Consider the following 59,836-nt stretch of genomic DNA (forward strand, 5'->3'; position numbering starts at 1 on the left):
GTTTTTTGTGATGTCTTTACATTGTCAGAACAAGTAGTTTGACCTGTTGTATTGTCAGACCAATTTTTATTGTTCGGCGAACGCCGTCTAAGAACGAATTCGTTACCTATGCCACGTGACTTCAGTTTGCAAATCAAAGTACTTGATAACGCATTATAGATAATTTATCAAAATGGAAGATTTATGCAACCCTCTGCCTGACTGGACGAGAGTGTCAATTTCTTTCACTCTGTTGATTGTGCTACGCTGAGTGAAATGTAGACAAAACGTTTATCCTAAACGACGCTGTTCACAGTTTTAAAGCTAACTTTGGCTCAGTATATTTAGCAAGAATATTGATATATCTCAAAATGATAAGTAAGTTTAATAAATATGATAAAAACCTGTTCAAATACCAACATATATCAAATTAAAGAAAGAGCTGAATACGGTCTGCGTATCACATGAATAAGGGTGTGATAAGAGTCTTTTATGTAGAGAAGTGCTTTTTAAAAGATTTTCCTTGTTACAATTGTCGTCTGTATATGAAAAGGTTTCTTGCTTTTGTGACTTATTCAGATTGCATATTAAAATGAGTACTTGTTTGCTTTGATATATTTGTTGTAAATTATTTAACTGATTTATTATATATGAATATTTTTCTTTAGTATGGTATGCAAATATTGAACTCTGTTGAAATCTGTTTTATTATGTATATGCTATATACTGACTGAATCTCATTACACTGAAAAGAACTTCTCCAGCCTGCCAGTGAGTGCACGTCTCGAGAAGGCACAGGGCATTGACGGAACTTGGTCATAATTATATTGGCCTTTTTCTGTCTGTGTCCTGACTGAGGCTGGCGGGGGTGGCCCTAAATGGGACCGTTTTGTTGAAAGAAGGGTACCTTCTTGGTTATTGGTGACGGCATGCGGATACCAGACGGCCTGCAGAGAAGCCCCTGAGCCTTCTAATCCTCACGCTCAACGTGGGGTGCGGGAGGGGAAGGGCACAACACTGACGATGGACCAGCGACGACACTTCCAGCCAGCAGCTTGCGGCTCCAACCGCCCTTGTTAGGGCGACCTGGATACCTCCCATATTTGTCTACCACGTCTTGGGGAGCTGTCATCTATGGTCTCATTGGCCAGCTGATAGTGACCAACTTTGGCTTCAAAATTGTTTTTGACTTTGGCTTATACTCTACGGAAATTGCGTAGAGGTAAATTCATTTCACCAACTTTGGCTTCAAAAATTATCTTTTACGGCATGCTTGGTGACATGTCCGCTGGGCCTACGATTGATTAGTATGACCGGCAACGGTCAATACTACGCAGCGCAGCGACACAAAATAAGAAAGAATAAAAAAAAAATAAAAAAAAGAAAAAACACTCAAAAGAAGGTACGCTGCATACAGTTTATCTATGTGATATGACTACGGTCAAACTTTGCTTATGAAACAGAAATATTGAAATAATTACAATTGTATGTTTTGCTTGAACTTCACTTTTTTATAGGTGTGACGTCATTGTCCAAAGATTCATGAATAGCGAATATGCATTTGTTAAAGCGGAATCAGTTGGCCTATTTTAGAAATAAATAAGAATAATAAACAAAAAAAATCCTTTAATTGATTTTTGCTCATGTATTCTAATCAAACTTGATTTGTAGCATCCTTATTAGGCCCGCAGCCAACTTTGTTGAGCTGGGACATTTGACCCCTTTTAGGGGCTGCTAGAGCTAAAACTAGAAATGCCTTTATACAGCGTCTCATGAACAGCTTGGTGGATCTTTGTCATACTTTGTCTGGAGCATCATTATAAGATCCTCTTTCAAATTTATTTATATAGGAACTTGGGCCCTATAAGGGACCACTATAGCTAAAAGAAGATATGCCTTTCTTCGCATTAACCACTAAAATGTAATGGATTTTTATCAAACTCGATGTGTAACAATATCGTAAGGTCTCCTGCTATTTTGTTACAAATGGGGATAGGGACCAATTTAGCTAAAAATATAAACACGTTTAATGACCTCTTCTCATGAACCGTTTCATGCATCTTCATCAAACTACTGCTGTAATTATTCGTATAAGGATAAACGAAACAAAATTGCAACCCTATGAAACCTTTGCGAAAAATTAAAAGAGAACCATTTAAATTGTTAAAGTGCGGTGTTTAGTTTTGCAATTTGAAAAATGTTAGATGAAAGATGAATGTTAGATGAAAAATTCATGAACTTCTTTCCTTATTACAATTCGCCGACCATCATTTTTAAAGATATTTCTTGTTTGACTTAATCGGCGCTTTGTATTGCTAGACGAAATTTGGGTCATATCGTTACATTATTGGACCCAGTTTTAACTCAAATTTGTCTTGTCGGCAAATCAAAGGGCTATTTTATGATTAATTAAACATGATTACAATACATGGCCCCTTTTACGGTCATTCCAGCCCGTGCATTATACCAGCATTATACCCATTATTTGACAAGTCTGTGATGACTGGGCATTGCGATCGAGAATCATCAGTTTTTACTCGTAATGAACCTTTTTTTATTCGTCTGTATTTATTCTAAACATTTTAAAGCGATCATGTAATAATACTGTCAGTAAACAATGGTTTTGACAATAGCCCTGTAATAGATCGATCCTATAGCTGTAGTATTACCGCTTGGCTTACGGCTTCTGGCTAATACAACAGGCATTGGATATTTTACAATGGCTTAAAACACATGATAATTAATAATATGACATATATATTGACATGATAAACAACCTTCAAATATACTTTGCTCCCATTAATGGTAAAAATGAGACAAAAATGTGAGGTTAGCTACCCAAAAAGATGGTCACAGTGGGATTGATTGGATGAACAAAATGTATACTTTCGTTACCGATCTTTGCCTTTGTTGGAGTCTGAATGTTTCGGATGTCCAGAGAAAATAATACATAGTTCTATACCACTTTATATCAAATTTCAGTCGTGGGCTGTTGACAGGTGGATATCAGGAGGGGCTCCGCGCCGCAAGCTGATCCTAGGTTTGACTGGGGCCGCCACGTCATTTACTCTGGAAAACAGAACCGCGACTGATGTAGGATCCCCTGTGAAGGGTGCTGGGAAAGCAGGACCGTACCTTGGTCGTGAAGGACACGTGACTTATTATCGGGTATAGATATGTTATATACTATAAAATATAACTTTGTCTGTTTGTTTTATATGGGGTTTACAGAAAATGATGTTTCAACATCATTCCAGTAATGAAATGGGGTGTGTTAACCTAATGAGTGCGCCTGCATGCTCCTGGATAGTGTTCCACTAAGGAGTCTTCAAAGTTATAAGATTTAACCTTTTTTTAAGGCTGTATGGGTATTTGATTTTAATTAACACATAGAACATTTTTTGTAGTAATTTTAAGATGATTAAGCTGTATAATTAATGTGATGAAACATCAAAGAATTTCAAATTTTATTGCAACAAAATTTTGAAAACCACGTAGTGATGTTGCTCAAACTAGAGGATGCTTTAGAAGTCATTTTAGGATATACTAAACATTCAGATATAGTTGGTAGTGTCATATCATGAAGCAGAGAAAGGCAATGTTTAAATGCTGAAAGGTAATTAATATAACAAATAATCAAGGCCTTCGAGTGGTTTATCGTCTAATTTACCACGGTTCGAGTTCAGGTGCGTAGGCCTTGATTTCTATTCATTCTGACTTGCTCATTGACATATTATTATAAATATTATGCTGGACTTCATTTACCCGAGGAGTAATTGTCGGACGTCATGCGGCAATTTGACGTCATCACTGACGTCATAATGCTCTCTTACCGGTCCGCGCGTCAACCGTTGTATATCGCAGATTCTAATATGCTTGTCTCTGTTAAAACACGCTTACCCTAGAATGACGTCACGTTAACGTGCAGTGATGTCAAAGTTTTTGTTGCGACCAAAAAAGAGCGCTACTATATTTTATCTACTGTTTAAAATTAAGGGCATATTAAAATTGATATAATATATAGCAAAAGAGTTTTTTTAACATTATTAAAACACTCGGGCGGTAAAACGACGTACAAATAATTTCACTCAGGCTGCGCCGTCGTTGAATTATTACGCCCGATGTATAACCGGCCATCGTGCATAAATAGTGTTAAAACACTCTTTAGCTATAAATTAGTTCTTAAATAGGTACAGAGCTTGATTTCCTTCTTTGTTTTAATCTAGTCATTTACTTAGTTAAACTTTGCTGCATTTGTTTTTTTCTGTCTTGTCGTAGATACAAAAGATTTGTTTTATTTGATAAAACTTCTCTTCATTTCTGATAGGTCTGTTATAAAAACTGAGAGTTTCGCTTAGCATAGATCGAGTTTGGTAGGCTCTTACCCTTTATTGGCACTTTTTGGGGACAAATTGCTTATTGAAGTTATTGTGTTGGTGATGGGCATAATTTGCGATAATCGAAAGTAATTGCCATAATCGACAGTTATTGCTATAATCTGTAGTATTTGATATAACACATTTACACCTTTTTCACTGCGTCTGAAGGTATGTGAAATGAGAACATTATTTTCACTGTGTCTAAAGGTATGTGAGATGATAAAGAATGGTGCTATACACCGTTGGGACGATGAACAGAAGATGGCCTATGCCTACATGGAAGACCAGTGGGTGGGGTACGGCAATCAAAAAAGCATGAAAGAAAAGGTATGTATTCGTCAATGCCAAACAGCTGATACCGTCAATCATAACATAGCGAAAGATAAGACTTTAGTATTATTTCTAACTCGACCTGATTTTTTCTATAAACAGAGATGTTATAGTGCAACAAAATCACAGTTCACCGTAAGAATAACTTCCTATAAAATGCCAGTTAATCAGTTATTGTATGTCTCTTGGATGAAATCGTAGTTTGACGTTTAGGTGCTTATTATTGAATGAATCAGGCTGAATCCTTGCGACACGATTCCTTGGCATCTGAACTCTAAACCATGATTTTATTATTTCTTAAATAAGATACAGCGGAAAAAATATTTTATACGAATAGACGCATTTGAAATTATGTATTTCAAATTACTCCGTAGATGTTAAAATTACATTTAACCATATTTCATGCATGAACATTCCTAGTGTTTCCGTGGCTTATGATTCTTTTAAGCAAAATAACAGTAGTAATAATTCATTTGCAGACAGAGCCCTTATAGTACACATGTACCAAAATGTGTTATTATTTGCGCCAACACAAATGTTCCGCCATTGCAAATTTTACATCCAGTGTTAATATTCCGTCATTACAAATCGACTCAGTAAAATTCATAAAGAAGAATATACATATATTTTTTTCTAAAACTGTATGAATCAAAACTCCAACTCTGGTTGAAATCATGAACACTGAAGTAAAAGGGAGATGATGTTGGCTAGTTAGCATATTTTGACCGGCTGTATGTTGACTTTTTCTTGTAAGAGGTTCATACAACCAGTCGTAGTGGCAGTAGTTGGCACTCAAATAGTTTTATCTTGAAAAGAACACGAACTTTCTTATTTGCAAGATAATAACTGATTAAGTGGCATTTTAAGGTGACGGCTACGGACCCGTAATGTCAATCTTCAGTTTCTGTACATTTGCGTATTCTTCGCCTGCGGGGTCAGCATTTCCGGTTTTTACGGAAAGCTAGTTGCCCTTTGTTATCTATAAACGTCCGAAGATTGCCGAGTTGCCTATCGTGAATACGTAATCACACGGAAACTGCCAATTGTCATAACAAGGCCATAACCTCAACACATCGTTGGTAGAAACATGCCACCATAGAGAAAACCTCAACTCACATTGTAATTTCCAAATCGTCTGGACTTTTTTAATGATCATTTATTGCATTATTATATGTTGTATGTTGACTTACATTGACAAGATGTATGTCATTTGGTGACTGCGTAAATATTCTCGGGTGTGGAATGAAAAAGTTCCTGACTGAATACGCCGTTTAAGTTAAAATCACATGTAGAGTCTATCAATTAATATATCGACACAAAACAGTTTTATTAAGTAATTCGCCTTGTATAATGGAGTAGTTGTGAAGTGAGAAAAAAGAAGAAGAAAAAAACCAACAAATTTGTAACAATAGATCTAGTGACTTAATTACCGAATTTCATTTTCTTACTCGAAGAACGCAATATTGCAATGGTAGATCTTTATGACAATAAAAATCATATTGTAAAATAAGTAAAACAGCTAGGATGGAATCCACTGTTATATTAGGTCATAGAGCCCCAATTTTTCATAGTTAAAATTACTTTTCAGGTTAAATTTGCGTATAGTCGCAATATTGCTGGTGTGATGTTTTGGTCTATAGACCAAGATGACTTCCTTGGTCATTATTGCAACGCCGGAGAATTTCCACTTCTCACCGCTATCTACAATTCAATTAAGGAAATGGCGCCAAAAGATAATCACGTGGTTGTTGACGTCAGCACAAGTACTACACATTCCACAACGCCGAAAGATTTTCGTCTGCATCACAATACAAATAAAAATGGAATAAACTTTTATAAAATGGTTGATAACGGATCAGTTATCTCAGGAATAAGTTATTATTTGTTAACATTGTGCTTCTTTATTTTCGTTGCAATGAACAGATAGATCTAGATCTATTCAACCATTGAACTGTTGTTGCCATTCAGCAGAAACTAAGACTGTCTAATATGTGATCTTTCAGCTCTTGCCAGTGTTTTGTTCCAGTGAATGTTATAAAATATGAGCCGTGCCATGGGAAAACCAACATAGTGGGTATGCGACCAGCATGGATCCAGACCAGCCTGCGCATCCGCGCAGTCTGGTCAGGATCCATGCTGTTTGCTAATAGTTTCTCCAATTCCAATAGGCTTTAAAAGCGAACAGCATGGAGCCTGACCAGACTGCGCGGATGCACAGGCTGGTCTGGATCCACGCTGGTCGCATACCCACTATGTTGGTTTTCCCATGGAACGGCTCATATAAACGTACAATTTGTAATTATTTGTTTCTGTTAAATGTTTCCTATGTGTTTCAAAATTTTGACAGAAGATCTGTTCCATGATCTATTCGCATTAACTTGATCCGACATTGCTCAAACAGTATACAGTTTCTACAATATGTAATCCTCTTACAACTTTATAATTAGATTTCTATTTGCGACTGTATTTACCTTTTTCGGTGTGAAAAGAATTTTACTCGTTTCTTGGTGTAAGACAACATTTATTCTACCCCTAAGGACAACAAGTGAGTCAGAATCCAAACTTTGTGATATATCTTTCATCCGATCTCTCAAAAGATTGAGAAAACATGTATTTCACAACACAAGTACGGCCATTTTCTTTAAGGTGTATACATAGAGCATGACGTCATTAGTTTCGTAAGTGCCTCAGTATTAAAGCGCTGCCGTAGTGTACACAATGTTTTTCTTTATTGTAATGTATCCAAATTTAATACTGGTAGTAAAAAGAACCATGGTTCAGATAGATGATATCTAATCTTTCTGCCACGTTCAGGTTATTTTTTTCCGTTTCAAAACGTTGTAGCGAATTCATATTGAGCTATAGTTAATTTCCTATTACCTGTTGTACAGTATCAAAAAAATATGTAGCTAAATAGTTATAGTGCATTTGCAAGCACCGTAGAACACAAATATTTCTGATCAATCACATTGCTCTGCGCTAAGACTATGTTAGGGTATCCAGGAATTAAATTTGCCAGGATCTTCTTCTTCTTCTTGGCGTTCACCGCCTACAATTTGCCAGGATCTCATTGGATAATGAACACTTTATTTCAAAATGACTTAATTAGAAAAAGAGGTCTTTATTGTCAAATAATGCTTGACCTAGTCATTAACAGAGCTGAGCTCTTAATTTCCAAACAGAACGTGAACGTGATCTAATTAGAAAACAGAAACATTTATTGCCAAAAATAACATGACCTGATCAGTTACTGAGCTTTTTATTGCTAAAAATAACATGACGTGATCAGTTACTGAGCTTTTTATTGCTAAAAATAACATGACCTGTTCAGTTACTGAGCTTTTTATTGCTAAAAATAACATGACGTGATCAGTTACTGAGCTTTTTATTGCTAAAAATAACATGACCTGTTCAGTTACTGAGCTTTTTATTGCTAAAAATAACATAACGTGATCAGTTACTGAGCTTTTTATTGCTAAAAATAACATGACTTGTTCAGTAACTGAGCTTTTTATTGCTAAAAATAACATGACCTGTTCAGTTATGACCTGTTCAGTTACTGAGCTTTTTATCGCTAAAAATAACATAACCTGTTCAGTTACTGAGCTTTTTATTGCTAAAAATAACATGGCCCATTTAGTCGACTTAGTTTCTGAGTTTTAAATTGCCAAATAAAACGATCTAATTAGTTACAGAGCACTTCTATTTGCCAAATATAACGTGACCTAATAAATGTTTGTGTTCAGCTTTAGCAACTTTTTCAACATTTTTTAGTCATATAAACTTTGCATGGATCACAGTGCTAAACTTTATAGACGCGTGACATAAAACCCCACCCAGTCAAATTATACTGACAGCGGACTGATCGGTCTTGGTATTATCCTCTTAATGCTGAGCGCCAAGCGCGCAAGCTACTAGTACTACGTTTCCCATCTTTCGTATCACGCGGCCAGGCTGCAAACCCACGACCTCTCGCACTCGAAGACGGTGCTCTATCCCTAGACTACCGAGGCAATGACTTAATAAGAAGCTGAAAGATGCATTGCCAAAATAACGAGAGGTCTTTACTGCCAAAAGTAACATGGCCGAATTAGTTACAGGGTTTGGCCTAATTAACAACAGAGTTCTTTATTGCCAAAGATAACCTTGCTTAATTAGAAATAAAAAGCTTTATTGCAAAAAATTAACATGGCCGAATTAGTTTAAAATACCAAAACGAAACATTACTTATCTATTTACATTTGCACTTTATATGACATTTTGAGTTGCAGAGTTCTTTATTGAACATATACAACATTACTTACCTAGTTACAGACCTCTTTACGTTATCTAATCAGTTACCTGAGAGCTCTTTATCGCTAAATATAACATGACCTAAATCGTTATAGAGCTCATTATTGCCATATATACCTCAAACTAACGAGCTACAGAGCTTTGTTTTGCAAATATAACATAACCTAATTAGTTACAGAGCTCTTTATTGCCAAATAATAAAATCCGTAAAAGGATCCTTTGGAAGCAAAGAATACAACCAAGAAGAATAACAGCAGACTCGGTTTGATTGGGTCTGTTCATGATCCATGAAGTTATTGTCAAATACAACATTACTTAACTTGTTACAGAGCTCTTTATTATTAGGTTATTTAACATTGTTCTGTACAATACGGAGATATATTTGGACGAGTACCCAGCTGAGAAAACCATATTGGACGAGCCGCTAGGCGAGTTCAATATGGTTTTCTCAGCTGGGTACGAGTCCAAATATATCTCGTATTGTACAGTACAATGTTAAATAACCTTTTTATTCTATATCTATTTTATCTTACTGTGATAATAGTTTAAATTAAAAATATTTCACTGAATATTGTATTCCTGCTATTTCTAGTTTTTCCCAGCTTGGTATGAGTGCAAATATATATTATACAGAACAATGTTAGACCTTAAATAACCTTTTTATTCTATATTCATTTCAATTCATACGTAATATAAGTAATTCATTGAATGTGTTTTTTTCTGCGTATCATCATTAAAAAAGTATATGGTGCAACCTCCCTACAACAGCCATTTGGCGATTTGAGTGGTAATAATACTTGGCTGAGATATTCTGCCCACAAACACTGTCAGCAAGTTTGGTGAAGATCGGATGAAAACTGTTCGACTTAAAAGAGCGGACAAGGCTTAATTCCCCGTTTTTCGAGTAATTCAAGGACTAGAAATCAAAGAGTGCCTGGTACAATTTGGCTGGTTATCGAAATTGGCCGAGATGTAATGCCCATAAACATTGTCAGCAAGTTTGGTGAAGATCCGACGAAAACTGAATTATAGAGCAGACATGTTTTGGATGCTGACCGCCCGTCTGCTGCCATTCATATTCTTCTCCATTTTGTTTCTTAACCGTTTAATAAAAACAGCTGAGGTAGCTATTCAGACAGTCAGAGCTGATACCAATTTCTAGGTTTCGTTCGGAACAGCTTCTTTTAGCGACTTTTCAAATATTCCAACATCTGATGATCCTTTTTACTGTATTTTTAAGTTTTTGATTATTAACGAACGTTTTAATATCTAAATCAGATAGCATTGTTTTTGTGTGTTGTAAACAACAAAAAACTCAAATTAAATCCAGATTTCAAGACGCATAATCAAACTCTGTACATAGAGCGCCTACTTCATCCGTTTTACATTCGGAACATTTTCACGCGTTTCGGGCTTTATCGTATGTTTAACATGGGACTGTTGAACCGTCCAAATACAGAAAATACAGGATTTTTTTTTGTACGCGCGTGCGTCCAAATACAGAAAATACAGGATTTTTGTACGCACGTGAATCCAAATACCGTAATATATTGTACGGTCACGTGTTGCAAATGAACGTTCGCGATTGGATAGATAAAATAGGTATAGAATAAATCATCATATTAGTTACAGAGCTCTTTATTTAATAAATAATTAAGGCCTTCGAGTGGTGTATCGTCCAATTTACCACGGTTTAGAGTTCATATGCAGGAATAGAAGCACGAGGGCGTTAGCCCGAGTGGTTAAATACTGAAGCATCGGAACGATGAACCGTGGTAAATTAGACGATAAATCACAAGAAGGCCTTGATTGTTTTTAGTCTGACATGCTCATTGACATATTTTTATAAATATTATGCTGGACCTCATATACCAGAGGAGTAATGTATTGAATGTCATACGGCAATTTGACATGATAATTGACGTCACAATGCACTCTTACCGGTCCGCGCGTCAACCGTTGTTTATCGCAGAATATACAGAGCTTGATTTCCTTCTTTGTTAAACTGGACATCAAACTGAGCCATGTTAAAATGCTAAATATAACAGGACCTTAAACATTATAAAGCTCATTGTTGCCATATTACATTAACTTAGGAGTTACAGACCTTTGTATTGCAAATATAACATAACTTACTAGTAATTATTTACAGAGTTCTTTATTGCCAAATACAACATTACTTAACTAGTTACAGAGCTTTTTTCTTAAACTAATTAGTTACAGAGCTCTTTATTGCCAAACAAAACATAACGGCAGTTAGATCCTGCTGTGGTATTCATAGTCCGTATTGTATATTCATTGAATGGTTTCTTATATAACCTACTGTAAAGGTGTATTCCGTATATGTACGACCAGTTGTAGGTGGCATATGTATTGTTGTATATCTTCCAGCCAGTCATATTGACTGGTCTAGAAATGGTTCCATACTCTAAGTGAATCAAGTCCGCATGTTTACGGGCTACCTTCTTTGGGTATACCATTGCATTGTAGACATACCTCGAAGGATTGTAGTGAAATCGATAGCCATCCATCCATAACTGAAGAAACGACGCGTTTTTCTTAGCCATTACAAAAGCTGAACCTAATAAACCGGAACTCTGGTTTGACATTACACATGAATAATTCATCAATGGTTCCATGGACCGCACAATAACGGTGTCTGTATCCATGTATATCCCACCGTATTTTAACAAAGCTTCTATGCGCATAATGTCACTTGAGTGTTCTTTATATTTTATCTTTTTTCCTGCAATATATTTCAGAGGTTCACGTTTGAGATGAATGATATTTGGGGACATATTGACAATGAAGTTCCAGTACGAACCGTATGGGAGACTGTCCCCATGGAATATAATAGCGCAAGGTTTAACAAAACGGATAACACTGAGAAAACTGGTAAAACCCACAAAACTTAATTCTCCTCTCTTATACCAGACATAATGGACAATATTTGGTACACGGGAATTTCCTTTGCAGCATTCAGCTATAAACATGTCTACACACTTATCATAAAACGAGGCAATATAAATATCGTTGTCGTAATGTGTCCAGGTCACAACTTCGCTTATGTTACAATTAAGCGAGACCTTGCGTCTCGATTTCAAATGTTTTATTTCACTTATATTTAGATATGGACATTGTACAGTTTTGTCAAATGTCCAGTTTTTCATATTCAAAGTAACTTTTCCAAGACGATCTGAAAGCATTTTGCTCCATTTACTTTTATCAGTACAGAAGTTTTCAACTGTATCGGGTACATAACTTTTGACGTCCTGTTTTAGCACATTATTTCCATTTTCATATACTTGTTTTGGATTATGTATTGTAGAATATGTGGCGTTGCTATGAATCGTTCTAGATGCCGATGAATGTAATCTTTTAAGCGATGGCAAATCATTAGTTGATGAAAGATTGTATACCCTTCTGATACAATTAACGACGTCTGAATCTAAAATAATATATAAAGTTAATTATATGACGAGGAAACTGTGTTGGCTTGTTTAATGTCATTTAAATCAAAACATTTCGCCACAGTGGTTCAGTTACGGAAAAAACAATCAGTTCATCTGATTGTCGGCAAGTAAATGATTCCAGAACATTCGAGATCTTCTTATTTCTTATGTCATAAAAATCAGTAAAGCCTTGTCTAAGAATATATCCTAAGAATATATCAATACGAGGTTAAACGTGTTTAAACGTTTGTCTTTCGTAGGACTACGTTAAACATAGACAATAATATGGTGGCTGATTTCTGCCATTTCGTGTTGGCGGGGCGAAAACACGACAACACGAAAACACGACACATTTTACACGAAAACACGACGTTAGAGGGCGCCGACATGACATATTTATTTGTCGAGTTTTCGTGTTGGCGGGTATGAATATGTCATATCGGCGCCTTTTATTTGTAGTGCTGTCGTGTTTTCGCCACGCCGACACGAACACTTGATAAATTAGGTATTTGTCGAGTTTTCGTTTCGTCGTCTTTTCGCCCCGCCAACACGAAAACACCTTATTTGTCGAGTTTTCGTCCCGCCGACACGAAAATACGAAAGCACGACAAAAATATTTTGTCGTGTTTTCGTGTTTTCGTGCCGGCGGGACGAAAACACGAAATCTAGACAAATATCTTATTTGTCGAGTTTTCGTGTATTCGCTTTGGCATCTTCCGTTAGACATGCGCACAGCAATTATTGAACTGAACACAACATATCTGCATGCTAGAAAATATAAGTTTAAGAATAAAAATTGACTTATGTTCTATGTATATTTCAACCGAATACCATTTTGTTACATAAAAAGATATCGAAAGACGAAGGTCGAATATCAAAATAATTTTTTCTCACAATTTAGACCCAAAAATGCACAAGAGGCCACCATTGCATTCTTATATTTTAAAAATGTTCGTGGGAATACCATCTGATCCCCTAAATAGGAGGGCATGACCCCTCACGTACCTCAAATTTTGTACAAAAATTCAGCAGGGACCACAATTTCAGACCTATATTTCAAAAATGGCCAGAGAGAGTCCCTGTGATTCCACTGTCAGGAGGGGGTAACCCTACCGTACCCCAAAATTTGGACTCAGAATATGCAGCAGGGGCCACCATTTTATTCGTATATTTCAAACATTCCCAGGCGGAACGCCCTGACCTACCTAACATGAGGGGTTACCCCCTTCCGTACCTAACCCGACTCGGCTCGCCGATGCCGCCTTCATTCTTTAACTGCTGACGTTCACCGCACCCCAATGAAATATTTCTGGAAACGGGTCTGTTATATATACACTTTGTATTCTTGAAACGATAACTGACATCTGACATATTATTGCATTGTTTTATAATCTCAGATCTCCTAATGCAGCTTTAGTGAATATAAGTAAATTCTGAATTGACGGTTCGTTCGAATAGAAAGAAAAATGCTTCTAAAACCCTTTGCCACTGCTTTCAGAATAACTCTACGTTTTATAGGAAATGTCTGAAAAGTATTTGTCGTGTTTTCGTGTTGTCGTGTCTGTGAAGCGAAAACACGACAACACGAAAAATACCTACTAGTAATTTGTCGAGTTTTCGTTTTCTCGTGTAGGCGGGGCGAAAACACGAAAACTCGACAGATAAGATATTTGTCGTGTATTCGTGTCGGCGGTGCGAAAACACGAAAACATGACAAATAAAGGGCACCAACAAGACATATATTTACCCGCAAACACGAAACTCGACAGATAAATTTGTCGTGTCGGCGCCCTCTAAATGTCGAGTTTTCGCGTAAAATGTGTCGTGTTTTCGTGTTTTCGCCCTGCCAACACGCCAACACGAAATGGCAGAAATCAGCCACCATACAATAATTAATAAGCCAGTGGTAAACCCATAGTAACAAAGTTTTAAGCAGTTATTGACAAAGTGTTTAACATCCTGTCCAAATGAAAGAGCACTCTAAATGTAAGACGTGTTTATCTCACCCTGAAGTTCTAATGGCTTCTACTCTGTAAAAATCACCGGATAATTAACAAGTTAAACTTACAGCAAATTTTGTCTTAGAATTGATACATTCTATTGATTACCCTTTGGAGATCCGTTTGAAAATTCATGAGTACTTTTGTAAAAGGGTGATTATTATTATTATTATTATTATACCAGATTTATATAGCGCCCTTTTCATGACCAATTTCACGTTCAAAGGCGCTTTACATAGTTCAAATGCAGCCACACAGGGCGCATATTTCATCCTCTACTAGTACAGACACAGAGCGATCTGACTAGAAGGACAGAGTGAGACAAAGCCCCCACGACTGAGAGATCAGAAATCAGATACAGGCTTGTCCGGCTAACTTAGCCTAGCTCGTTGCGACTAGACAGCCTGGTTCTTTAACGTGCCCAATTTATAAAGTGATAAAGTGATAAAGGTTTTGAAGTATAATGCAAAACTAAACGCCACATGGTGTGTTTATTGACAAGAAAGATTGACTGTGTATTGAAAGATCTTGTTAACACGAAATATGAAATATCTACAATAATTTTTTTTTCATTTAAAGGTACTGACCTCCAGATCGTTCGACAACAACAACAACAACAAAGGATTTTTTGTTAGATATCTGGAAATTAATGCTGTATTTCTTAAGAACGCTTTAAAACTCAATTACTGACAGACTATATATTATTTTTTTTTATTTATTTTATTTCAGTCTCATCCATTTACATACAATAAAAAACACATGAACAGTAAAAGCACATCCCAAATGTAAATGGCCACTTTCTAAGAGTTACAGGAACATATAAGAATTAGTTGTTTTCACTAATTTTTACATTAAAAATCGAAAAGCGTTTGTAACATTTACTCGAGGTATACTGTAATATGTATATCTAACATTGATCACTTAATCCTCCATAGCAGTACTGGTAGTGACAGCGGAAGGCTTCTTTATTGCCACGGCGGTCCGGGTTCGATTCCAAACACGATATCTTTTTTTCTTGATTTCGCATTTTTAACGTAGTTTAGAAACAAAAACTCATATTCTAATGTTTATCATACGACCAAAACTTCGATATGAAAGAAAAATATTTTTTAGCCAAAATCTGGAGGCCAATGCCTTTAATAATTGTGTTTCGTTCATGTTGCACGTAAACCCGGAGTATTTATCTGATGTGAAAATATTTTTTCATTATTTTTCTATTTTGCAATTAATTCGGCTCCTTTGAATGCTGGTTAACTCAAAAATTGCACCGCAAGTAATCATACCTATTGCTGATATTTGACTTAGTCTATGGAAGATTATAAGAAAATATGTCTTTAGAAAGAAGCTTTCAGATGTGCCTATAACCTTTGTTATAAAATGAAGAAATAGCTTGATTTAGGTTTAGGACAGCGTTTTCCATAAATATTTATTATACTTCTTATAACTATGACTTGTTTTCCTGTTTCCACTACTCCGGAAGTGTCACTCATATAATCTGCCATCCGCAAACTTGACATCTTTAATATTATATTTTGTTTAAACAAAATAAAAATCTAAAATCACAAAAAATGTCATTGAATTTCGTCCTTGCAAGGCTGAAGAAACAGCAGCGTTGAAGGGTCATTGGCGTAAAGTGTTCTCTTTGAGTCAGTTGCTTTAATTTTTCTCTCAGAGTCAGTCGCCTTCATTACCACACATATTGAATTACAGTGTGGGAGAAAGCGTGACTTAAAATGATGCTAACACGGGTAAAATGGCCGCTACGGAAAATGCAAAGTAAGTGACGTTTATACGTAACCATCTTTTATCAGACATAGCGTAAACAAAGCAGCACATTTTTTTTTCTCGATGGTATATCTTCAAACTACAAAACTTCGCTAGTTCTCCAGATTATCTCTAGGTTTTGAGCAAATTCGAGAACTTTTTCCAAATAAAAATGTTTTGGCGCTTTATACGTATGGTCAATAATAAAATCAAGTTGTTGGTATTGTATGTTAACTTTATGCAAAACCACAAACTGTCATTGTTTTGACGCTACGTCTTCAGATAAGAACGATATTCATGAAAATGAGAAAATGGTGTTTTACACGTAAATAGTTCTGATTAAATATCATGATGCTTAACAGTATCGTTTCCTTTTATTACTTTAATATAGCATTTTTTTTGCAATCCACTACTATTTCGAAGAATTCTATTTGAAATTCTTCAATGAAATATCTACACTAATGTGAAACAAGAGCTCTATATTTGGAATAAAACATCTTTGGTAAAAAGACAACAGGGTCCTTGATAAGTAACAAAATAGTCCGAGGACAGGCAAATGAAACAATTCTAAAATCTGGTCAGTGTATATAATGTTTTTTCTTGATAAAGTCTTGAATGTCTGAAAGCCATGAGTGCCTTTATTTTTTTCATAAATCTAACTTCCGAATACTTATACTATTCAATGCACTTCGACATAGAAATATTTCAACGTGCAAAGAATAGGCTTATACAGATAGTAATAGGATTGAGAGTTAACCTTTACCCTACTAAATTTCTAGAAAGGACTGGTCCATCATTCAATTTAGGCAGTACCATTTATCATTTGAAGGGGTGTTTACTGCTGAAAATTTACTGAGTGCAGACCATGATCAGACGGCTGATCTTGGTCTGCACTGGTCGCAAAGGCAGAGTCAATTGCCGCCAGCAGACTAAAGGTTAAGCACGAGCTATTCAATGGCATCGCACCACTTTAAGTGAAATTTAGTTGGTGATATGAGCTTTTTGTTATATAAATGTTTATATGAGATCTCTCACGACCGTTGTTTTGCATTATATATTTTAACACGGATAATGCTTGACAGGAATGTAGAAAGCTATCAGATCTCTGTGATTCTGAAATAATGAAGACACAACAGAAAAGCACCGTACATATGATGTGGACATACCTTTTACGGTAAGCCTCAACAAGTATATGAAGTAGGTCACATTGTATAGATCTGCATGATACAACCTGAACAATAACATGGTGTTGATGATCGTATAATCACACAACCAGGTTTTGAAATGATCATGAAGTCATTTAGTAGATCGGTAACCGGTATATTCATTTACCGATGTTACTCCACATCTGCACTATCATGGTTGTAATCGGTCTTATTTGGTACTCGTTACCAGTTATAAGAAGGAAAAATAAGTGGTATGTTATTTTTTTTTATTGTTCTATTTCTGTTACAACAAACTATTTCCAAATTCTATCAAACTGTACTCTGATCATATCTGGTTCTAAAAAAAAGCAGTGGCTAGGATTACGGTACCGTAATTCTAGCCTCCGGTTCTAGGATTACGGAAGTTCCGTTTTCCTAGACATCCGTATGAGGATAAGCTAGGATTACGGAAGTATTTAAAAGGCATCAAATATATGTTATGACATGCATAAATGATATTGTAAACTTACTAAAAATAGTGATTTTTCATGTCTGCCGTATTATTTCATGTTATCGATATTAACTTCTATTTGGTATCATACGTGAGCGTTCAGTTATATAGGTGTAGTCAAATGTTAATAAAAAAGACAAAAAAGAAAATAAGAGAAAAAAAAAGAAAAATGACCAAATAAATGAAAGAAAAAATAAATAAAAAAGAAGAAAGGGAAAAAGAAATAAATAACGAAGAAATAATGAAAAAAATGAAAGAAAAAAAATGCAAAATCATGAATATGAAATAATAAGATACTCTAAAAAAATACAATAATAATGTTTTTAGAAAACGATTATTTTTGACGGAAACTGAAAAGAAAATGAATCTAGAGTGCCAGAATGTCACAATATATCAAATTTCTTTACACTAGCACCTGTATTTGCAAATGGAATTTTAATTTTGTGGTTGTTTAGTGATTACTAAAATTATTTTGTTTTCTAAGTCCAGAAAAAAGAACTCCTTACCAGGTAGACGTACCTTAAAATACACCTAAAATTTGAAAGTAACATCTATGTTGTACCACAGAAAAGTGGTCTTGGTTTTTCCCTACGGTCAGTTATAAAAAAGTTACAATATAAGTTATTTATAGTAACAACTAAGGAAAGTTAATCTTAAAAAATATCCAAAAAAAAAAAAAAAAAAAAGATCGTAAGTCAACATAAAAATCTTTACCAGGTAGAAATAGGTCAAAATACACCTCAAAACTGGTTGTAACATGCATTTTATATTACAGAAAAGTGGTCTCGATTTTTCCCTACGACTAGTAATGAAAAAGTTACAATATAAGCTATTTATAGTAAAATAAAGGGAAGTAATTCTAAAGAAGGGACCTGCGCATGACGTTGTACAAATGTGCAAAGTTACATCAAATTCTCTCAATGCATGAAGAAGAAATGCTCCAGACAAAGTCATTCTTGTATCTGACCTTTGGCCTCTAAGTGTGACCTAGACCTTAGACCTAGGTATCTGGTTCTTGCGCATGACACTCCGACTCGTGGTGGTGAACATTTGTGCCAAGTTATATAAAAATCCTTCCATGCATGAAGAAGAAATGATCCGAACAAAGTTTTCATTCTTGTATCATTTGACCTCTAAGTGTGACCTTGACCTGAGACCTAGGGACCTTGTTCTTGCGCATGACACTCCGTCTTATGATGGTGAACAATTGTGCCAAGTTACATCAAAATCCCTCCATGCATGAAGAAGATATGCTCCGGACAAAGTCATTCTTGAATTTGATCTTTGACCTCTAAGTGTGATTTTGACCTTAGACCTAGGGACCTTGTTCTTGCGCATGACACTCCGTCTCATGATGGTGAACAATTGTGCCAAGTTTCATTAAAATCCCTTCATACATGAAGAGGATATGTTCCGGACAAAGTCTGTGGACGACGCCCTCCAGCCCGCCCGTCCATCCGCCCGCTCAACCGCCCGCCAGGGGCGTTCCCATAATACGTCCCGTTTTTCAAACGGGCGTATAAAAATGAGCCATGAACTGAGAGCAACATTGAAACATTGAAACATTACTAATTTCATTGAGAAGATGTTAACTTTTATCATTCATAATCATTCATCAACAGCGCATAAATAAGTGTCCACCTATAACTGAACGCTCACGTATAATACAAGATAGGATGACAACGATTTTCCGCGCGCCACCATTAATGGTCAGAGACCACCAATTCAAAAAAGTACAGGGAACTTACTGGGAATGAGGTAAGTGTATACCTGGGAATAAGGTAACGATATTTGCGATATTTTGGTAGAACTAAGATAGTTCTTGAAAGACTTGTAATTAGATATACATGTTTCGATGTATGGAAGGCCGTACACGCCATAATGTTACAATGTAAGTCTATGGGAAAACAATTGGTGGTCTCTAACCTATAATAGAGCTAAAACATGACTTTCGTAGGAAGCCATCACAGGTAATGTAAATGGCCACAAATCTGTTGTAAATGATGTAGAAAGACGTCTTCGTGCAGAAATAAGCGTGAAATTTGATTTTTTTTTTAAATTTTGGTCTCTTTTTTTAACAGGGGTGCCCATTTTTATATGAGCTTTTGGGCCAAAAACGATCATTTTTATCTCTGTAATGTTAGAGAATGATCAAAATTATTAGACCCTATTTCTATTTTTTACGGAATGAATCGTATTTCAGCTTCCAAGTCAAATCAAATGCAGATAACTGAAATTTTCACGACAAATTGCAATCTGACGACGACAGGGACTGAGTCTGGGCATATAAATCGACAGGGGGTGACCTCAGTAAACTGTCCATATCTTTCTTAAAACTGAACATTTCTTGATGAAACTTTGTAAGACATGTGGTATTGGATCATGTTTCACTATATCACTGTAAAATTGGAAAATGTGATACGAAACATTCATCTATAGGTCAGAGACCACCAATTCAAAAAAGTACAGGGAACTTACTGGGAATGAGGTAAGTGTATACCTGGGAATAAGGTAACGTCTGTGCGTTCTGATTGGTCAGTCATGTAAACAAACCCAGGAAGTGATTATTTTTTCAAAATTGATATTTTTTCACTGCATTTACAGTATTTTATTATACATTTTGACAAAATTTGCTACATTTTATGTGTATTGAAAAAAAGTTTTATCGCACGAATTTCTCCCGCCATGTCAATGATGTAAACAGGGGGTCATCTCATTCACACGAAAATTACTTAAATAAAGTACCACTATTCATATGTTTTTCGTGCGATATTTTGGTAGAACTAAGATAGTTCTTGAAAGACTTGTAATTAGATATACATGTTTCGATGTATGGAAGGCCGTACACGCCATAATGTTACAATGTAAGTCTATGGGAAAACAATTGGTGGTCTCTAACCTAATATATCGTTTAAGATTATACTAACCCAAAATGGCGGATCGATAATACGGCATGAAAAAAATGCTATTTTAAGTGAAATAAGTAAGTTTACAACACCTAAAATATATTTGATGCCTCTTAAATACTTCCATAATCCTTGCCTATCCTAATAGGGTTGTCTAGGAATACGGAACTACCGTAATCCTAGAATCAGAGGCTATAATTACAGTACCGTCATCCTAGCCACTGCCTCTGAAAATAGACAATCAATACAATTCGCATTACTATAAAGTACAAACTTGTTTACTTACTGGATACGTTAATAATTACATGTGTATTTTATTAATTCAATCATAAATCATCATGAAGAAAGTTATATAAGCACAGTGGTCCCTGACTTCAGAAAATATAAAAACACCTTAAAATGAACTAAAATGAAATAGTGAATATGCATGTACAGAATCAAATGATACAATACAATATAATTTACATGACTCCCCAGACTTTTGGAGTTTAAATCTCAGGATCATAAGGACTGGAGTAAGTTAATGATAATAACAGCTTGCAGAAAGAAATCAAATAGACTTCTATCAAAACCGCCACCTTAAATTACAATTAATGTACATTACAAAACATAATCAAATTGCCAAATTATCAAAACTGTACGCAGCAAGCCAACAAATTACCTTTAAAATGTATATGATTGCTAAGCCTTAAACTATTGTTTACGGAACAGTGGATTATAACAAAATAATTCACTGATTTTAAAACCCGCCTTTCTTCTTGAAATATTCATTCCAACTCTCGTTTTATCTGACACTTCTGGATTAAAGCGATGATGAGATCTAAGTGGTGAAAACAGCAAAAAGGAGTAATGTTGACCTCATCACATCATGTATTGATGATTTGTTTAATTTGGGTTTATCGCTTGTTTTCAAAAGTATTTCAGTTATCCTAACCAGTATTCCTGGGTTCTTTACCAGCACAAACCATTCTGCTAGCTTTCCAACATGAATCAGGGGTAGAGGTCAACTGATTTCAGACAAAATGTCTTTTATCAAGTCGTCACGGAGAACATGCGCCTCAACCGGGTATCGAACTTTCGATCTCGCTATCCGTAGATCTGCGCTCTCGCTACTGAGATAAGCGGGCGGACATGTCCCATAATATCCGACAATAGTATGCAAATGTATAGTTTGTATATTTTTAGTGCATCATCCATGAAAAAATGGCATTAAGGCGGCAAATATTAAAAGAACCTTTCTCTGCATACGGATTGACAATCATTTTAAACTGGAAAATGTGTGTCTATGTTGGAAAGTCTACAGGTACCTTCAATGACTTAGTACACAAGGAAAAAACCTAAGATAACTGACAAATTGATTTGTTTTTCTCTTTTTTTTTCTAGCATTATATTAACTATTTCTGTTTGAGTATTTTAATGGTTGTTGGGAAAATGCAAAATGTTTGATAAAACCAATAGTGCCTTGCCGTTTGTAATCCCGCTCGAAAATAATTGAGAAATATAGCCACATTTATAGAGGATATTACATGAGTGTCTTTTCATATTGAATTTATTAAACGAGTTGAATAAAATAATAAAATGCGAGGCTCTGCCGAGCATTTTATCAGTTTTATTCAACGAGTTTAATAAAGTCACAAATGTACTATTCTTTTTATCTCATGCTAGGTTTTCCTGACGAAACATCAACAAATTCTACTTTCTTTTACTATATAAACAAGTCAATTTGACCAACGTCTCATGTACCATAAATGACGTCGACGTCAAAGATTTATTACATTAGTGTATTATCATTTTTATTTAATGGCTTTATTACATTCCCGCGACGCCAAACATGTGAAAAAATTAGATTAGGTGCATTCGGCATGTATTGTTTAGCTATCATAACTTGTTCAGAAGTAAATATAATCAACATTTATGTCTGGAAAAGTTTTATAGACATATTTAATTCAATGCAAATGATCATAATAGTCTTCTTAACTATTAGAAATAACTGATAAACTATTTTCATTCAAACTTGTTTTCCAACACTCAGTCTGCCTCAGCCCCACAATAACACAGTTATTTGCAAACGAGAGTATTTATAAATATATTCATTCATACTTGACCCTAACACCAAGTGTTTTTTTTTACTTAATTTGTCCTCAACATTGCCAAACACAGTTTTTTACACACAGAATCATTAATTACTCCCACATTTACAATATACTGAATGTAACATGGACCTTCCTGAACACATTCAACTAATTGCAAAAGGACATCAAGGGCAGGTGGAAATGTTGTCGTAAATTGAACAAAGCAAACATGTCATATCCTTTTTTTCCATCTTTTATTTCTGCAAATGAGGGCGAACCTCCATACATTGTGATACTGTGCAATTTTTATGTTAATGCAACGTTTCAAATACGTTGCCTCTTAACAATACAACAACGTATGTATAGTTTAGAGAATGGTAAAAGCATGTACAGTTTAAATCATACAAACAACAAGCACAAACGTACAAATTAAGGAACATAGTGCAGCAACGTCTACAAAAACAACGTTGGTGTGTTTGCAACAGTTAATTCAGCAAAAATGCTCAAACATTTTATCCCTTCAATGTTACAAGGTTACAGAACAGCTGATTTAATGCCTTATGCACACATTGGGAACTAAATGCATGATATGTAAAAACACACAATTGCTGATGTAAATACTTCTGAGCATTCAGGATTTGGAATCCATTCATTATGATATGCTAGGGGGTGGGAAGGGTGTTTCACATTTATCTACCTCTCATGAACAAACTGTCTAACCTAGTCCTATTATTTTGCTAAGTTACGTTCTTTACATCTTCTAAAAGCCTCATTTACGAGTATTTCATTATTTTACCAAATACATTAACAGGAAAATTGCCATGGAAGCTGTTAAGTAACTACTCATAATGGCCGTGTCTTGGTATACCTTGTCACAGATGTGGCTTTAAACTGTGGCGACCTTGGGAGTATTATAAAATTTGTTTGTTTCGGTAGCGTAATATGGAGGTTTTCATTATTTGAAATTCTTATAAAACTGACATCAAAACAACACAAGTTTCCATTTCAATCATATTTTACTCTTGCAATGATTTAATCATCTATAAGATATGTAAAAGAATTAATTCTCCTCAAATATATCAACTGAATCATTCAAATCCAAATTTCAATAGTCTACAACTGTATATCAGTAATACTATAATAAATATCAGTTAATTACCATAAATGCTATTTGAGGTAAAATCCTTTAATCTTGATTGAACTATTCTTTTCAGTTCTAAAAATAGCCAAAGTGTAAGCCAAAATATTTATTAGTTAAATCAAATAACTAAATATAAGTTTCAGTTTTCCTGACTGTTCTGCCAGCTTCTGCTGAAATCTGTGCTTATATACCCTTCGCCCCCTCCCTGGCAGAATCCAGCGAGCGGCGTAAAAATCGCAGAAAAGCTCAGAATCCCGCAGGACTGCAGAATCTCCGGCAGAATTCCGCTGAATTCTGCCGGTAAATAAATCACAGTTTTAAAGAAATCTTGAATGAAACATAATAAGATTTTACCCCAAATCAATGCACAAATATATTATTAATCAGTACCTAAAATATCATAAAGATCAGGGTCTTATAACTTAATAAATCTTCACATATTTTTGATCAGTGTTAAATGTAAACAAAACATCCCAATGTTTACTACAGACGACCTACTTAGTGACGTAATTTACAGAGCGCCACCTACATTAACCAGTACACACTATACATGTCTTAAACATCTAACATGTGAAATAAAAGTTTACGGCTTAAATAAATGGATTTATAGGATATTAGGTAGGTAAACATTGAGATTTATCATTTAACTATACAAGGATACAGACTATCCTGCATGACTATTTAACAGTAATGATTTTAAACTCCTAAAACATACTATGTTTACATGTACATACCCCACCCATGTTCATAACAAAGCGGGAATTTCAACTTGCAAACATTTATACAGATTAATACATATTTCAGTATCAATACATTTGATAACAGTGAGACTAGGAAATACTGACAATACCTAGGGGTTACATTACCTCCCCCTTAAATAAACTTTTGTGTCATCACAAAACGCTTAACAAAACGGTGCAGCTGATAGAAGTGTTATTACGGTAAATTTTTCTCAATGTCTTAAGATACTGCAATCTCTGATATAACAATTTAACTTATCTTATAACATTACTTACATCACAGAATAAAGGTAACTGATACATATTACAACAATATGTATTTATGAGTTAATAACAACAATACTTTTAAAATAACAATAACATTATGATATAACAATTAGAAAATTTAATACAAATGTTTATTAACATGTACTTAGTAATATAGTGAAATCAGGCAAATATAGAATTAGCTTGATTAGTAATTTTATACTACCTTAAATAAACTTTAACAATGTTTGAGCAACAATATGGTTAAAATGTAACAAACTGTAACAAATCTGTAAGAATCATTAACAATTTTATTACGCAAAGTCTTAAAGTACTAAATACTGGTAAAATCTCAACAGTCAGCATTTGCGTTAAGAACTTATTAACCTTAATTGTAAGCATAAACATAAGTATATCATTAAAATGTATCAGTACATTAATACCTGAAGACCACATAACAGATAACAAATATAATTGAACATCATAAAATATATTCAAGATCATGCAATATATCATAAAATACATCATTATGCAAATATCAATTGTCAATTTTGCAATTGTTCAGCTAATATTCAATGTGTAAAGTAAGTCCATGGTAATTTACACTTAAACATATTTTCCATACTACAAATAAAAAGCATTGTAGCTGTGCATTGGCCTTAATGCTAAATGCATAGGCTGAATCCTTATGTTTGGAAACTTGACTAGACAAGTGTTTAAGGATTTTGAATTTTCATTATCACCATTAGTATCAATACAATAATAGGTATAACATATATCCCATGAAGTTCACTCAAGTAAAAAAAATATGGCATTCATGTGGCATATGCACTACAGAGTAAAATTAATAGCAACGACAGCATTCACAATGCTAAATACATATAAACAACAACTGGTAATATATTTCATGAAAATTACAATTAATTACTGAACTAATTTCAGTGTGACCTTCACAAAACAAGGGTTATCTTTTACCCTATAACAAACACAAGTTAGCATCCCAAGTGTTTAAATTCTGCCTGCCATTTCCTTTAGCATTTATGCTAAATACTATTAATGTTATTCATTTGACTTAAGATATCTCTATACAATAACACTTATAATTTCCATATATCATAGATATTTACTATTGGTATATTTAATACCATTATTCTTAAGTACATCCATAAATTTTATATCAGCTAAATACTGTATATCAAACTCTTGGTACATATTTGTATCACCTTACTTGTACAATCTGTATTTCACAGATGTTTTCCTATTAGTATGCTTATATGCTATCGAGCTAAAATACATTCACTTGTCTGTAAATAATAATACCAGTAAGAAACTGTATATAGACTCTCAATACATACTTGTATTCATATTACTTGTACAATCTGTATCTCACAAATGTTTTACTAATTGTTAGCTAAAGTGAATAACTTTATACGACATTATGAATTTTGTTACAGTGAATTACTGTATAGATTCTCATTACATACTTGTATTCATATTACTTGTACAGTTTGTATTTCACAAACACTTTACTATGAATGTGCTTAATATGCTGTTAAGCTAAAGTACAGTCATTTGTACTCATCCATAAATAATATACAAATAAGATACTGTATAGTTTCTCAATACATACTTGTATTCGTATTACTTGTACAATCTGTATTCCACAAACATTTTACTATTACTATGCTTAATATACCATTAAGCTAATATTTGTGCTAAACTATAAATTTTGTACCAGTAAAATACTTATTCTGAGATATCAATATTCATTTTACTTAAAACCTAATGTGTGTGTTTTAGTCTGTGGTATGGCTGTTCATGAATGTTTGGTATTCTTATGTTGTGACTGTGCTTGTTCTTGTGAATATATGTAGGTTTCTGTGCAAGGTAATTTGACTGAAAGTATGGTCTGTGCGTGAGAATGTGGTTATCTGATCTGTGAGTGAGACTGTGATTGTCTGATCTATATGTGTGACTGTGATTGTCTGATTTGTGTGTGAGACTGTGATTGTTTGAATTTTGTGTGAGAATGTGATTGTCTGTCTGTGTTTGTTGATCTTTATGAGTTGAGAGCCAACATTTTTTGTCACACTTGTCATTTAGTACTCTAACTTCATTAACTAATTCACCCATTGCTAAACCCATCGTGTACATCTCTTTCCGAAGAAAGGCAACTTCTTCTTTTAACTTATGTATAGAAGAATCACTCTGTGGACAATCTGCACAAGATGATGATGACTCTGACAGAGTGTCTTTAACAATAAATACTGGACTCTTTGTTGGAGCCAAAACCGGTATACCATGCATAGAAGCTGTGATTGAAAAAGGTGATGGCTGGTACCAACCGAGAACTTCTTCAAGAATATTTTCCGTCTTATCAGACTTGATGCTTCTTGTATCATTAATTTCTGCCGTTGCTTGAGCAAGAAGATCTGCATTAACATTTACTTTATTGATACTAATTTTATGCCGATTTAGAAAAATTTTATCACTATCTTCTTTTGACAGTCTGATTATATCAGTCTCATTTGGCACATAATGGCACAGATTTTGAAGTAGACTGCTGTCCTCATTCACGGCTTCACCATTGGCAATTGGGAAGTAGTTACAAATTTACATATACTACAGTAGAATGGTACAGAGTCTATAGCTGTGTGTTTACGGTAGAAGTGTAGTAATACTTTTGACCTTTCGCCTTGATATCTGTCATTCAGCTGGCACCTCTGACATTGATACATTCTACCTCTGGTGTTTATTTCTATATTTCGGATTGGCGTTGTGTTAGGGAATTTACTTTCAGCCATCCTGAAAAAGATGACAGGATTTAGATATCATACTTTTGCCAACATATACTCATAACAATTTTCTGCTTACTGTAAAAACTATAGTTTCTCTGTGTACAATGCCATGAAATATTAATGTCAGTTATCTTTATTTAGTTATGATTCTCTTTTATCCACTTGGGGACTGAATCTCCTTTATAAGGTTTTAGTTTATCATAGTGTACTACTTTGACATCATTTTTTGATTTTGACAACTTAAGGACATAATTGTGGTCACTTAGTTTTTTCTGAATGAGGAATGGACCTGTATAAGGTGCTTGTAACTTTGTACATACAGACTCTTTTCTTCTTACATTTAAGTACCATACAGTATCACCTGTTTGATAAATATGAAATGCTTTATCCATATCTGCCTTATCTGTTTGCCTTTTTGCACAGTTTTGCAAATTTTTCTACATATCTCATGTGCCTTTTGCATTTTTTTTTAAATGAAGTACATATTGCCCGTATGATGATACAGTCGCAGCATTATTTGTTGTGCTGCCAAATGCTATTTCAGCCGGTAACCTAACTTCTCGTCCTAGCATGATAAGATTTGGAGTTACTTTGGTGGACTCATGTGGCGTTGCCCTATATGCTGCAGCTAAGCATCCTAAATTTAAGTCCCAATCACTTTGACTGTCAGTTAAATAGGCCCTTATCATTCTTGTAAGTGTTTTATTGAATCTTTCACTTTTTCCATTACATTTTGGATTTCTGGGAGATGTTCTTGTTTTTCTAATTTCGAGCAAACTGCATAATTCTGCAAATATTTTACTTTCGTAATTTGACCCTTGGTCACTATGTATAGAAAGTGGACATCCGAACCTTGAAATTACTTCATTTAATATGACTCTAGCAGTAGTTTCAGCACTTTGATCAGGGATAGGGATTATTTCTACCCAACGTGAAAAATGATCACTTACAGTTAAGATATATCTATTTTTTCTAGGCGTTTCAGGCAATGAGCCTAGCAAATCAGTGGATAGACGGTCAAGTATAGACCCTACTGGCATGCTACCAGAGTAAATAGTTGGGGTTTTTGAAGGAGTTTTGTTTGCACTACAATTGTCGCATTGTTCAATCCATAAATTTGTATCTTCTCTTACTCCATACCAGTAATATCTTTGAATTAACTTTTCTCTTGTCTTTTTGCAACCTAAGTGACCAGACAATAGACTGTTATGCATTTGATACAATACATCTTTTTGCAAGTTCTTGGGTACTATTAACTGCAAGAAAGAACCAGAATTATCTTTCTTATTAAATTTTCTCATTAATAGGCCATCTTTAAGGATCAAGGCATCCCAGCATTGAACATAATGTCTTGTAGCCAAACTTGCTACATTTAATATATCACCGGTAGGTCTAACTCCTACCTGAAATCATTTAATAACCTGACCTATATCACTGTCATTCATTTGCATTTCGCGCAAATCTGTAAGACTGTACCCATTTGACCATGGAACATAATTTTCCATAAACTTTGTCTTGGACCTGGTATTAATCGACCGACATATTTTGTTAACTCTGTCACTACAAGTGCCAAACACTATTTTTATTGTGCCATATACAGAATGGCTGAGCCATGCTTCTATTTTGTTTTGTATATATTTTACCCAGTGTTTTAATCTACCCTTTTTCCATGTCCTTGACATTTCTGTGATTAAATACATTGATCTTTCTTTCTGACATAATATCTCAAACAGGGCTGAGTGAACCCAACAATAACTCGTCAACATGGAACTTAAGACTGTAAGTCCATAATTGGTAATGTTTTTTGCCACTATCGACAGTATTGACAGTAAACTGAGAAACCATGTAATGACTTGTGTGCACCAGAATCTTATTTGAAAACTGCTCGAGGTGAAGATGCGTCTAGATATATAACTTTGTTTTGCGTAATCAGCATCCATATCAATTGCTCGCTTTTTGCATTTCTTACATGGGCCGCATTTTAAAACTTCTTCGGAATCAAAGTCACTACAGAGACAATCTTGGGGATTTGGGCACCTAGATAGACTATCAGCATTACTGTGTTTTGACCCTTTTCTGTATTCAATACTGAATGAGTAAGCTGACAAAATTTCTATCCACCTAGCAATGCGACCATTGGGGTTTTTCATACTGAATAACCAGTGTAATGCTCTGTGGTCTGACCTTACTGTGAATTTGCGACCAAGTAGGTAGTGTCTAAAGTATTCAACAAAGTATCTTATGGCTAATAGTTCTTTGTCAGTTACGCAAAAGTTTTTTTCTGCTTTATTTAGTGATCTGCTACCATATGCAATCACTCTTTCCCGACCATTTTGTACTTGGCTTATTACAGCACCAATACTAGTATTACATGCATCACAATCAAGTATGAATTCACCATCATGTGTTGGTAATGCGATAAAATTGGGGTTAGTTAATGCACCTTTCAATGTGTTGAAAGCTTCTTCACATTCTTTTGTCCACTTAAGATTACTATCTTTTTTTGTTAGTTCAAACAGGGGATGTGCAATTGAACTGAAATTTTTAACATATTTTCTGTAGTATGATCCCAATCCGAGAAACTGTTTTACTTCTGTTACATTTTCAGGCGTTTTCCAAGAAAGCACTTTGGCTATATTGGATGGGTCGGGTTTGATCCCATTTTGAGTAACTCTATGCCCTAGAAAAGTAACCTCAGTTTTTACTAGTTCACATTTTTTAGGTTTCAGTTTCAAGTTTGCCTGTCTAAACCTGTCTAATACTTCACGTAACCTTACCATATGTTCGTCAAAGGTTTTACCATATACAATGCAGTCATCAATGTATATTATGCAAATTTGCCATTGCAGACCTTTAAGAGCAAGTTCCATAACTCTTTCAAATGTTGCACCACTATTGACCATACCAAATGGTAATGATGTGAATTCATACAGTCCATGCTTTGAAGTAAATGCAGATTTGTGTATATCACTCTCTTTCAGTGGAATTTGGAAATAACCTGATGTTAAGTCAAGTGTGGAAAATAATTTTGCGCCGCTAATGGAGTCGATACATTCGTCAACTTTCGGTAAAGGGAAAGCATCAACTTTTGTCACCTTGTTTAATAACCTATAATCAATACAGGGCCTGGTCGAGCCATCCTTTTTCTTTGTAAGAACTAGTGGTGATGCCCAGGGACTATTTGAGGGTCTTATAACACCTTGTTTAAGTAATTTGTCTATCGCTTCCTTCTCATCCCTTTCAAAAGCCAGAGGTACTCTTCTAAATGGTTGTTTAATGGGCCGTGCATTGCCAGTGTCTATAGCATGTTCGGCAAGATTTGTAAGACCTAAATCACTATCGTCTTTGGAGAATACATCTTGATATTCAATTAAAGTACTTGCAATTACCTCTTTTTGCTTTTGTGTTTTATCCTGTGTTGACTCATTAAACATATCTTTCAAATGGTTTGGTATGCTTAGAACTTCAGTTGTATTGTAATTTTGTGATGGCATATTTTTGCTATCGGTGCCAGCTTTTCTTAACCCTGTTTTTTCTATTTGTTTGTCAAATTGTAACCGTCTGACTGAAGAAAAGTCATCTGGATTTCCATTTTCATGTTCAACTAAAACAACTGGCTCTGAAGTAATGAATTCTGCTACTCCAAGCACTGTGTCTTGTTTTATTGAAACATCAGTTGGGAAGGGGTTTATCAACCTTACTTTGACAGTGGGTGCATTATTGATGTTGACAACACTAGATGCCATTAAAACTGAGTGATTTTCTTGAAATGCCTTTGCTGGCTCTATAATCATGTCTGCCTGTATTCTATTATCGTCCATTTCATATCTCTCAACAAATGCATCTATAACCTGCTCAGTATGCCCTTTCATAACATAATGATCTGCCGAGGTAACTTTTCTCAGTTTTGTGTCTGAATAATGTAGACATTTAATGTTAATACCATCAATCACTATTTTGTTCTGGCTTAAAATAATATCAGCCGGTTGACCATTTGACCCTTTAAGTATATCCATACCTAAAAGTACATCATCTTTGATATCAGCTATCATGACCTCTTTTTTGACCTTTAAGTTATCAATGTGAAGGTCAAGTTCACATTTACCTAAATAATTCAGTGGCTCACCACCTGCATGTAACAGTCTACCTTTTTTGACCAATGGTGGTCTTTCTGAACTTTTTATTTTATTGAAAACACTTTCTGAAACAACTGTTTGTTCAGCTCCAGTATCTACTACAAAGTTTACTGTAACATTTTGTATTTTGCCAGAAATATATATGCTATCTGATTGATAACCACGTCTGACTGGGTTCTCAAAAGTTTTGTCAAATTGGCCTATTTTATCAGGTTGGACTGTATCCCGGCCATCCAGATCAGTCCTTAACAGTTTAAATTTTGATTTACATTTTCATTGCCTGTGTAGTATGTGGTCATTTGACCTTGACCTTGAGACCATGTTATATCTTGACCTTGACCTACATTTGTACCATTATTTTGTGAACTACTACAGCTCTGTTCCCATTGTTGATATTGGTTCTGGCTTTGAGCAACTGCTGCTTTAAATTTTGGGCAGTCTCTTTTTATGTGTGATGGATCTTTACAGAAAAAACAGTACCTCTTTGTTTGTCCATTTTTATAATGATATTTTGACTGGTACATGTTTTGATCATTTTTTTTATTTTTGTACTGATTTACCTGGTTTGTTTCAGTTAATGCCTTTAATTCTTCCCTCACAATTTCGCGTAACTTTTCTAAGTCATTTAATTCTTTGTCTTGAGAGGGACTACTTTCTTTTGTTATAATCTTATTTTTGTTTTTTCCAGGAATCATTCTTGCTACCTCATTCTCGTTCTCGCTATCATCATTTTCATACACACTTCTAGCTCGCTCAGAAACCATAGATTTATGTTTAGTCTCTTGAAAACAAACCGTAAAATAAACTGCTTCATCTATATCTTTGGGTTCTTTGATCAATTCTACATGAAACCTTGCTTTATCATCTAGTAGTCCATCTAAGTATCTACGCAACAGGTCCTCTTGCCTAGTTTGTTTATCTCTTTTAGAGTGCGCTTTGTCATACAATTTCTTTAATTCTGCGGCATACTCTTCAACGGTTTCACCGTTTTTCTGATTTCTATGACTAAATTGTACCCAGAATGTTTTTGATGTTTCTACTACCCTAAATCTGTTTGATAGTTCTTTGCAAAGTGCTCTATAATTTGTTCTTGTATCATGAGAAAGTTGGCCATAGACAAAATCACCTGCTGGACCCTGTAACCTAGGTAATATTTCATCTAATCTTTCCTCAGTATTCCAATTTTGTCTACTAGCTACATCCTCAAACCTATTGAACCATACATTCCACAATTCTTTCCCTGTAAATGGGGGTAACTTGGGACTATTTCTATGTTTTCTGTTTAACTGAACTGATGACCTTGATAATATATTCTCAGACTCTGTGTCTGTATCAGTTTCACTTTGTGACCTATTTCTGTCACTTTCTGATCTATATCTATGCCTGTTTCTGATGTGGGACTTTGATTTATTTTTCTGTCTTGATATATGGTTCTGAGTGCCTATACTTCTCAGTGTACTTTTTAACTCTTCTGTTACATTCAATAATGAGTTTTCTAAACTGGCTACTTTAGCCTCAATATTACTAATGATTAATGTTTTTATTGTTCATTTGTTCTTGTTCATAATTGTGTTTATTTACTACATCACCCCTACTGTGGTGTGTAAAATCTCTGTGTGATTCTCTAGCATCACTGTAATTTTCTTCTAACATATCTAATTCGTTTGAATTAATTTATATGAACATTTTGTCTTTCACTTTCATCAGTTTGTCTTTCACTCTCATGTAAACTATGGGAACTATCACCCTGTATCCCTTCACGAGCTCTGTGTCTCGTAATAATCATTTCTCTATCCATACTTTATCAGTATATTGTGTAAATATATATAAAAAAAATTTGAGAACTGTCAGTTCAACATTGTACACAGATATAACTAACACAATGTAAAAATATCTCTAAATAATGTCAGTAAAAATTTCTTTTCCGCTGCCACCAAAAAGTTGTGGCGACCTTGGGAGTATTATAAAATTTGTTTGTTTCGGTAGCGTAATATGGAGGTTTTCATTATTTGAAATTCTTATAAAACTGACATCAAAACAACACAAGTTTCCATTTCAATCATATTTTACTCTTGCAATGATTTAATCATCTATAAGATATGTAAAAGATTTAATTCTCCTCAAATATATCAACTGAATCATTCAAATCCAAATTTCAATAGTCTACAACTGTATATCAGTAATACTATAATAAATATCAGTTAATTAACTGCTAAATATGAATAACGAAGGTAACATTTGGTAGAATATTCCCGCTGTTGATTATAACGGTAGTCCTGCTAAAACATTATGTATTTCATTAGATTGCATTGGAGACATTCCCATCTAAATACTGAAAGTTTACAACAATTAAGTAAATCTGTTTAATTCAATCAATCTTAAATATGGAGATATGTCATTCCAAAGTGATGCAGAAACGTCCAAATTATAAGTGTTATTTCACTGCACCTCCCAGCATAAAAATCATCAAATATTCGAACAACAACTGATTATTGAGATCTAGATTTAGTAACCACACCTGACTGTGTATAAAACGTTTAAGCCTTTCTTAACCATAAAAATCTGCGACAAGTAAGGTACAAATAGTTCTCACTGAAATACAAATTACCTGTCAAGAAATTGCACGCCATATCTGGACATAAATGAGCCGCGCCATGAGAAAACCAACATAATGCGTTTGCGAACAGCACGGATCCAGATCAGCATGCGCATCCGCGCAGTCTGGTCAGGATCCATGCTATTCGCTAACGGTTTCTCTAATTGCAATAGGCTTTGAAAGCGAACAGCATGGATCCTGACCAGGCTGGTCTGGATCCATGCTGGTCGCAAACGCACTATGTTGGTTTTCTCATAGTGCGGCATAAATGACATCCAAACGAAAGGAGAGGGTCTACAAAATGTGCCAAAGGTTAACATGGTAAAATGTTTAAAAAGGTTGCAAGCAGAAAATCTGTATTAAATTTATATTACCGAAATGTAATATTTTCCCAGGCAAAAATACCTTTAATTAAAGCGGCTAGTTTAACATTTATTACACAACGTGGTATGATATAATAGACTATAGACATCTTATGTATTGACTGAAGACACCTTGTATTTTTTATTTGATAGGCTTTCGCCAGATTCTTTATTGACTTTAAAGGTCTTTTTTTCAGAGTTTGCATACACATTATCGCAATATCTTTTCAAGTTGGGTTTAATAGCAGTAAGACATAAAGTTTTTTTATTAATCTGGTCATGGTCTGCACTGTTCGCTATTCAGTCAGTAAATCTTTGAATAGTAAGTGGTGCTGCCCAAATTGAATAATGGAGCAGTCCATTTTAGAAATTTAGCAGGGTAAAGGTTAAACAAATAAGTAGTAATATAAGATGTTATATTAGCAATGAAACGAGCTTAATGTAACTTTTTATGCAATTTAGGAATTCAATACGTATCGGAAAATCGAATATTGCTGAACATTAATTCGACATTTGAAAGAACAAACTTCAGTGATGTAATTAGAGACCAAATAGTTAAGTACTATAATGCTCCTTACATAAAGCATAATAATAATGAAGGCTTCAATCGATGATGACATTTATTGACCATCTAGTCTGCTGGTACAAAAACCTATGTAGAGAATAATTCTTGCGGTTCCTTCTTCAGTTGTCTTAAAGTAAACTCAGATCTTGGGGGAAATATGTATTCTTTGGAATATTTGATTTTGATAGATTCTTATAGGAGAATCGACATTATGTAAATATAGTTTTCGTTTCCAAGCTGTTTATGATTCAGAAACAGCATTCTCTCGGCTATAGTTTCAGAAACAGCATTCTCTCGGCTATATTGAAGTTTTTTTTTCGATGGATATCACGTATTGACTACAGCCCTATGTAGCCCTATTAGCCTGAACTAACATAAGCTATATAAATATACATACATATCTTATTTGACGATAGAAGTGATAGATGATCAAACTAGTTCTATTCTTAATCGGACATGCTGCACCATGAATTAAAAATTGTTGACTTAATTTCTTTATTACTAGTAAGTCATTTTGTGACAATTATTGATATTTTTTCATTGTAAACATAATTTAATCTTTTTTTCAATTTTTTTTATCTTGTAGAATAAACATTAAATCCATTGCATGTATCAATATTACAATTATAACCCCTTTTTGCATACAAGACGGGGATTTTCGGAATCTTTACCGGTGCTGGAAAAATCCGTCTTACACCCCGGTGTGTAAGATGACTCTCGTGCTGTAAATGACGTATAACGAACTACATATATGCAGAAGATTTATGTAGTAATTTATATTTTATTCAAAAAATGGAATAAAGATTCAATACCTTGACAGTTCCTATTGGTTCCTGATAGTATATTTCTCGATTCAAATCACGTTATTTTATGAAAAATTCATAACGTTACGCTGCATCTGATAAAACAAAACCGGAACTAAACATTGTTGTTTGTTTTGAAACGTCATGACGTCTTTCCTGTTTACGGACGTTGGTTCCCGCGCTTTGTTTAAATACACTGCCATAAGAAATAGTTCTAAAAAGAAAGCCGTTCGATTGATTTTACTTTTATTATTATCAAGTTCTTGAAATCGGTATGCAAGAAAAAGATTATGTCACTGGTTATAGGTGCAGATGGAAATAACCGGCTCTCGGGTAACTGTTTAGGCGGTAACTCGGCAGGGAGCCTCGTTACCGCCTAAACAGTTACCCCCGAGGCCGGATATTCCTATCTGAACCTACAACTAGTGAAAGAATCTTATAGTATTGGAGGACGTTGTCACCTGCAGTTATACAGTAGTCAATTATCTGCATTTCTTATGTTCTCCTAAGCTGCTACTTTTTCCGGTCGCGTGCCCGGGAAGAGATAGGGCCTACATGGAAAATTTCGATAATTCACTTCAATCTACAATGTGGTATAGGTCTCTATATTTCTAAACATTTTTCTCACGGCGGCCCATATCTCCACACATCGCAACACACTTTTTGAGTAAATGACGACGAGTAACCGAGTAAAATGGTAAAAAATCCAATACATTCGGGTCAAAATTCCCGCGCCACTCCTCGGGTATGGAAACCATATGATTTAAAATGTACAGTTGAATTTAAAAAAACAACAACATTATTTGAAGTCGTATAGATCTCCTGTTTCTTTTAAACATAATGTGCGCATGGAAAATATTCTATCCTCATATAGAACATGTCGAAGCAGTTTTTCTCATGAAACCTTCGTCCGAATTTTTGCCTGTTACCATTACTATTGTGTTGTAAATACTGGTTGTCTGCAAATAAAACTGTTTGTGACGGTACATTTTCTTCTTTACATTTCAGGATATGATATCAAGTGAATAAGTCAAGTCATTTCTTTTCAGGCAATGCCGTTTTGTTGGTATTTTTATTATACGTATTGCTCAGTTTTGGCAGTTGTTCATAAGTGTTCCATTGGATTAAAACTTACACGACAATTTGTCTTAGTTCTAACATGGCTCGATTTGATTGCAAATTAAACAAAGAATAAAACTCTGTATATTCTGCGACAAACAACGGTCGACGCGTGGACCGATAAGAGAGCATTATGACGTCAATTATTACTTCAAATTGCCGCTTGTCGCTTGACGTCTACTTCATAACTACCCGGATAAATGAAACTCATTATAATTCTTATTAAAATATTTCAATATAAGAATGAAAACAATCAAGGCCTTCTTATGGTTTATCGTTCAGTTACTTAGATATTTAACCACTCGGGGTAACGCCCACGTGGTTAAATTCCCGCGCATCTGAACTCTGAACAGTGATAAGTTAGTAGACAAACCACTCGAAAGACCTTGATTATTTGCCAGTTTCATTAATACTCATAATGTTTTATAATAATTAACACACCTGCTAACGGATCTAATTAAATGTTGAAAAATGATATGTCTTCCTTTATCCTTTTGTCATATGAACATGAATCTCATTCGGTTAATAAAGAAATGAATGATGTCTTTACTCACTTATAGATTATTTGAGAACGATACACAATAAAAGTAAGAAAGTGCAAGTTAGCGATCAATTAAAATGATGTTTTCAAAACACAAGGCTACAAACCATTACAGTCCCATGCTTGTTCTCAGTAGCATTAAGCTTCCTTTTTATGCTTAAGCCAACCTTACGCCTAAAGTCCCTTTTTGGACGGATATCCTGTTGACATTTACATCTCCTTTACTTCTTTGGCCCGCCCGCTTAGCTCAATAGGGAGAGCGCAGATCTACGGATCTCTGGGTCGTGAGTTCGAGCCCTGGGCGAGGCGTATGTTCTCGGTGACGATTTGATAAAATACATTATGTCTGAAATCATTCGTCCTCCACCTCTGATTCATGTGGGGGATTTGGCAGTTACTTGCAGAGAACAGGTTTATACTGGTACAGAATCCAGGAACACTGGTTAGGTTAACTGCCCGCCGTTACATAACTGAAATACTGTTAAAAACGGCGTTAACCCCACCCCCCACCCCCACACTCAAAAAAAATAATACTTCTTTGAGTTCTTACAATCTTCATAATTCAATATGTTTGTCCTGAAAACAAAACCAGATTTATAAGAAACGTAAACGAATAATAACAATTGTATTGCTACTAATGAAATACGATTTCAATAAACACAATGATGACATTTCCTATTTATTAAATAAACGCAATCAACACGTGTGCAACTTGAAGTTAATTTTTTCAATAATAGTACAAATTTTGTGTTCTCCTTATGTCATACTATACTATATATTAGCACCACAACGGAAATAAGAGTACTGAACTCATCATTATTCTTATTTGTGTTATGACTCATTTTAATAAATACTCATACGGATCTGTTTATTGTATGTATACGATAATTTGCCATGTTGTATTGATACATTATATGTTGAATCAATCAATCAATTAACTGTATTTTCATGTAAAAGAATGTAAATTGTTATCTTCATTATTAAGATGATGACGAAAAAGAACAAATGGAAGAGGATGATGATAATGGTAACTGTTTTGATGATACTAATTTATCATACTAGTAATTGTTGTAGTTCTGTCGCAAGTCCTCTAACATAAGGTCTATCATAAGTATTTAAACTTGTCCTAGAACAGATTTTTCGGTACGTGCTGCAAGCACTTATTTATACTGATCTACGTGCAGCCAGTTGAACTGGTATAACTTTCCACTTACTTCGTTTCGAGATTTATTGCATGGTTTTGAATTAGAACTACTCCTACAAAAATGGCGATCGCATCCTGTATCTTTAGCCAGTTTGTACGCTGTGGAGATAATTGTTGTAGGTAAAGTTCGTGTAAAATACAAAGGCAAAGGCAAATGTATATAGATTCATAAGTTGCATTATTAAAGATTAAGGTTAACAGAGGCGATTTTTTAACCAGAAATATTACGTGTAACGCATCATTGTCTCACTTCCATTAGTATCTTTCTTATTTGTAGACGTAGCATCAAAATATTGACAGACAAGATGTGTAATTGCATAAAGTCAACATACATTAGTAACAATCTGATAAATTCCTTCTTGAAATTTTAATTTTGGACAAATTCTTAATTATACTTATAAGGACAATAACATTTTATTTGGATAAAAGTTCTCGACTCGCTGAAAACCTCGAGGTAGTCTATGAAACAAGCAAAACTGTTGGAAAGACATTTTTGTGCTGCTTAGCCTGCGCTAAGTGTCTCTTACCTAGCAATTTCCGTGAAATTTGGCTCTGTGTCCACCATTTGATCCGTGTTACGAATTATTTCAGGTAACGTGTTTCCACACACTGCATATGGCTTACAGAGAAAGTGAGGTCAAACGTAACGTCGAGAGCATTTAGTTACCAAAACATTTTTACCTCCATATTTAACAATGTCTATGTATGAACCAAAAACAGTAAAAATCGGATATAAAGGTTAGTGATACAGGCTATTTTATACGATTTTTATATAAAGCTACTGATACAAAATACATGTAAATCATGTTCGAATCTATGCAAAAATGAAATGCCATCTGAAACATTGCAAAAGATTTGCGGTAATCCAGCAAATGATAGTGAATTATTTATAATACATTTTTATTTGAATTTCCGTTTCGATGTTCAGTACTGATTTCGACTGTACGTTTTCGATTCTGAAATACATGTACTATGTGAATAAATTATAGTTCGATAATATACCTTGTGTATTCTTGATGAAATCCAAAATGTCAGAATTCCGTTTTAGAGCCAGTTCCTTCCAAAGCAGTGTGCATGACATTAGGTATATCCAAACAAAACAGACTACAAGACCAACTCCTTGACGTTTAAATAATTTTCTAACAATTGCCATATTTTTTTTTTATAAATCAGGTAGGCTTAATATAATTCTCATTGTCTTTGCTTTCATATAACAAATGAATTGTTATCCAAAATCTTTACAGCTAGACTCATGTTAAATCACAATATATAGAAATAAAACAGTCGCGTTATACTGGGTCTAGTTTCAGATAAATACGGTTACAATAAATACGGTGATAACATTTCTTATTTCTTAAATAAAATGTAATCAACCGGTTTTCCTAGAGAAAGATGAGAATTTGCAATAGCACTTGTAGTAGATGCGCATTTGTTAGCCTTGGTTTTCGCTTGTTGCCACGGGTGTATAATACATAAAAACAAATGTATTGGCCATGATACGGGAAGTATTGACCTTGCACTCATGAATAATTCATACATTTCCGTAAATTAATTTTCAGTGTCGGAACCTAAATAGCGGTATAAAAATCTTAACTGACACCATGTTGCATGTGCAGGTAGCTTTGCGGATATCACGTTTAACTGACAGTTCCGTGGTTCGAGTCCTACGTGCGACCGTATCATTTCTTTTCAAACTTGACAGGCAGAAACATTGTACCAGTAGTCTGATCAAACTTATCATGAACTGTAGGGTTCATTTATTGTATTAAAATTAACCATTGCAAAAATGCCGAAAAATCTTAAGAATATATAAAAGACAAATTACTTGTCACCAGCATTTCCAAGTATTTTCAGAAAAAAAATGCACGACTGGACTGTACAAGTGTTCGTTCTTTCAACTGACAATTCAAGCAACTGGCTGCATCAGACGATGAACAAAAACATATGATATTTTGAGAAATGAGAAAACCAACATAATGGCTTTGCGACCAGCATCCGCGCAGTCTGGTCAGGATTCATGCTGTTCAGTGTTCACTAACGGTTTCTCTAATTGCAATAGGTTTTGAAAGCGAACAGCATGGATCCTGACCTGACTGCGCGGATGCGCAGGCTGGTCTGGATCCATGCTGGTCTCAAAGCCACTATATTGGTTTTCTCTTGGCGCGGCTCATATAATAAATATTACAAAAAAACAAAACAAAACTGAAACATGTTACATAAAGTAGGTATGTAAGACTAAACGTAATATTGATAGAATAATATTACATAGGTGATCGTAGTAATATAGATATATTCATGTAAAAAATACTGCATCAACAAACAAAACCGCACGAAAATATTGGCGAATATTATAAGGATCTTACATGGGGGTTTCCCTACCCGAGGGACAGTGTTGAATGGAAAACCAAGCGTTAGCTAGGATTTTTATCCAAGCTGTCCCGAGGGTTGGAAAAACAGCTGTCTTATACAGGCAGGCATGTTAGATCATTTTTCTTGCTTATCACGTTCAAAATAGATCGTGGAGACAAATGGATTTGGATATTTCCTGATATTATTTATATAGTTTTGTGACGTCACCCTAGTGCACGCTATTTTAGACACGGATTTTCCCTAGGGAAAGACAGGAATATCTGTCCCGGCGCGTGCTCGGACAAATGTATACTTTCCCCGCTAGGTAGGCAAGAAAGTGAGTGCCCTGTCAATGCTCACGGACAATATAACTAAATATAACCAGTATAATTTGTCTCTACTAATAAAAAACATTTATACCTGTTTCAGATAAACATTCAACAGCTTAGATTCTTATACTTTAATAGACATAGACGACCATCCTGTAGAACAGCCAAAACATAATGTCATTGAATGTCTTCCTTGCATGCGAATTTTAAATGCTGAATAAATAGCAAAGAGAGAGTTGAACGGTCAATGGCTCACACTGTTCAATAAAGGTCAGGGGCTTTAATGTTCCGCTAAGTTAGTAAGTCTTACACATTTACAAACATATTCCGCCTTCTAAGCCCACTGAGCAAAAGTAAATATTGTCTATGGATTTTCATACCCAGAAATCTCAGCCAGTTTGCTGGCTTATTGGCGAAATTGTCTCCCCTGAAAACAGCTTATCGAGTGTATCGATTAGCCATTATTGGTCAATTTACGCCTATTGAAATATAGAAGGGGAAAAACTTTAACACATCAAATGACATCAAAAGCATTATCTGACAATATTTATTAAGTTATTGAAGTAATCTGCAATGTTTGCACTTTCTTTCAATATTAATAATTTTTGATAAAATAAAATATGATCTTCTTGCTTCCCTATGCGTTTGAAATAAGTAACTAATTTTGATCCCGAGTCCCACTGATTTCTGTAGGAAATGACAGAGTTTAAGCTTTACATGTTTTTTAAAATGATATATTCTTATATTTATAATCATGTCACAACATTTATTAAGTTATTGAAGTAAACTAGAAAAGTTAATCTTTCTTCCAATGAGTTTATTTTTAAGTTATTTTTATGTCTTCTTGCTTCCCTAAACGTTTGAATATCACTGATTTTACTAATTTGGAAAATTTTGCCCGTCATAGTACACGTGTACTGATGACACCGGATAAACTGGTATATGTCTCTGAATTAGACAGACATGGTGTTTAATGTCATTACTTTGTCAGATTAAATAAAAATACAGTTATTTTAAATTACATGTTTAAATAAAAAATATTCCACTTTTTAATTCATTTAATACCAGTTTCACTACCAGAGTTATTTATTGGATTAAAACATAACATAAAGTTGATTAACATATAAAACTACATGTTCATAGTTAAACTTGAATATTGTACATGTGTGTAAATATAACACATAGACAATGAAAGTAATATTCGCATTAAAACATACATTTGCAGTTTACTCTTTTTTTCACATAAATCACTTAAAAGTAACGGGCAAATATGAAAACATATTATTCGGCTGCAGTTATTGTATCACTGATAATTCTAAAATTCATTTATTCAAGTCTTCATTCGTAGGGAGGGCTTCACTTCATTGTTATATTCTACGATTGTTTCAAATATTATTATCGCCATTCTTAGATATACAAGTCTATTGGGTCGGGTGTAAATTTCATGTTTCTTGTTTCATGATATTGTTATTATAAATTTCTTATCTTATCTTTTTGTAATGATTGCATATATGTATGATAAAGTCAAATAACGCGTTTGACAATAAATTAACCAAATGCTGACATATTTCTGTTTAGTACCGTTACTAATTGGATTAGTGTCTGTTTGTCTGACATGCCCCGCGGCAAGGGACAATTATTACGGCTCTTGTCTAAACACTTTAAAGTTAAAATATAAATTATGGATATGAAGTTATAAATTTTGATAATTTATCTTAACGTTCAAAATCCAAATTCACATTATAAATGTGAAAAGTAAAATGCATTTATAGGCCACGGATCCATAATATTTAAACACTTTTTAAACTGAAAAGACACATTTTCAAGGAGACCTGAAATACACATGTATTTCGCCCTCAAAAAATATTTTAAATATTAAAAGCACTGGCCAACATATCGTTCGACAACTAGAAAAAATACTTTTATAAATATCTGAAAATAAATGCTATATTTCTTAAGAAGGCTTTAAAACTTTTAAAATTACTGACAAACTATATGTTACGGAAATACATGAGAATTTGCTGTTTTTACTACTTTAATGATGAAATCGAAAAGCGATTGTAACGCTTGACTCAAGGTAAACTGTCTCCATTATAAAAAAATCTATATTTTGAAGTCATAATTCACTTACTCCATTATAGCGCTATTGGTTACGACGACGGAAAAATGTCTTTATTGTCGCTGTGGTCCTGGGTTCGATTTCCGACGCGGTCATCTTTTTTTTTTTTTTATTTGATTTTTTTTTTTAATATAATATTTAAGAAACAAAAACTCATCTTCTAATGTTCATAATATGAACACATTTCAATTTAAGAGAAGATTATTTTTAGCCAAATATGGAGGTCAGTGCCCTTGAATACATTTTTAAAAAAGTAGGCTGAGTAATGGGAATAACATGCTTCCTGACAATTTTTAAACAATTACCATATTATCATTCAAAATCACCAATTTGAAGAAATAACAATGTTATGTGTATCAGATAATAAACATGTACGTCGATCTAATTCCGTCTTTGTCAAATTTTATTAAAAGTGTTATTTTGAATTACATGTTTGAATAAAAATATTTAAATTTTAAAAAATATTTTTTTTTAATTAATTAACTTTTAATTTATGATTCACATAGATTAAATACATATCTAAAAGTTACGCTGAGTAATGGGAATAACCTTCCCGGCTCTCAATTTTGAAACAAAAACCCGATTATCAGTCAAAATTACCAATTTGAAGGATATACTGCAAAAAGCCTCGGGCAAGGTATAAACTCCCCTTGTGTAAAAAGTTTCATTCCATGTCGCTACAATATCACTAATTAACAAAACCAGTGTAAAGTCAAGATTGTCAAGATAAGAGAGATTAACAAAAATCGATACTCGCGTTAAAATGGTATAAAGGGAAACAATCAAATTTAACCAATCTGGCTTAATAATCAAGGGACAATACTCTTCAAAACACGGTCTCATTTCTGGACATGACAAAAAAAACAACAAAAAAACAAAAAAACAAAAAAAAAACAAAAAAAAAAAACAAAAAAAACCCCCAAAACAATGTTTATGCACAAGAGAAATAAGTTTGGTAAAAATGTAAATAAAACGGTGACATTAAACCAAATTCAATGTCGATAAAGAAAATTAATCTATTTATTTGAATAATGTTCGATTCTGCGAAAATGTATATTTCATTAGCTGATAAAAACATTAACAATTTGCGTTAATCCAGAGAACAGTAATATATCATTTATTTGAATTTTTGTTTCGTTTTTCATTGTGTTGATTTTGACAATATTATTTTTCAAATCTAAAAGAATGAAATATCATGTTCTAGTGACATGTCGATATGATTAACTAATCAATTATAGCTCAATGATATACCTTTGTTCCTAGTAACATTCTCCAAAATGTTTGCAGAATTCAGCTTTGTAGCATGTTCCACTCATGGCGCTGGGATAGCAGTAGATATATCCCGATTACAAGACTGATTACAAGAGGCACTCTTTTATGGAATTTTTTTTTTTAAATTTCCATATTGGTTATGTAAATCAAGTAGTCTAGGCTTAATGCATTTTGTCTTCAAGTGAATATATATTTTATAACAGTACAAAACAGTACAAACAAATTATACTGGACCAGGCACTAATACCAGATATAAAATACTGTTTCAATAAACGCGATTGTCTGTTTAACTCTGTTTATAACGTAACAAGTAATCAACACTATTTTTTTATTATAGAAATATCAGCATCTGCACATGCGCGTGTGTTAGTTGCTTATTTTCCGTTTAACCTTTACCCTGCTACATTTCTAAAATAGACTGGTCCATCATTCAATTTGGGCAATACCATTTAGTATTTCAAGGGAAGTTCAATGAAAATTTACTGGCTGAACAGCGAACAGTGTAGACCATGATCAGCTTGCATGGACGTGCAGGCTGATCTTGGTTTGCACTGGTCGCAAAGGCAGATCCACATGCCGCCCGCAGGCTTAAGGTTAACTCTATTTATTATATGGATTAGAAATCAACATATTTTCCTTTGTTACTTTGATTACTACAGACACATAAGCATTTAGAAATGCACGTGCAGTAGACACCTATTTGTTTGCCTTAGTTTAATAAAGTGCATCTCCACCTGTTGCCGCGAGTGTAGACTACACAAAAAGATATTATATAACTATACATAATTTGATATATTAATAAATATACAATTTCATGAATTAATATTATAGATCCTCTAAATCTAGTGTATAGTTTTCATTTGTCGTTCCACTAAAACTAAGTAAAGTCAACTCAGCTAATTTTACATGTTAAATATCTGCACTTATTTGAAAGAATGTTTCTATTAAATTCATGAAAAAAGGGCCCCAACATCAGCCCCAAGGGACATAGCTTGGTAGGGACACAAATTCTCTCTAGAACATGAAAACAGTTTTCTAAAGTAGAACCTCAAATAAAGGTCATATAATTTGTCTCTACTGAAGGCTAAACTATGAGAAAAGACAGACAGTTATTCCCTTATATACTATTAAATGGTAAGATTTGGATGCACATTTTGTATGAAGTAATAAAGTGTCTTGTATCTGATACTCGTAGTGCATCATATTTGTTATAGATTTACATTTAATCTAGCAATCATATATATATATATATAGCTGAAATTCATTAGGTAAGCAAATTTGTAAACTTTATTATTACCTACCTTTGCCTATCTATGTGGCGAAACCAAGATAGATTGAAAAGAAATGAATTCGGAAGCTATATACGGTTTTAAAACTTTAATTTTGGTTAACGTTGTTGAAACATCCCATTTTCTATAAAATGCAAATGTAAAACTATAAATTATATTCAGTCTAAAACAATTAAGCAAAATAAGGACTCTTTGTAATGAGTCATTTTTCCTTTATAGGTCTGAAATTTAATATGCGAAAAGAGAAAAATGTCAAGAAATGTTGCTTAAATGTTACTGGCCGTTTTTAACTTTTCTAGAACCTGGGAAACAAGGTTCAAAAAATAAATATTGACGTGGCCAAAAAATGATCTGAGGATAATGTTCCGAACAAACTTGAAAGAGCGTTTAACAAAGATGATACGAATAAAACAAAATTTCAAAATAATTTAAATCAAAAAGTTTTTAAGGACGGGCGGACGACGAACAATGCTCACTTGTGAACTTTCAGTTCAAACGAACTGAATGGAAGTTGATGAAATCCTAGTTCTGAAGCAGATATATGAAACATCAACATGTGATAGCACAAATTGCTAAAACTTAAGCCTCTAAGTCAAACATCTTCTACCTCAACTCAACTGTTAAATCACCGGGATTAAATCCAAACCGTTATCGCATTAAGTTGTCAATAACGAATTAAGAATCATTTATGAGGACACATGCAAATGATCAGATATTGATTCAATTTTCTTGCTAGTCATGACAGGACAACAATGGTGTTTGTTTTTGTCATAACTTTTATTTCGCCGGTAATGAAATTCGCTCGTTTATAAATATAAGATATGACGTTTTCAAAAATGATATAAGACCGTAAATTGAAAATCGAAAATCGAAGAAATTTCAGTATGTTACTATTAAGGTACATAATATTTCATCATTGCACTTATAATACTAGTAATATATCAAGTGATGCATGAAAAGATTTCTTGAAACAGAAAAGAATCAATGATAATCACAACCTGATTATTAATTTATAGTACTTATACTTTCAAATGGGTTTGTACAAGCGGTCATAATGTCGACATTTTATCATCTATATCATAAATGATAAAACAAAAGACGAATACGAGAGCTCAACGCGAAACTAGTCTATCTGCTTCTTTTTCTATATACACTTAGACTAGTTTCGCATTGAGCCCTCGAATAGTGGTAGACAAAAAGTCCGGTCCTTTAATTATACATAATCTTCTCTATAATTGTTATTTCAATGTCATAGATGACCTTAAAAATCTCACCAAAACTGACTTCGTACCTTTTATATATCTTCTAACTTTAAGATTATATTTAGATACTATTCACTCGTTAGATTAGTAGTTACAAAAATCCCCAAATGCATATACTTTTTATTTTCAGAAAGTAAAATGCAAGGCTATGAAGAGCTTCGCTGTAGTATATATTTATCTCGTTTTGTGCCTTCCCCTTATTTTTTTTGCCATTGTCCTTACTGCTGTCCGTCCGTCCGAATTTGTGCCGTACAATCTTAAAAGTATCTTCAGGAAAAAAGTTACCAGGCCTCACAGTATTATTATTCAGCATCTGGAGTTGCGCTTCTGGTGTTTTAATTGGGATTTCACACAGCCAGACCGGAGTTGGTGAAAAAGTACACATAAAGTTCTTAAAAGTTTGTGCTGCATATATCGTATAACTATTTCACCTAGAGTCACATGAAACCATATAGAAATATTATTCAGCATGTTAAATTTTGCACCTGAGTATTTTTTTTACCAGAGTTACGGGCCTTGACTTAGTAAAAATTATGCATTAAAGACATAAAAGACTGAATCCCATGTATCTCAAAAGTATTTGACATAGACACATAAAATATTAGAGGTTTGCTATATAGCATATAAAGTTGTGCAGCGTGTGTTTCGTTTCGGATTTCACTCATCCAGACCAGAGTTATGGTCCTTGACTTTGTGAAAATGCGCACAAATTCAAACAAGACACTCAGTTTCAATATAACCGGCCAATGCGAACCTCCAACATTATCATTTGCTGAATCGAACAGCGATTTAGCTGAAACCTGTCGACTTCAAGATCTGTTTAACAGTCTTCCGACTGATATGTTCGTCGACCAAATTCTTCTTGATTATGGTCATTCTGTACCTAAATTAGAACATTCACGACAGATGTTGTTCGAGATTGTGAGACAGTCAGAGGACTATCCGTTCGAGCGAAACAGTGAACTTAAACGCAGAGTGAATACACGAAATGGCGAGAATACCTCTGTCAAATTAGCTCGTGACCTTCATGTCATCTTGTCAGTTATAGAAGGTGATGATTATTCAGTTATGAATGACCTTCTCAGCATCCACAAAAAACATAGAGATAGACGGTCTACTATTTCTACACCGTCTGCCACTAACACAGAGAAGTGTCAATGCAAAATGGAAATCCAGTCTCTTAAAGAGACAATAACATCTCTCCAAGCAGACATTTTGCTTTTGAAACAGAGACATGCTGCTACTGAGAATATTAGGATCTCAGAAACGAAAGCTATAAATACATGTACTGACAAATTGAAACAGGATTTATCCGATATGAAGAAAGAACTGTGTGATGGATTAAAAAATGTTCAAATGAGTGTTAAATCTCTAGAAACTTTCGTCGCAGACGAATCAATGAAATGTAAAGATGAGTTAAATTCCAACTTAATCAATGTTAAATCATTGCAACTAAGGGTATACGATGTTGAAGCTATAGCTGTACGTGCAGAAAAATCTGTTAAGGAATGTAACAATACATGCAAACGTAACAGGTTGCACGATTCAGACACGGGAATTAAACAACAAACAAATGCCGTATCACCTGAATTACCGGTGAATCCGCCACCAGGGGCATCAGACTGCGAAATTGTCCATGATGGCCTGTCCACAATACCTCCCCGTGATTCTGAATGTGTAACCTTATCTAAAACTGTTAACTGTCCGAGTATCCAGACTGAGCAAAATGAGCTTTATGCGACCGTATTGACGGCACCAGCCGACCGCGAAAACACCAGCACATGCGGGGCGCAAATACCGTCACATGTGACGTCACGTCACACAAGAACCCGCGAAACTCACGGAATCAAAAAAGAAAGATAAACTTGGAATAATTAACAAGGAAATTGCCGCGGCTAAAGACCGTCGTGATCACGACTTTGTAAATAACTACAAGTATCGTAACTATTACGAGATACCGCCTGACGATATTGAAAATACAGACCGCGACGACGAAAATTTTGATCAGTATGTAAGGAAACGAACAAAACGCTTTTATGTCGGCGGCTTCAAACCTTCTATAACAGAAACAAAAATAGCGAACTATATCAACAAACGCGGGCCAAAAGTTACACACGTTTCGATCAGGAAACATAAATTTGGAAATGTTACCATTCGAGTGAATGTCGAAGCCGATGAGTGTGCTAACGAAATGACAGACGACCCCTATTTTTGGCCAGATGGCGTATCATGTCGTCCGTGGCTATCTCGAAAAGCCTATAGATCGCATGTTCAGCATCATGGAGACAGAGATGATTTTTACGAGAACAAGAGAAGTCAGGAGTGGTCTGATGCCTGGCTCGGCTATGGTCACAGTGACTTTAACCGCTACTCGGTATTAGACTACAACGATGACAATTAAATTCATGAGTCAAACCGATTTTAATATAGCTGCATGGAATGCGACGGGAATAATGTCGAGCGCCAGCTATCTGAGCGACTTTTTAGAAAATCACAATGTAGATATATGCGGAATAGCCGAACATTGGCTGTACAATCACAACCTAAGGTTTCTAGATCAAATTAATACTAAATATATCAGCCATTCTATAGCGGACTCCGACCTCAACATTCCAGGAAATAGGCGTGTTGGTAAAGGGGGTATTGCTATTCTTTGGAATCAAAATTTAAACAGTATTGTCGCACCTCTATATTTGAATTCAAAATACATCATAGGCATAGAAGTAAATGTAGCTGAAGGTGAATACCTTTATGTTTTTCAAACATACCTTCCATGCAAAAATCATCGGATTGCAATATTTAAAAATAGTCTAGACGATGTAGAGAACACACTTTGTCAATATAAAGATAAGGGTAAGGTGTTGGTAATGGGCGATTTTAATGTAGAACTTCCAGCCAGACACGAACTCAATTTTCAACCTGACAATCGGGGTAATTTGCTTATTGACATTATGATCCGAAATCATTTGATAGCTCTTGACGGCACTAAGTTATGTAATGGGGCGTATTATAGTAACGTGTCTTACAATAGCTCAAGAGAAACTCTAATCGATCATATTCTGCTTTCTCAAAATGATATAGGCTGTGTTAAGGCATGTTTTATTCTTGATGAAAACTGTTTAAATGTTTCAAACCACCGCCCGCTAGTCTGTACATTAGCCATCTCTGTGAATGAAAATAAAGCCACCAAAAACATAAACGCAAATAACAGTATTAATTGGAAAAATGTTAAACCGCAGAATATTGACAAATTTCGCGCATATTTAAACAGCAGTAATGTATTGAGTGAGTGCATATCTAGAGAAATTTCTTCAACAAAAGATATCGACGAACTTTACTCCAAAATCATAAGCACAATACAGGAAGCATCGGATAAGTGCATTCCGAAATCAAAATTTAAACCCTTCATAAAGCCGTACTGGAATAGTGATTTAGATCGTTACCATAAAAATATGTCTATCAAACGAACTTTATGGTTAAATGAAAACCGCCCAAGATATGAGAATTGTACAAGTTTTAAAGAATACAAGGATTCTAAACGTATGTTTCGAACTCTACATCGAAAGGTAGTCCAACAGTATGTCGAAAAGGTCGAGACTGAAATCGATACGGCCGCAGAAATAGACAATAATGAATTTTGGAGATTAATTAATAAAGAGAGAAAGAAAAATAGGACCTCTCCAGTGTTCGAAATGAATTTTAACGATAACATTTGTAATAATCCAGTTGATATAAATCGGGGCTGGAGGGACTATTTTACTGAACTATATAAACCTACGAGAAATGCTGACTTTGATGATGAGTATATGAAACTTCGCAAAGAGGAATTGCAATGTTTTGAACGGAATGCAAAAATCAATGATTCTACTAAAGTTAAGATAGAAGAGTCCATGGTCCGTAAACAGTTAGCAACCTGCAAAAATGGTAAAGCCGCTGGGTATGACCGCATCAATTACGAACATATTAAACATGGCGGGGATTTAATTATTATCGTCATAACAAAGTTTTTCCAAAAAATGTCTGATTTCTGTCATATCCCAGACGACCTTAAAAAGGGTGTTATAACTGTACTTTTTAAAGGCGGTAATAAAAAGAAAAACGATCCAAACAGCTATCGAGCAATATCCTTATGCTCCAATATATTAAAATTATACGAAAAGGTTATTCTGGATATCATTGACAAGAATAATAGCTTTAAGGTTAACGCTCTACAAGGGGGTTTTCAGAAAAATTACAGTTGCGTAATGTCATCATTCCTGCTGCGCGAGAGTATCTACTTTACAAAAGAGAATAGGTCAAAACTATATGCCTGTTTTCTAGACGTCCGTCAAGCATTTGACAGAGTCTCACACTCTTTACTTATGCTAAAACTGTCCAAGATAGTCAATTGCCAGCTATACAAAATTATATCCAACATGTTTGTAAACGTTTCAAGCTGTGTTAAGACTCAAGGTCTAACTTCAGATTGGATCAAAATAGAACAAGGCACGCGCCAAGGTCAATGCCTAAGTCCCTGGCTCTATTTATTATTCATAAATGATTTAATGAATGCCATAGAGTTATCTAAAACATCCTTTAATATACATGAAACGCCTTACGGATGTCCCACCCATGCTGATGATATGGTACTTCTTTCATTAAGTAAACATGGCCTTCAACACTTAATGGATACATGTCATAAAAACTCAAAAGCTGAAAGGTATTTGTACAATGCAAGCAAAAGCAGTGTTATTGTTTTCAATGAGAAAGAAAAAATGTTAAACTTAAGACAATGGAAATTAGGAGAAACAAACGTAAATGAATCCGAATCGTACATTCATTTAGGTGTCTATTGTGACAAGTACATGACCCTTAACGTGAACATCAATGAATCTTGTTCTAAAATACGAAAAACCTTCTTCAGTATGGCAAATGTAGGTGTACATAAAAATGGTCTACACCCATTAACAGTCAAACACCTATACCAGTCAGTAGTTTTATCTAAGGCTTTATTCGGGTGCGAACTGTGGTGTGGTATTACGGACAGTCAATTACAGTCGTTAGAAAGAGTACACCGTCAGTGCATCAAATTTATGCAGGCAATGCCGCGGTATACACGGACGGATATAGCGCTGGGTTGTGTCGGTGCCCTCACTCTTGAACAAGAGATTGACAAACGAAAGCTGTTGTTTCTAGGCCAACTTTGTAATTTAGATGGGAATAAACAAGTTCAGACACTATTTGCTACCCGTCTCGTGCAATTTCTTAACAAACCCAGTAAAATTCTAGGTTATATGCCGGATATTTACCGCATACTCGGCAAATATGATTTAAGACACTTTATACATGATTTTGTTAAAACCGCGAAATTTTCAACTGTTTCGACATGGAAATCAGTAGTAAAAAGAAAAGTCAAAGATTACGCAAACTTTCAGTACAGGTCAAATTTAATTAACAATGAATGTTTGCATGCCTTTCTTAGCCTACACGGAGAGTTACTTCCGTGTGCCGTATGGCGATTCTGTCAGCTTTATCGCGATTACTTGCCTTATTGTAGAACTGTAGTCGCAACAATCAGCAAACTATTTGGTAATAGATATGCTTCAATTTGCCCAAATTGTAAACTGATTTCTGACTCAATTGCAGAACACCTTCTGCTTTTTTGCAGAGCGAATGATTCCATTCGACAAAATATGTGGTCTACTTTGCATAGAACCCTAGGAAATGAGAATTTCATTACGCTAAGTAACATGCATTATTTAGAACAAATAGTGGAAATGTATTCAGGTTTCACCTCGATGACTATGTGTGACGTACAGAGAGTACAATGTTTTAAAGTCATACTGAGATACACACACCATTTAACAAAAATACTCGGCAATCTTTTTATGTAAGATTTCTTAAATTACCCCTTCCCCATTCCTCTCTATTCCCAGCTTGACTCCCTAATATCTTTCGCTTTCGATTAGGGTCTCGACACCGGGAAAGCTAAAAAAAAAAAAAAGAATTATACATAACAGACTTACATCGAAGCATCTTTATACATTTATATATAGCCTGTATAAAGTTTGAAACTGAGAAAGTCTGATTCTACCGCTATACTTTTGTATTATAACATAGAATTATCTAGATTGTTTAAATAATATACTTCATCTCAGTTGATAATCACTTTAACCGTGATCTAAAATATGTGCTGTACATAATGTTATATATGCATTATTATATGTCGCGCTTCTTGTTTTGTTAAGCTATAATACATTATATATATAGCTTTACCAGTTATACTAGGGAAGTGCTAAAGCCCATTAATTTGAAGTCTGCTTACATATTAAGCTGTGAGAACAGTAATAATCATATTATTATGTTGTAAATATTAATTATTTAAATTAGTAATGTCATTTCAAACCAGAACGAATTCTGTTATCCGCTCATTATGAAAATATGTAATGCTTAAATTTGTTTGTTTAATTTTTGTTCTCTTTCATTCATGTAATTGTTTGCTTCATGTATTTGTTTACTTCATGTATTTGTTTTCTCTGTTCATTTCAATATGTGTAACTGTTACCAATTGTCTGTATTACATGTTTCTCATCTTATGGTGGAATAAAAGATGTCTATCTATCTATCTAGTATTTCAAGGGAAGTTCAATGAAAATTTACTGGCTGAACAGCGAACAGTGTAGACCATGATCAGCTTGCATGGACGTGCAGGCTGATCTTGGTTTGCACTGGTCGCAAAGGCAGATTCACATGCCGCCAGCAGGCTTAAGGTTAACTCTATTTATTATATGGATTAGAAATCAACATATTTTCCTTTGTTACTTTGATTACTACAGACACATAAGCATTTAGAAATGCACGTGCAGTACAGTTGATACTTATTTGTTTGCCTTAGTTTAATAAAGTGCATCTCCACCTGTTGCCGCGAGTGTAGACTACACAAAAAGATATTATATAACTATACATAATTTGATATATTAATAAATATACAATTTCATGAATTAATATTATAGATCCTCTAAATCTAGTGTATAGTTTTCATTTGTCGTTCCACTAAAACTAAGTAAAGTCAACTCAGCTAATTTTACATGTTAAATATCTGCACTTATTTGAAAGAATGTTTCTATTAAATTCATGAAAAAAGGGCCCCAACATCAGCCCCAAGGGACATAGCTTGGTAGGGACACAAATTCTCTCTAGAACATGAAAACAGTTTTCTAAAGTAGAACCTCAAATAAAGGTCATATAGTTTGTCTCTACTGAAGGCTAAACTATGAGAAAAGACAGACAGTTATTCCCTTATATACTATTAAATGGTAAGATTTGGATGCACATTTTGTATGAAGTGATAGAGTGTCTTGTATCTGATCCTCGTAGTGCATCATATTTGTTATAGATTTACATTTAATCTAGCAATCGTATATATATATATAGCTGAAATTCATTAGGTTAGCAAGTTTGTAAACTTTATTATTACCTACCTTTGCCTATCTATGTGGCGAAACCAAGATAGATTGAAAAGAAATGAATTTGGAAGCTATATACGGTTTTAAAACTTTAATTTTGGTTAACGTTGTTGAAACATCCCATTTTCTATAAAATGCAAATGTAAAACTATAAATTATATTCAGTCTAAAACAATTAAGCAAAATAAGGACTCTTTGTAATGAGTCATTTTTCCTTTATAGGTCTGAAATTTAATATGCGAAAAGAGAAAAATGTCAAGAAATGTTGCTTAAATGTTACTGGCCGTTTTTAACTTTTCTAGAACCTGGGAAACAAGGTTCAAAAAATAAATATTGACGTGGCCAAAAAAATGATCTGAGGATAATGTTCCGAACAAACTTGAAAGAGCGTTTAACAAAGATAATACAAATAAAACAAAATTTCAAAGTAATTTAAATCAAAAAGTTTTTAAGGACGGGCGGACGACGAACAATGCTCACTTGTGAACTTTCAGTTCAAACGAACTGAATGGAAGTTGATGAAATCCTAGTTCTGAAGCAGATATATGAAACATCAACATGTGATAGCACAAATTGCTAAAACTTAAGCCTCTAAGTCAAACATCTTCTACCTCAACTCAACTGTTAAATCACCGGGATTAAATCCAAACCGTTATCGCATTAAGTTGTCAATAACGAATTAAGAATCATTTATGAGGACACATGCAAATGATCAGATATTGATTCAATTTTTGATTCAAAATGTTTGTTTTTGTCATAACTTTTATTTCGCCGGTAATGAAATTCGCTCGTTTATAAATATAAGATATGACGTTTTCAAAAATGATATAAGACCGTAAATTGAAAATCGAAAATCGAAGAAATTTCAGCATGTTACTATTAAGGTATATAATATTTCATCATTGCACTTATAATACTAGTAATATATCAAGTGATGCATGAAAAGATTTCTTGAAACAGAAAAGAATCAATGATAATCACAACCTGATTATTAATTTATAATACTTATACTTTCAAATGGGTTTGTACAAGCGGTCATAATGTCGACATTTTATCATCTATATCATAAATGATAAAACAAAAGACGAATACGAGAGCTCAACGCGAAACTAGTCTATCTGCTTCTTTTTCTATATACACTTAGACTAGTTTCGCATTGAGCCCTCGAATAGTGGTAGACAAAAAGTCCGGTCCTTTAATTATACATAATCTTCTCTATAATTGTTATTTCAATGTCATAGATGACCTTAAAAATCTCACCAAAACTGACTTCGTACCTTTTATATATCTTCTAACTTTAAGATTATATTTAGATACTATTCACTCGTTAGATTAATAGTTACAAAAATCCCCAAATGCATATACTTTTTATTTTCAGAAAGTAAAATGCAAGGCTATGAAGAGCTTCGCTGTAGTATATATTTATCTCGTTTTGTGCCTTCCCCTTATTTTTTTGCCATTGTCCTTACTGCTGTCCGTCCGTCCGAATTTGTGCCGTACAATCTTAAAAGTATCTTCAGGAAAAAAGTTACCAGGCCTCACAGTATTATTATTCAGCATCTGGAGTTGCGCTTCTGGTGTTTTAATTGGGATTTCACACAGCCAGACCGGAGTTGGTGAAAAAGTACACATAAAGTTCTTAAAAGTTTGTGCTGCATATATCGTATAACTATTTCACCTAGAGTCACATGAAACCATATAGAAATATTATTCAGCATGTTAAATTTTGCACCTGAGTATTTTTTTACCAGAGTTACGGGCCTTGACTTAGTAAAAATTATGCATTAAAGACATAAAAGACTGAATCCCATGTATCTCAAAAGTATTTGACATAGACACATAAAATATTAGAGGTTTGCTATATAGCATATAAAGTTGTGCAGCGTGTGTTTCGTTTCGGATTTCACTCATCCAGACCAGAGTTATAGTCCTTGACTTTGTGAAAATGCGCATAAAGTGCTTAGACGTTTGTGTTGGATATATCATAAAACATACTTCACCTAGTCGTGAAACCATGTACAGAGGCAGGAAGTGGAGGCACCAGTGACATATGGACTCACAACTACAGTCCACATCGTACTTGCGACCACCTCTATTAAGCGTTTTTTTTTATTAAACAACCGGTCAAAATCCCTCACGAACGTTTTCAGTACATAAATTCATTCCATTAAACGACTTTCTTTTTTATTAAACGACTAGCGACCACAATAATGTAGTCCCGACAGGTAAAATTTTGTGTGTGTGTACGTTTGTTTATCCTCGCCACCGGATACTGTAAAATCATTTAATTTCGTGGGCATGAAATTTCGTGGTTTTGGTCAAAACGGCAATTTCGTGGGGATAAGAATTCGTGGATTTCAACTTTTGAACATAAAACAAATGGGAATTTTATTTGTTCGTTGGGATTAAATTTCGTGGATTGACACTACAACGAAATCCACGAAAATTAGTCCCCCACGAAAATTAATGATTTCACAGTAACTCCATATGGGCGAGCATTCATCTAAATTTTACGTCTTCTAAGTTATTATCGTCTCAAGTTATGTTGCCCAAGTTGTTGATGATCTAAGTTGATGTTGATCTAAGTTGTTATGTTGATCTTCTTATGTAGTCGTCTCACAGTGTAGCTCGTTGACTTCCTAGCTTTTGACGACGTCTCATTTATGTTTCTAAGTTGTAGTTCCGTCATCGTAGGTCTTCTGCTTGCTTGAGTGTAGATCTGCGCCGCTCTGATGTCTAATATTAAAACGTCTGGTCGGCTCGTTAGCGAGTCGTTGCCCCCGGCGATCGTCCATATATCCCGCCATCTTCCCTTAGTGTGCCCCTATCTAGCTCCCGGAGTGTTGGCGTTATTCTTCGTCGATGAACCAGCTGAAGGCAAAGTCAGGACTTCAAAGAAAAAACACTCAGAGATGTCAATCCGGCATCGAGTTGGGCGACCCCAACTCACCAAGCTCTCGGGTCGTGGCGTGGTTCGGAGTACACGAACGCCCGTCGAGCATCAATCCTTCGGTTGTGTTTCAACGTTGTTCTTCGCTCCAAGCGACAGGCCGGCCCGGAATGCTGATCTCTAGTAGTCTTCTTCCCGTCGTTGACATGTCCGGCCGGTAATACCAAAGGTTTTGCTCCGGTGTCAATTCAGGGGGGTGTCTACCAGATCCCAACACCCCGGTTCCTGGAGAAAGGCCCAACACCAGATCAGATGAACAGTCACACACGAATCGATTGTTGTTCCCTTTCTAAGGCCACTACCGCCGATGTTCGTCATGTGTCGCTAACTACGTCAAGTGTGACAATATACGACAATATGCAGTGTGACCTAGTAAGCGACATATGTCCCCTCACCACGATGTAAACGTCTCGGCGGTTCCGGTGAAGACGGCAGGTAAAATATTCGACAAAAGTATCTATTAAGCAACCGGGTACCAAATTTCCACCAGACATTTCTTTACCTGTGTTATTAGCGAGTACATTTTGCACGTGACTGAATGCAATTAACCTTTGTAACAGTCGAACTGACGAACAATCAAGCTATAATTTTCACGGTTTGTGGACATAGAAAAGTGTTCACGATCTTAAAACAGATTTTGAAATCATACATATATTTTCATAATAGATACAGTTACTAACTGTTATTAACAGTTAAAAATAACTTTTCTCTTCATTTGACTGAAATTCATTAAGAGACCATTCCATTAAGAGACCACTTCTTAGCAGTCTCTTGGGCGGTCTCAATACAATGTCGACTGTAGTTCTAATCGTTTAGCAACAATACAGAAAAGGGATTGCATGAGTTAAAGAATCCTTTCAATGTCCAAGGGAAATAAACCATACCAAACATTATTGAAAAAAACGTTTTTAGGTAAATTCCCTTGTTCAGTTGTAAAAAAGGATAATCCAAAAATATTTAGTATTGCTATTTCGCATTTTGAGTAAGACATCTTTTTTCAAATTGATTAGAAGTTCATATTTATTCGGTGACTTCAGAATTATATATATTTTAGTAACAAACAGTTATAAAATATAGATATGGATTTGTAATGCCGATATCTTAGGACAATTTACTGACATTTAACTAATTTTGTTCATTTAATAATTTGTATACTATGTATATTTTTTTAAGTCTGTTAAAATTTTCAAGACTTGTTTGTTAACGAAATGATACATATGGTATTCTTGGTTTTTCTTGCCTAGTTAAAAGTTTCTATACTATACTTCTTCTTTACAGCTTTTAAGACTAATCCCGTTATAAATTAGCTATACGCTTGTCTGTAAATTGTATTTGTGAAAGAATAACATGATATAAAAAAGTTATTGAATTGTAGAAATCGCATCTTTTTTTTTTCAAATTATGAAGATAATTGATTTTCGTGGCGATATATTTGAGTGTTAAAAATTTATTTTAAGTATGAAACAAATGATGGGTTATTTAAGAAATAATATATCTCATCCAGTGGTTTGTCGTTGAATAAATCATTGTTTGGAGTTCAGATGCGAAGGAATTATATCACGAGGGCGCAGCCCGAGTGATATAATAATACGCATCTGAACGACAAACAATGATTTATTCAAGAGCAAATCACTAAATGAGATATATTATTTCGGTTCTAACACGTTACCAAGGATTTTAAGTATATCCTTGACGACATTCATTAAATATTTGCCCAATTTCAATCGGTTTCTTTTCCA

General features: G+C 34.4%; 3 protein-coding genes across 3 annotated transcripts; 2 read left to right on the forward strand and 1 right to left on the reverse strand.

Moving 5' to 3' along the window:
• Positions 1-2,844: 2,844 nt before the first annotated feature.
• On the forward strand, positions 2,845-6,704 carry LOC128551597 (acidic mammalian chitinase-like; the record flags this gene model as incomplete). The annotated part of the gene is made up of 3 exons (XM_053532493.1): positions 2,845-3,147; positions 4,566-4,685; positions 6,277-6,704. Coding segments are annotated over 3 exons (762 nt in total), but the record flags the coding sequence as incomplete, so codon positions are not given.
• A 4,490-nt stretch (positions 6,705-11,194) lies between these two features.
• Positions 11,195-12,187, reverse strand: LOC128551598 (uncharacterized). The gene has a single exon (XM_053532494.1). The coding sequence runs from the start codon at positions 12,185-12,187 to the stop codon at positions 11,195-11,197; it is 993 nt and encodes a 330-aa protein (XP_053388469.1).
• Positions 12,188-50,155: 37,968 nt separating this feature from the next.
• Positions 50,156-51,639, forward strand: LOC128551599 (uncharacterized; the record flags this gene model as incomplete). Its single annotated transcript, XM_053532495.1, has 1 exon — positions 50,156-51,639. A coding segment is annotated over exon 1 (1,484 nt), but the record flags the coding sequence as incomplete, so codon positions are not given.
• Between the last annotated feature and the right edge of the window lie 8,197 nt (positions 51,640-59,836).

The sequence above is a fragment of the Mercenaria mercenaria genome, unplaced genomic scaffold, assembly GCF_021730395.1.
Source record: "Mercenaria mercenaria strain notata unplaced genomic scaffold, MADL_Memer_1 contig_1292, whole genome shotgun sequence".
In the NCBI taxonomy this organism is placed as follows: domain Eukaryota; kingdom Metazoa; phylum Mollusca; class Bivalvia; order Venerida; family Veneridae; genus Mercenaria; species Mercenaria mercenaria.

What these genes read in the sequence shown, in the direction of transcription:
- LOC128551598 (XM_053532494.1), bottom strand. Translation starts at nt 12,187, where the DNA reads ATGCTTTCAGATCGTCTTGGAAAAGTTACTTTGAATATGAAAAACTGG.